The sequence below is a fragment of the Solea senegalensis genome, linkage group LG3 (assembly GCF_019176455.1).
Source record: "Solea senegalensis isolate Sse05_10M linkage group LG3, IFAPA_SoseM_1, whole genome shotgun sequence".
Lineage (NCBI taxonomy): Eukaryota > Metazoa > Chordata > Actinopteri > Pleuronectiformes > Soleidae > Solea > Solea senegalensis.
This window is the reverse complement of record NC_058023.1, coordinates 27,296,008-27,368,096: the sequence shown is the minus strand read 5'-3', so window position 1 is coordinate 27,368,096 and position 72,089 is coordinate 27,296,008. Positions and strand designations below refer to the sequence as shown.

Here is a 72,089-nt window from a genome sequence, read left to right as displayed (position 1 = left end):
GCTGTGAACAAAAGGCGGCTGGATGGAGGATTTGGAAGGAAGTCTTGACTCGGGATCGTCATAAATCACTGGCCTTGCTGCCGGATTCTGACAAGCCCGTATAGCTTTATCTGCAGCTGTTCACTCTTACACCTGCCTGCTTCTTTTCTGGGGTTTATGCATATCCAGTGGATATTCCATCTCCTCTCAACTCTCCTACCTCTTCCTCTCTCCATCACTTCACTCCTCTTTACTCCTTTCCCACCTCTCCTGTTGTCTTTACGTTCTCTATGTGTGTGTAACCATTCTTCTATCATCTCCTGCCCTTATCCTACCTCCCTCTGATTCCCTTCTAGCAGGCTTGGTCTTCCGAAGGCCTGACCAAGCCCAGAACCTCCCTAACACCCTCTTTTTCCTCCACTGTAGGCTTAATTGATTCTGTTGGGGCAAAAAAATGGAAAAGACATATACCTTATCACTTATTTACGCTGCCCTTTGATATGTATGATATTTAAGAAGGGTTAATATGTATAGGGTTAATTCTTAGGGGGGTGAGCGGCGTGAAATTTTCATGAAGCACTGACCAATAAAATGAGATCAAATCAAAGTTGGGAGTTTGGGAGGAGGCGTCTCTGCGGAGCGTTCCTGTGTGTTCACTTATCAAAAACCAAATCAAAGAATGAAATCAACTTTTGAAGGGAATTTATTTTTTGCCATAAAACCTCAAATAAACTTTCCACGTCCACCTGGGAGCAATATTTTTTTATATATATATATATATGAAAGAGAATAAAAAGTTAAGCGGATGGGAATGATGATAAGATTTAAAGTCGTGGCAATTCTAAAGCCAAAAATGGCCATAGGTTTACATATATACATGTGCCATTTACCTTCTGGCGCATGTGAAGGTACTATATGTGTGCAGACGCCCACGCGCACATATGTATGGTCCGTGGGTCCTGACAGAAGGAGAGGAGACCACGCTCAGAGGCTGGTGCGTGGAGGCTTGTGGGGCTGCGGTCCCAGCATATTCATAAATCAGGCCTTTCAGGGAGCTGTCAGAGGCTCCATAATGAGGGTCATTACTCAGGCAGGGTGTCAAAGCTACTATCACAGGAACCCGTCCCTGGAAATCACACTCACTCTGCTCCTTGTTAAATAAACAGTGCAGTATACAAAATGGCAAACAAGCTGAGGGTCAATCTGATGCAGTGCGGGGCCAGGCAGGCCTCCAGAGTAATTTACCCTCGGGGAATACCTCTCGGCTGGGGAGATGGATTAGAGAAGGCCCTCGAAAAAGATTAATGGAAATAAAACCCCAAAAAAAGGAACGGAGGAAAGGAAGAAGGGCAGAAATAAAGGAGGCATGGCGAGGTGAGGAATGTGAAGACAACGATGCACTGACAAAGATGGCTAAAAGTGCTAAGAGGAAATTCTTTTGACACCATCAGGAAAACAGAAGATCCCACTGCAGATCCCTGGCTTTCTGTTACACTAAGCAGACTGTAAGTCAACCGTAAACCAAAATCCAATATTGCCAAAGCCTGTTTGTGCTTACACAAGGAAGTGGCACCCATCGTTGGGTCTGAGCTCATCCCGGCTGGATGTAATGGCCTAGTAATAACAGAGTGTGAATCTCTGTTATCAAATATTCATCCTTTTATTGCCTTGCTAATATCTAACACGCGGCTTTATTAATTTGGGGTGGTGGAGGTGGCGTGGCTCGTGGGTAATGGCAGATCGGAGGGTGCAGATAAAGGCGACAGACATCGGGACTGTCTCCATCGTGAGAAAGTGGAAGACAACTGCTTCTGTGTCTTTTAAATATTCACATTTTGCTTCTTGTGTCACGTTGGCACGTACTTTTATACACGCGGGTGGCCATTATGCAGTAATTTTAGTCATGTCAAAACACACTCATCTCAAAACACCAGTAAAAGAGCAATGAGCAGCTAATATTTATATCTTTAATCTTGGTCGCAATATACTGTACCATATCTCTTCTGTGTTAGAGGGCACGCCCTATACACTGATCAGTATGCTGTGCGAAACCCAAGTGTGCATTATTTGAACCCGGTTTCATCTAAAATAACCATTTAGACTTAAAAAACTCCTTTAATCTCTTTCAATAAAGCTGATGTAAATGATCAATGACGCTTAATATTCCGGTCACTTCCTTGTTTTGTGCAAACCGTCGCATGGGGGTCTGTTCAAGGACAAACTATTAAATACTTCCTACAGTAGCGAGGATGTGCCCTCTCCCTCTGTTCTCCCCGCTAACCAAACAGCTCGAAGTAAGTGCTGCTGCTTTTCTTTTTCTTTTTTTTCTTTTTTTTAAACCATCCACTGATTTTCAGCTCACCTACCTGAAGGCAAAAAGATTAATCTTTTACATCTGTGAGTTTTAGACAGGCACTCATGCTGTGCCAGACACTGCTAGAGCAGCCAGCCCTTACGCAATGCCAATTAATGATTTTGTCATTTCAGTGACGGTGGGGGGGGTGGCGCGGGGGTTTGCTGCTGTGAGTTTGTCAGTACTTTTAAGGCACAACTGCCATTGTAATTTGCGGCCATCTGTTTCCACGCTGGAGTTAAGAGGCAAAAAAAAAGGAGACAAGGGAGGAAAGTGGAACTGAGAGGAAGACAGTGGCCGTGTGATGATGCGTTTGTGCGACTACCTAGCGTAGAGTGCTCACTGTCTGCCATGTCTTGGGGACATGGAGTGAACATATGTTGTCTTGGAGCCCCGGGGCTGACATTGAAGATGAGGAAAGACGCTACTTCAAGGCAAGCGTTTTCCCTGAAGTGTGGCTGCCACAGCCTTGTGCGGCTCCGAGTATTGACACGTCTCCTGTGGACAACCAAACATTGAGATTTGCGCACAAAATGTAAAGGGGCCGACTGACACAGTGCTCGCTCGCTACCACCTGCGATTCCCCCAGACTGTATGAGAAGCGGGACAAATGCCTGACTAAAACTGGATCATTTCATCAGATTAGCCTGGAGGAGATGCATAATCACACATGTTATTCTACACTCACCTGCGGCTGTGCTTGTAGCTGTAACTGTACTCAGCTGAGCTGAACCCATGAGGCCAGAAAATCCTACAGACTATATGTTTCAGTGCAAATAGCATGCTACAGTTACTTTTGCTTGGCGCTAATTAACGCTGTGCAGGAACCCTTCATTTCTCCTTTTAAACTGCACAGATTCTCCACGCATTCATAGTAAATACTCTCCTTAATGACTTTATACTGGGAATATATCTGCTCGCCACATGGCTCATTATGTTCAATAAAAAAATGTGGTATCCATGTTTTATATACTACGCTCTAAGTACATTATGCGTCACACGTTGATGGAGCTAATCAAACACTTGACATTATGTCATAACAGCAGAATTAGTGCGTCGTTACGTGTTGTAGTGATTAAGCCTGAAAAATACATAACAATTTCACATAAGCTTCCAACATAGCCTAATGGAATGTGCTGCTAAACGCAGTCGAGAAGTTCGGCGCTGACTTGTAAAAAGGCACCGGCGAGACGTGTTTAAAGGAGCGGCGTTAAGTTTCTTTCTAATGCATATTGTATTCCTCGGCGAGTTGGACATAAAACACTCAAAATGTAGGGCCCCGCACCTTGATGGCTGCCTGAGAGCGACACGATAATTGACCCAGCTTAATATCGCTGAGGTGTTTGTGTGAGAGCGGTGCGAGGGCCTTCATTAGGGCCTCGCAAGCAGAGGGCCTAAGTGGCTTGCTCCCTTCTCCCTCTCAGCTGCGTTCAGGCCTATGATGAATGGCTGTAAAGATGGACTGCTGCCGAGGGAGAGCGCCTGACGGGCCCAAGCAAGGCCTTGGATGATGAATAATGACTCCGTAGCCGTTTCCCCACAGGAAGCCCTCAGACCCCGTTCGGCTCCTCCACAAAGTAAATCTGGTTGACAAGTTCCCGTTAACCAGGGACCGAACCCTATCACTGCTAGGTGTGGCTGGGGATTACTCTTAGATGGTGCGAGACATCACCTACTTGAGACAGGATTCATCTTCTCATCAAAGCTGCCGCAGTGTGTGAACAGGGCACTATCGCTTTGCCACCTGAAGCAAGAAGAACATTAAGAAAGTCCTTTCTTCCTGAAAGGGGAAGAACTCTGAGCAAACTATGAGAACCTCTGAAAAGGCAGCAAAAAAAAAAAAGAGAATGAAAGCAGAGGAAGACAAAGACAGAAGACAGAAAGGAGAAGAAGAAAAAAAATATATCAGAGAACGTTTGCAAATTAACTTTGACTGCTCAACAAGGAGCGCATGTTGACAGGGGAGAAAGATGATCTGATTTACTTACACAGGCAAAGGATATAAAGAGAGCAAGCGGAGAGGCACGCGAGACTAAACAAATTCAATCATCTCCTCCTTTTCAATAGGAAAATCTTTGCCTTTTCTCCCCAAAAAGGCCCCCTCGGCTTAAATCAATTGCAAACAAACCTGATTCTGCGATGAGACACGCGGGGAATAAACAGTAGCTTTCAATTTAATTCAGCCCCCGCGCCCTGGGAGCAGAAAACTTTCATCCATCACTTTCATGTGCCGCGCAAGGCAGTCGTAACTCGGAGCGTGCGTGCGCGCGCGGTGGAATCGGTGACAGCCGGTAACAGTAAATATGTCCCAACAAGTAGCTCCGCTGACACAGTCGCTGTGTGTTTACAGCAGCACTTGACAGAGAGCAACACACATCATGATCGAGTCGGATAAGCGTGTTTGTCAACGCGCAGCACAGCGGTGCCTTGTAGGCAGGGGAAGATTTGCATCGAGCGCCTTTAAAAGACATGAGCGCTAAAGGACGCGTTACAGTACAGACATTTACAGACAGTGATTGTTTTTAAGGTGGAATTAAAGTCAGTCTTTGGTGGCACAAACTTGATAAGGGAAAACTTTGTCTGTTCATTTCATTTTTCGACAAATTCTGCCCCCGAGATAGAAGAAAGAAAGGTTAAATGCATGTGTGTAATCAAGCATGGTCAGCCTGAAATAGCAGAAAGAATTAAAACACTCTTCAACACTTGATGTTCTGCCGTGCAAAATCCAAACAGCGGCCTCCGTAAAGCAAGAACCTTGCCTTAAAAATGAAAGTCTGATTCTGAGGCTAAGAAAACCAAAAGATATTTATCTTACACCTTACAACTCGGAGCATTTCTGCTGCTTTTTTTCCATGACTATGTTAAAACGTACAGTATATACAGAGGCAATACGAATGTGCAATAAAGTAAACCTGAGCAAAAAGTACTCAAGATGTTTAAAATCGGATTGAATTTGTGAAATTTGGAAACGCGTCACAGTTCAAAGTTCACTTGGCTCGTTTTTATGAACAAAAAGAAAAAAAAACAGTCTAATTTGTGACTTCTGCACAATTATTGCTACTTTATATCACTACTAAAAATCCGATATCATAACTTTGACTCAACAATACGTAAAAAGTATTATAGGAGTTGTGTATTATTCCCACGGCAATTTACCATGGGTGCACCTGCTGTGTGAGCACTAAGGGTTAAAGCAAAAATACTTCAATTTCTACCAATAAAGCTACGTAAATGTTACACACTGGGCCTTAAAGGGAGAGCGATGCACATATTAGGTGTGGCTGACCTTCTGCTAACTTGCATTATAATTTCTTGCTGGTTTTGAATTGGGTTTTCTTATTTATGCAACGGAGCCAAGAAGTTTTTGATTCTCTCCCGCTCTCTACTCTCTCTCTCTCTCTCTTCAGCCGTGCCGTTTCGTGGACAGAGCCTCAAACTATTTCTTGAAGACTCCTGAGCTGAAGCAGCAGCTCTGCAGCCTCCCTTTCCCCGAGTCCTGTCTCCATGCATTGTGTCTGAATGAGTAGGTGGTCTGTGCAGTACCTGTGTCTGCCTAGCTGAGAGCTGGGGCATTAATCTGCCCTGACTGATGATGAGCATTAGCATACAGCACATTGCTGGAGAAACGGGTGTGTAAGTGGTGCCGTGTGTGAAAGTGAAAGAGTGTGTGCTTAAGTGAGCCGCCTGGTGTTAGAGCGTGTGCACCTAAGAGCACGCGCGTGAGCGTTTGTCTGTGTGTGTGAGTCTCTCTCTTCCCTCCCCCCCCCATGACTCACTCAGACCACTTCCCCTTCACTTCCTGTCATTAAGACACATTCAGCCTTCTCTTCCTTCCTTCAAAAATATTCTCAGCAGTTTTTTGTCAATCCAGTAATAATTCAATTTAGCAGGACTGGCCGGGATAGGACTGCCATTAGTTTGGAGGAGGTGATTTAAGATTGATGACTTGTGTCCCCTGGGAGTCGATTCCCGTCTTTTTTTATTTTGGAGGGGGGGGCGGGGGCATCGGTGGCCAGGGCTGTTCGGTTGCACCGGGCGTAGGAGTCGTCGAGCGAATTAAGGTTCTGAATTGATTTCCTCCAAATTTGAGCTGACTAATGTGACAAGTGGCAGCTGTGAGCGCCTCACCGCTGCGGCCTCGGCTGTCTCCTCCGGGCTCCTCATTGTGACATGGTGCCGATGCAGCCAACGCAGGGAAAGAGCTGCACTGCTGTTCATGCTCACAGGTGCACACACACGCGCACGCGCACACACACACACACACACACACACACAGACAATCACTCAGACACACGCGCTGGAAAAAGGTTCACGTGGCCACATTTCAGGATGCAGACAGACAAAGTCATGCAGGGCGGTGCAAAATACACACAGCGCACACTTGCACACACACACACCCAGGAACACACACCCCTGTGACACACTGTTGTGCGGAGCTGCTCACCCATCACACTCAAGTCAGTGACACAAATTACAGCCGAGGACTGGATGAGGGGAAGCGTTGCTTGGCCATGACACAGACACACACACACACACACACAGATGCACCCACACAGCTGTAGAGTAGGCATGCACACACACACACACACACACACACACACATGCAACTACAGTGCTGACAAGGAACAGGTCAACATGATGACACCGGTGAATAATTCAAGAGAAAACAGAGTGAAAGAGGGAGCGTAGTGAACAGAAAGAACTGAGAGAAATGGTTGATATATGCAATAAATAAAAAAAAAAGAGTGGCGAAAAGGCATCACTTTGAATGCATACTGTACATACTGTTCTCCTTTATAAATCATACACCTTGTCACAGGCCTGTATGCCTGCATCATGAGCATGTTTTATTCAGGGCTTGCTACAGAAGCTAAAGACCATTTTATATATAATAGCATTTAAGTTGTTGGGGTTTTTTTTTGTTGTTTTTTATGGAGACAATCCCTCGTACGACGAATGTACAAGAAGAAATTCACCGACCGCAGGCTGCATTTCCTTCCACTGCAGCAAACTAACAGGCACCTGGTGTATTTGTTTTTAACAACACGTAATCACGTGACTAAAAAAATCACCACGGGTCTGTGTCAGTCCCTGTGACAGGTTAGTGGCGGCTTAGAGGGACGCCAGGCAAATAGAGTCCTTTTCTCCAAGAAATCAAATTTAGAAAAAAAGAAGAAAAAAAAAAAGAAAAAAAGTGCAGCCCTTGACAAGTCAATGTTGGAATTGGTTTCACGCATGAATGCAGCCTTTAAGACAAAAGCACCTCAGGAGATAATTACAGTGTCAAGCATACCCTGTCAAGTGCCTGACGATTGCCCAATATTTAGCTTTAATTAAATCAAAGCAGAAATGTAATTTCTCCCGAGTGAACTATACACAAAGTGGATTTCCAGAAACACACAACATGGCTGACTAATACGTTTTCTTTGTCACGTTGCTTCTTGCTTGTTATAACCCCAACACACACACACACACACACACACACACACACAGCCTCCGTGTCCTGGAGGCAAACTAACTCACTGTGCATCCTCCCAGGAAAAGAAAAATAGGAGTGCAGCGACACACTCGCAGCATCCTCGCCCAGTGTGTTTACATGTGTGCTGCAAATTAGCCGTAAACAATTGTGTTCCAAAGGGGAACGGTGTCAAACGGTACAGTCAGTAAATAACATGCCTTTATTTCAAAGTCTTAAAAGCTCATAACACCTGCTTTAACATGTCTGACTTTGAATCCAGCACAATGCACCTGCATGCTGAGTCAGGAACAATTACCCCTTCATAGCTGCAAAACTTTATCGAAACTAACTAATATATGAAGTTTTTTGTCTTTCCATCCGTCGACATTTGAATGCGCGGTGTTAAACTTGAGCCATCTATGGAGAACGGAGTCTTTAGTGGACTTTTACCACAGCGGTTGAGCCTTTTACGACATGTCAGCCTTGCTGTTAGTCACCTACGTTTCCCCGTACGTCTTAAAACACAGCAGAAGTGCATAAAGAGGGCTAAAACACCACATGCTGAAATGAAGAAAGAAGTCGAGACTGTATTAAGTACAGATTTGATTTAAGTCTTCATTTTTGTTACGCAAGCACGCAGCTTAGAGATTGAGATTTTTTCTTTTTATTAATGTGGAAGTGTACGTTTGACGTTTGATCTGCTGTAGAGAGAATGGCAAAAGGTCAACACCAAATTAATATGGGGCATTAATATTCCTAATGCAAACTCAAAGCGCTCAGTGTCAAAGTTTTGACCGAGCTCTTGTGAAAGTTTAATAAGACTTCTCTGTGTGTGATCTGCGCTCAGCGGCACCTCGCAAAGTTCACTGCACGCACACGGACACACACGCATGCACGCGGTGAAAGCGTAAAACATGCTGTATACGTGAAAATTACACATGTCTTTGAAGCTACTGATCAGCAAAGAGTGCAGTGGTACAGGGGCTGTGGGGTCTAATTGATTGTAAAACAGATTTACAAAAGAAGAAGGAAAAAAAGTGCTCGACGTGCAAAAAAGACTGCGGTCGGGTGGCGCGCGTGCTAACGGATGTAATTACTGTTATGATGTGAGAGAGGATTTGACTCCACAGATTCCTTTAAACTGTCGAACAACTGTGTGTAAACACTGCACGGCACTGCTGCTGGAAATACCAAAAGAGAATCAAATAGAGAAGAAGCGCCGCCGCACGTCTCTGAGGCTACGTGTGGCACACGACAGATGTACAGCAGATTAAAAGGAGGAGGAGCTATAATCACGTAGTCAATGAATCCACTGTGTGTCATAATCAGAATCACAATACTTTTATTATCCCGGAGGAAATTGTTTCATTACAGTGGCAATAATTCTGTGCCACTGTACTTTCCTATTTTTACACGTTTGTATGCATTTATTACTAATATTTTATTTCTATTTCTGAGGCTTTCTTGTACACGTTAACCAATCTTTAACCTATGTTTTATTTAATTGCTTATTTCGTTACTACTTTGAAATTCTCACTTTGCTGCTCACCTTTTTGCTGCTAAATGCATGACTTTCCCTGGTGTGGGATCAAGAAAGTCAAACATAATCTAATCTATATTTTTTTAAAAGGTGTTTTGACAAAAACAGACTTTGCTCGGGGCTAAAAGGGGGAAAAAAGAAATAGAAAAAAAAAAGCATCTCCAAATGATGTGTTCATTTGTGCTCAACTCACAGAGGACACTTTGAGTATTCCCATCTGTTGATGCTCTACCTGGGGTTATTTATGTGGGTCCACGTTTAGGAATGCACAATTGCACGTGTGCCTAATTAATCAAGCCGACAATTAGTTATTGTTTAAATTCACAGCTGAGTGCAATTAGCACGTGGCGGTCTGCATATGCCAGTGACAGCGTAGATTAGGCAGAGGGGTAGGCTCTTCTGTTTTTTCTTTTTTTTTCATCCACGGCCACTTGTGGTGAACTCGTCTTAATGATCCTCTAAATGTGGATGGAAAAACAGTCCATTTGTCTTATTTAATTCAGCGATAAACCACAACATTCCTTTTCCTTGGCGCGAAGAACCGTGATGTCAAATATTAACGGGAGGCCACAGATCTAAAAACCTGCAAGATCACTTCAAACTTTGGTTCCACGTGTAATGTGACACTCTCTCTCTCTCTGACTTTCATGATATTCAAATTAAACATCCCATTATTTTCTCCTCACCAAGAGGTGTCTACCATCATCCAGTGACTGGACACCTCATTTGTCAGGCTTCAAGATGAGAGAGAGACAAAAAGTAAAGCCGCAAAAGTAAGAAAGAGCTAAGAAGCGGGGCCTCACACCCTGATCAGGGTTGGCTGGACTCTGGACTCTTATTTTTTTTTTTTTCACCATTGCAGTTGCCCAGGTGACGCTTCACAGACCACACTGACCTTTCACAATTTCCAACCGTCAATCTAAATGGAAGCCCCTTATCTCATCTTCTCTCCCTCCCCCCCCTGCTCACACCCCCTTCTTTGTAGATGTGCACATCTTTTTATTCTAAATCCAGTCATTATTGTTCCTCTCCACTGACCAGCAGGAAAAGCCCTGCCGAAGTTGGAGAGTTAATTGAGCATGTCTCTCCCACTGCTGGATCTGAGGGCGAAAAGCAGCTGGCTCCACTGTCTGGCTGCTTGGCTTACTGGCTAGCCTCTTTCTGCTCGATGTATTTGCCTAGATTGCCAATGCAAGGCCTGGCTGAGGATGTCTTGTCTACTGGACTTCACTTGAGCATTCATGTCTTGGCAGCGGCAACATCCGCTCATTACGGAGAGAGAAGTGTCAGAACGGGAGAAACCAGACGACTAAGGCTCTAATGTAATCTGGACATAGAACTTTTTCCTCCTTAATGATATGATAGCCCGACTTTATTTTAACGGGTGCCCTGTCAGGCCGAACTGCTTGAAGTTGGAGGTCCGCGGCGCTCCCCGCATTGCAGGACGGAGAAAGCAGAACTGCTTTACTGAGCAACAACTGAACTGAAATTCACACAACCAAAGCGCAGGCCATCTCAGAAGAACGAGCACAATGTTACCTAGGCAACAATTAAACACAGACGGCACAGACTGATATATCTCTGAAAGATTTAAAGTCTAATCGGAAATGTTTCTCACTCCTTGGGGGAACTAAAGGTGAAGTCAGTTATCTGCCATTATTTGGTTTAAAACATTCCCAGCAGTATCCAACATCTCTACCTATTTGATTCACTTTGAGCATGTCTCTCTCCTGGATGCATTCATCCTCCCTAAACTCCTGAGTTGGAGTGGTTCGCCTCAGGCAGAGGAAGCAATAATGTGAACCCTGGAGAGCTATTCAGAGTGAAGAGGAGAGTGGAGAGGAGCCTCCTCCACGGTTCTCCTCCAGCGGGCCGTTTGGGAGGCTAAACGGCGCCGATATCCCTTATTAAACCATCTGGCTGATGCTAATTAGATTATCAGAGATAAAGAGAAAGAGTTTTCTTTGTACATTTTAATGAGATAATGTGTCAGGCAATTGCGAGGAGAAGCGTTATTTTCTGAGTGCAAAGACTTTTCAGGTGAAGAATGAACAGGAATGAACAGATGCAGGGGGATGATTAATCGCGCTTATCTGGAAGAATCTTGCCTACATGAGGGAAAAAGATTAAGAGACTAAAAGTCTTGGTCTTTTAGTTGCTTCCTTACTACATGAAAGTTATAAAAAAAAAACGTCTACCCGCGGACTTCAAGGAAAACCAGACAATTTGAAAATGCATTGTTCAAACTGCAGTGTGTAACTTTTAAACATGAACAACAGTCGGACAGTTCACACAGAGCTGATTTAGCCCATCGCTCTGTGTTTTGACGTATAGCCGCGTTGAATCTCATTTCCGTGCCATTTTTTTGTCAAGACAGAAGGAGGCAAAAGCAACATTGCGCTAGTAGAGCGAGACAGCTGTAAACAGCTATAATAGACAACACAGAGAAGAGCCGGTGAAAAGTGTCTGAAGTTCAATTCTACGGCTCAGAGAACCCACTCGTCCAGGTGCTGATAGTATTGCTTGACGGATGTAAGATACAGCATCATTACATCGTCTTCTGTTCATATTTCCCATGCAGTTCTTGGCTACATTGGACCATGATGCTTGTAGCCATCCAGGCACATAGAGGCAGATAGATTTCCAGACTAAAGATAGTCCTGGAAGCTCTTGCCCCTAATGAGAGTGAGGAGGGGGACTATTGATTGGGCTTGTCACCAGAGAAGAACATAAAAGTACACATTCGATAAGGGACTTCATATCCCGTTCAGCTAGTGTAAAGGTTAAGTGCTGGAGAATATTGCTAAGATCAATAATTGTCTGCAACTTCACGTATGGTCCGCCGTCACTGCCTACTCCTGCTGCCGCTTAGCCTTAACAACACTAACTGAAGTCACATAAATGCCACAGGAGGCTTATGGGACTCTGTAGCTTCGATATGACAGACCTGGTTCAAACAAACACAAATTCTACTTCCTGTGGTGCCTTTATATGGCCGCCACTCGGAGGAACTGGACTGAGCGTGGATGCAAGCCGTTAAACGCACTGTAACAGTACAAAGCGGAGCCTATAAAGATTTAATACCCTATGTACACAACTGCTGCATATTCATCCACTTACAATAAATAACCGACTCAATTTCCCTGTGGTAATGAAAAGAGAGAGTCTGCTTAAGCAAGACAAATGAAGGGTTTGCAGCGCTGAGTAACAACATTAGCTGGCTAATTAAACAACAATGGAGGATGCCGCTGACTCTTGCCGTAATTATGCAATACGGTTTAATGAAAAAGGTTAAGTGTGCTGAAGGAATGGAAGCGTGATGTCTCCCCCCCGCGCTGGCTGAGGATGCCCCACCCCGCAACAAACACTGTCCCTGTTTGTCTTCAAGGAAAAGTCATCTCTATTTCGGCAACTGTATTGTCTCTTCCTAATGGCGACGCTATACGCTTTACACATGAATGCAGGGTGAAATGGAGAGAGCGGTGGTATTGTGTGGCTCATAATATTGCCCACATGACCGCACTGTTGACAGAGACACAGCTCACAGTCAGAGTGTAAGAGAGATGATATACTGTTTAAAAAAAGAAAAGGTCTTCCAGTTGCTGAAGCGTCAAGACTTGCAATTTGACCAGAAGTTCCTTTAGCTTTATTTATTTTTTCTATCTATTTACCGCTAAATGGGAACATATATTACAAAACTGATATCCTGAAACTAGCAATTGTGAATATTAAAGCTTAGCTTTGTATTACTAGAACATGGGGGAGTATTTTTGAAAAATTGTGCTTCCCAACCTCAGTAACTAAAACAAAACTACAGTCTATTAGCCATCTCAACCTACCGCGCAGATAACAGTGTCCAACACTGTTATTTAATACGATTTCAAATGTCATTTTCAAGTAGATTGGATTTGACTTTGTAGTGCGAGGCTGTGAAGAAGGGCAGAGTGGGGTCTTGCTGAGGCGTCTCCTGCTTCCTCTCAAAATGCAATTAACTGGGCTTCCCTGCTGTGAGGTGTTCATGGCTATTCCACGTGGACCCATTTTTATACAGACACTTAAATATTCTATTAATTGATAATGTAAATACCCGTTAGGTTTTAACGGGATCTCTGTTGCGGAGATCCTGGCAGATGATTTGTGCATGTGGTGGTTTATAAGTTAAGGCAGAGAAAACACTTAAGCCTCCTAAAACAACACCTGCTTTGCTCCTCTCTCCTGAACCTCGTGCCCCCCTAGAAATGTGGGAGTTAAAACAATTTTGAACCCTACGACGGGCTGTTTTCTACATCGCGGGCCATGTGCCCATTAGACATGCTTGTGAACGTGTTTTCATTGGGGGGAGAGGTTGCACTTTCAACTGTTAGGGTTGTGCGCTCACCATGAACCCTTTTCCCAATAAAAAACAAAAAAAAACCTGTGAATGAAAGCCAGGTGGGTGCAGGGGAAAAAGGAGAGAGTGGGGCAATTATGGAGAGAGATGTAGAGAGGTCAATTTCAGTCACACAGGGTGGGCGAAGTCATCCGCAGGCTTACGTCGCATCTATCATTCTGTACTCCTTCTATTTTAATGCGACGACAAAATCTGTTCTACCAAACGCTCCGAGAGAGTGACGACTTCAAAACGGTGCGTAAACATTTGAGAAATGAAGACATCATCTGCAACAACAAGCCAGGGCCCACGCATTGTCATATACTGAAGGAAAAACGACAACACAGTGAACAACACAGGTGCTTTGGTTCCGTGTGTCAGATAAAGTAAGCTTCTGTAGTGTTGCCGCCGCTTCAAAAGAGCTCACTAAACACCGCCAGTGTGTTGCAGAGGCGGCGTGTTATTTATTCACAACAACTCCTGCTGAGGTCTATTTGGAAAAACAACTGTAATGATCAATAATACAGCTCTTTGACTGTACATGCTGTATCAATGTTAATTATTCACTAAACAAAGTGGCATAAAAGTCCCATTACTCTTGCTCTTCAACCAAACAAGACATTGCACAAGTCCAGTCTTAGGAGTTATGTTCAATTGGTGTAGAGTTTAAAAAATGCATGATACAAAATATTTATCGTCGGAATTTCAAAAGGCACGGCATGCAAATCTCCGATGATGAGCTCTAAATGGACGGCGTCTGTTCAAAAATGTATGCATCGCACAAAGCCTCCTCCCGGCATGCAGTTTGAGAGGCTTTTTTCATGAATTTGTTATGAAATGTTGGTTGACAAATACAAAAACATGAATACTGAAAGCATTTTACTTTATGAGTTGACACATTTAATATGCTGACTAAAAGCCCACAAGTTCTACACGGCGGAGTGTGTGGGGTGCATGTGTTTATGTCTTAGCCACTTAAAATCCATTCTATAGAGAGAGAGAAGCTCACTTAGCAAACATTCTTGTACCTCAAGGCTTCATAAACACCCCGGCAAGCGTTACACAGACACGATATTGCCGTGCATATTGCACAGCTTCAAAACACGCACTCATTGCATTCATCAGAGCCCGCACGTCTTATTAGAACGGAAGTGCATTAAGGTTTCATACAGACGCCCGAGAAGCCTAAACACAACTGCATGTACACAGCAGCGACGCGCGCACGCACACAGTCAAAGATTACCATTTAAATGCTTTAATAGAATCACACACACTTGATTCTTGAACCCGAATAACAAAGCCGCGAGACAGATGTTGGAAAAAATGCACATTGATAAGCAAATGTGCAACGCTATTCTTTTGTGTTTTTTAGGAAGAATGAACCGCAGTGCACGCAGCAGTTTGACTATTTGACAGAAAAACACAGAACAAAAGACGCTAACAGATACAGTGAGCCGCAGATGACATTTCATAAAAAAAAAAAAAAAAATATTGTACATATAAAACAGAATTTTTTTCTGATAGAGCACATCAACTGTAATTTATAATTCTCACTCCCCCTCATTCTTTTGTGGGTAACACACCTCACTGCAGGGAATACCACTTCTAACTTTTGACTCGTTTAATATTCAGTGTTTGACAAAAAAAAAAGGAAAAAAAAAAAAAACACCACTGAACTGAGAAAGAAAATGGGGTGGATTGTCAGAGAAGAAAACGATAAATAGCACTACAACTAGTGTGACTGAACCTTGTTGTGTGAAGATCAGAGTCCCAAAATCGCACCTGACAATTCAAACATCGAAAGTAATACACACACGCACACGCGCGCACACACACATACTTTATGTCTCCCCTGTCTCGCTCTCCAGGGGTGTTGCTTTATTAATGAGTTCGACACATAAAAAGCATCCGGAGGACGGGAAGTGTCACTCATCAAAAAAGGCTGTTTTTGAACAGTCTTGGCGCATGTTAAAGAATTATTCCGTTTCATAACAACAAGAGACAATCAGTGATTGCCAGGGTTTTTTCAGATGACCGGACCGTGAAGCCTTACTCTCAGACACGGCATGAATATTGTATGTAAAGCGTGCAAAGTTGAACTGCCTAGTGGGAGAGAGAGAGAGAGAGGGAGAGAGAGGGAGGACTGAAGGCTGTAGACATTTGGTGCTGTTCATTATGACTGTTTGCAATGGGAGAGAGTGTGTGTGGTTTTTGTCAGTGTGTGTGTGTTTGTCTATGTGTGTGTGGGGGAAAAGGACAACACGAGAGTGTGATTAATTTCATTGATTAAATGCAATGTTTTGGGTAAATACAGATATGGGTGAGCCACAAATGAATTGAGCAGATCAATGGCATTGATTCCGTGCAAATAAACTTTCAGTCCGGCTCAATAAGAGCTGCTTTCTCAAGACTAACCTGTCAAGGCCAGTAATAACAAACCACAATATGACAGGTGTGCGGAAAAGCAGCCTCTACACACAATCGACAGCGCAAAAAGTCGACCTGCAATCATTTGGCTCTTCAACTACCTAAAAATATACACACAGACGCCGCACAATCCTGCAGTGTCCACAGCCGGCACGCTGCATATACATGCAGTACACACACACACACACACACACACGGGCAACATGGAGACACCACAGTACTAATGCCAGACAATGACACACACTCAAGTGTGCGCTCACAAACACACACACAGAGCTCTACTGCCGTGTGATCTCGCCTGTGCCTTCCTGGACTAGAACAAATAATGGGGGGAAGTCGACTGTGGGATTTTGAAGCCTTTCCCTGTCAGTGACAGTGTCAGCCCTGCATCGCTGTCTACCAAACACACACCTTTGCTCTCTCCCCCCCCCCTCCCCCCTTACTAAAACAGCATAGGGAACAAGGCCTTTGAATAATAAATACTCCAAAGTTTCTACACAGCACCGGCCAGAGATGCCCATCCAGCAAACAATGTTGATGTGTAGAGGAGGAGAGCCATGGAAGGACCCTGGATGAATACAAGATACCTGTTCAGACACAACACAGGACTTGAACAGGGGCTTCCAGGAAGTGAGTCGGGTCTGCAGAGCAAGAGAGCTAGTGGCGAGAAACTTCAAAATCTCTGTATACACACACAGTCACACACTCACACACACAGACACAGACAACTGACAGTCCAACAGAAGGTGGTACAACTGCAACATAAGCAAAAAAAAAAGTTGAGGATAGTTCTTTTTTTTTTTTTTGCTAAATTGGAAGAGGAAGTGGAGGTAGGGAATAATCCACATAAAAGAAACAAGGCAGAAAGTGACCAATCCTCCTCATTTAAAGGGTGCTACAGAGCACGTTATTAACCACCCCATACTTCCAAAGTTAGACTAAGATTTTAAGAAGGTATATTGAGACAAAAAAAAATCTGGTCATTTTGAAGATCGAAACATCTGTATGTATGGAAAGCTCATCAGCTGACAGACAACTTGACAATAACGTCCTTTTTGGTATATGAAGGCGACTGTAGTCAGAAATGGGAAACAGGACAGAACTTTTAACGGATGACTTGCAAACTTGCAAGTCATCAGGGATGATAATGAAGTGGCCGTCCATGTTCAAGCCCAGTATTTCACTCTCACATAGAGGTGTAACATGGCTGAATGAGGTTTGGCTGATGAACGGGGGGCCATTGTTGTAGTTGATTTGTCCATCGCCGGCCGATATTTAATCCTCCGGTTCAGCAACGGGACTAGAACATGACAGAAAATCATTAGCCACAGTGGGCCGTTAACTGTCACATGAGTGATTGAATAGGCAGTGAGCCATGGAGTTTTGTATGGCAGTTAAACGTCTGCCCTTAAGACTTGTGGTGTCGGTCCATTGAGGTCAATGATGAGGCAGAATTGGCAGACAGCCACTCCCACTCCCTGTGGAATGGGGGATCATTGACGTCTCACCGCCATAGTTTTATTTTGAAAACTATGAGCCCCCTGCTTGCAGTTTTCAAAATAAAACATTGCACTTTGACACACAATTGCAAATAGCAAAGGCTACAGTAGATTCAGTCCATTTTTGATAATTCTACTGTATGTGCTATGCAACATTCAGTAGACACATGTTAAAATAAAATGAGTACGGTATCTCATATGGTAATACTTCTTTTAAAGCCAAATAATGAACTGAACCTTGACTTAAAAAATGATGTGTGTATTTTACCCAAATATTTCAGCCGTCTGATCCACGACAATTAAAATATTCAACTTTTTACTTCACTACAAGTACAAATCAACTTGAGTTACACATTTCTTTACTAGTTCAGGTTAAAAAGCACAAAATCCTGACGATCAACTAATAAATCATGATGTATTTTCACAGGTTAAAGTGGTTGCAATTGTGCAATGTGATCAATCTGGGTAAAATATCCAGCCGAGATTCTTCTGACAGATATGTGATTTTTTTTTTTTTTTTTGGAAAGCTTCAGTTAAATATTAAACTTGTGGTTTTTCGAGATTCAAGATTCCTTTATTGTTGCTGTACGCAAGCATCGTACAGCGAAACTGTTTCAGCAGACGAGTATCCATACATTCTTGCGTACATTCACTCAGGCATTCATTCAACAGCATAAAAATAGTAGAATATAAAAATATAGGTGGACATAAAATACCTTGTAAAGGAAAAGTACTACTAAGAGTAGAGATATGTTGCACAGATTGGGGGCGTGAAAATGAATATGGGGCAATATCAAAAGACACACTCAATACATTAACTACTACATTCTAATGCAAGATATTTATTCTACTTAACTTTTCAATTTGTGTAGAACGGTGAAAAAATAGTGACTAAATTGCAATGATTTCAAACTGTGGTCTTGCTTTGAAAACGATAAGCTGTTCAATCCTAGCGCACATAAATGACTTATAAAACAATTAAGATCTAAAAATAAGAAGGGATGCAATGGGTGAACAACCTGGATGCTCGCACTGGACCTTCACGCCGAGGCTCTGACTGCAGGCGTGCACAACATTTTTTTGACAATAACAAGTCCGAGTTGGCAGGGCTATCGTCTCAGTGGACGGTCTAAAAATACCACATCATGAAATAATTTTCATCAAACATCCAGCCTCCTGCCATACGCGTTCACTCCACCCTCCATTCCTCTGAGCCATAACATCCAGACCTTGCTTAGCTGCTCTGTGTAACCCAAACATCCAGTGTGCTTGGCTGCATTATCCACCCAGGGCCGAATCTCCATACCCGCGTCCCCCGTGGCTTCTGTCTGCATCTTAAAGAAATGACGAGGCCCTGGTTCACACATAACCTCGACTTGACGTGTGTGTACATGGACAGTGGGGGGGGGCGGCGGTCTCTCTCTGGGGTAACACAGTCCAGTTTAAGAAGACAGACCAAAGATGTCATCAACGTAAGATAATTCTGCCAGTCCTCTCCACCGCTACATGTTCATTAATGTCATTGCTGTTAAATGTTTCTCTCCATTTCCTCTTTCTTTCTTTTTTTCATTAAAGCCGTACATGAAAGAGAGGGGAGGAAGAGAGAAAAAAAAAAGAGTCAGGAAATTGTCAAATTATAAATTAAGCTGCTGCTTCAATTATTTGCTTGGTTTGATAATAACATGTGGTTAATTTTTGAACGAGGTTAATTACAAGAGGGTTAATGATATTCTAATAAAAACCGAGAACTCATCACATTTTCCTGCCTGAATTACACCGACATATACCAACCAAATATTTTCCGCAATTAATTCATAATTGTTAATAAATATCTTACAATCCAGGGTGCAGGGCGGGCCGAGGCCGTGTTTCGGAATGACATATCTGAGCGGATTTCTCGACACATTCTAGTAACAATAATTGCGATAACAGACATCTCACTTGAGGAAATCTGACTCTTGCTGTCTTTGGTAGGTGGCCAATTTATTTCATGAAGTGGGGCAGATCTTGTGCTTGCTGAACATGGTGCTATTGAGTCTGCGAGGGAGGGAGACAAAGAGAGAGAGAGAGAGAGAGGGTGAGAGAGGGACAAACAGGGGGCAGGTAGGTGTGATCGCTCATTCACACTGGAGCTGTTTGACGTTGAGCCCTACGGGGCATGATTACTAGGCCCTGGGTGATCCTTCAGCTCTCCACCGGACACTTGCTGCCTGTCGCCATCCCTCTCTCTCTCTCTTTTTTTTTTTACAGCCCCAACCCATTTCATTCCTCCTTCCTCATCCATCACTTTATATCTTATTTTTCTAACTCCATCTACCTGTCTCGCAAAGAGTGTTTAATTTACTTCCCGTAAACCTGCGTGTGTCGCGATAGCGCATTTCTACCAGTCTGATAAATAAAGGTGTCCGTCTTTTACTGCACCCAGGACACTTCACACTGAATGCCTCTTCATCCACTATTTATCAGACGTGCGTTTACTGTGTATGTTATTCCCCCCGTGGCACAGTTCGACAAGGATACAAATTTCACTACCATCTCGTGAAATTTGGATTTCTTCTTTTCAGAATTGAGCTGTAAACAGTGTACTTACAAAAAGCCAGCTCCCCAGTGTAATAACAAATGAGTTGGCAGATCAGAATTGTCCCATCAGTTCTATAAATCGAAAATATGACGCGGCTTTCAACCTTTTAAGGTGATCCTAATTTACTTTTCCTGAGTGACACTTTGATGGGAAGTTTCTTCTCGCTCTCTTTCAGCCAACTATTATCACTTTTATTATCTGTCACGAGGAATTGATCACCGGGAAAGCTTCACTGCAGCAGGCGCAGTCTAAATAAAAGTTATTAATGCACGGCGGACCAGTAAAAATATTACCACATCGCCAAAGCGCCACTAATTGTCAACTCTGAATAATATGGCGTGACCTACTTGGTCAAAACAAAAACAAAACAGAGAAGCTAAAATGGAAGCTTCTTATATTAAAGTGTTTGAGGTAGGGTGAGTTGGGGTCAATTTTTACCATATTTTCAAAATTGGCATTGGCCTATTATGATGTAATAATTGGCCAAGTATTACTTAGTTGTGTAAGTTGACATACAGTACATGCAGAACATGTTCTCCGTAAAAGTTAAATGCTGATCAGTCGCAGTTTTTGTTGAAGTTAAGTTGTCTGATTATCTGTTTTGTGTATTCGGTTCATACATCATTTTATTTAGAGCGTAGAAGCGCAGTGCAGTGCCAGCACACAATCAGATTAGTAGTGGAAAGCAATTTGGAGTCTCACATTATTATTTAAGTTTCAGCCAAAACATCTTACATCAGCTATCAGCACTGATTTCTCAGTTCACACATAGATTAGCACTGATTTCTAAAAACCTATATCGGCATTGGCCATTGAAAACCTAACATATGGGTCGAACTATAGTTACAAAACGGTAAATAAGAAGTTAAAAGTAAGTCATTTTCAACTTGATGATTTCCAAAAACAGTTAAGAGTCCTGGCGTAGTGATCAGAAGGAGGTAACTGGAGCCTTGGTGAGAAAAAAGTTGAGATGGAGCGAGCGAGAGAGAGCGCTGATAAAATGGAATGAATTTAAGCTCATAGTCTAAGAGTTTAATCTCCTCTTGCTAGAAGGACACAAGGGACTTGTGGTGACTTTTTTAGGGGGCGAAAATATTACCATGATGTGCAAGCAGTATCCTTTCATGCTCTATCCAACAGAGTTCATATAGACATGCTTGACTTAAAACCACCTTGTTAACAAAAAAGAGAGTGAACCAAAAAAAAAAAATTGCACTCTGTAAAAATCCTGACACTTCTGCAGCGTGCGTACTTGAATTTTTCAAACACTTGTCTTTTCTTTACCATAATAGATGTCAGTTTTCTCTGATGTAGCTCAAGTAGGGGGAGCAGCACGCAGGGTCTCACTCTTTCTGCATTTGAAGCTATCACTCAATAGCGAAATCTGTGTTGTTAGACATCAAACGGGGACATTCGCAGCATCACCTGCAGAGCGCTCCAAAGGGATGAGGTAAAATATCTTCAAATCACTTGTCCAAGACATTTCCCCCTATTAAGGCTGCCTCCACACAGGCTTTAAGGCGGAGACAGGCCCTTTAGATAAGCTAACCAAACGGAGTGTTACAGCTGGGAGATCAGACACACACTCTGTGTTCTATTACAGGACTCCCTTGCAATGGCATGCCATTAAAATAAGGCTCAACCTTTAGCAGTGTTAAATGAGTACAATTTCCATTTAAAAGCAAAACAACAAAAGTCAAAAAATTAAATAACCCATTCATAATGAGTGTTGGGCAAAGGTAGAAGGTCATTTGTATACCTGAATTTGAATATTTCTTAATAAATGGTTTAAAATGAGTTGTTTTTGCTTGTAAATGGATTATAATCCAGTCCCGGCTTAAGTGGGAGTTCATTTTGGGTCAAACTTCCAACTGCAGTTTGAGCCAAATGTGGAAATGATTCAAATTTCCACTGGACCTGTTTGTGCATCTGTGCCTTTCATATTTGTGTCGGTGTGTATGACTCTGATAGTGAATATGTGGTAGCAGGACTACAATGCTAGGTGTGTTTTGGTGTGTGTGTCTGTGTGTGTGCGTGTGTGCGTGTGTGTGTTGTAATCTCAGCAGCAGATCATGTTTTCTCGGCTTCAGATGAGGCAAAGCAGCTTTGGCAGCGGGCCGTTTCATCTCAGGCACTGGGGCCCAAAACAAAGAGAAAATGATTGATTGGATGATGAATTATTTAGAGGTGGAGGGCTGAGGATAGAACCAGCCATGCTGGAGAGTGAGTGGGAGAGAGGGATAGGGATAGGGAGAGAGAGAGAGGGGTTCAGCCTCCCTTTATCGCTCCGTCTTCCTGCAGAAGATGGGAATCCGAGTAAAAAACTTTCCCCTAATTGTACTAATGCGTGTCACTGCAAATTTGCTAATATAAAATATTGATGTGGACACAATGACAGCAGTCGCACAGTGCACCATGCTGATTGGAAAGGAGAGATGTTTGCTCGGGGATCTATAGGACGTTTGAACCTACATGTAACACTACACAGAAGACGGGGGCGAGCCTCAGCTCATCCTTGCACCGCTGTATCTGTATCACACCATATTCAAAGAGATAACACACCCCTTGAATGTTTACCTGTAGATAAGATAGTATGATCTGAATGACAGCATGAAAACAATGCACTGTCTAAAATGTCAGTGACAGAGCTGTGAGAGGGAAGGCAGCTGCAGACCACTGTGTGATGCCCAGTTAGACCACAGGGGGCACTGATGTGATATGTGAGAAAGAGACAGACAAGAGGGGAGACAGAGAGAGACAGCGAGAGAGAGAGAGAGAGAGCGTCAGAGACAGGAGGGAAAGTAAGTGGGGGGGGGGAGAGGGAGAGAGACAGAGGAGGAGAAATGCAATGAGGCAAGGCTACAGGGATGAACGCAAAAGCGTCTCTCTTTCTCTCTCTCTCTCCCTCCATTTTTTCAATATCCCCTCCTCATGAAATTTCATTTGGATTGTAAATGTTCAGTAATTTACCATCATAAATGTGTAATGGGCCCCTGAATCCAATGACATTGTGCTGGCTAATCAACTCATTTGAAAATGAATATAGATCTATTAAAGGAAACTCAGCATTTCCCCTTTGTTAAGACTGGCATGCTGTCAAACATGGGGACGCTTCCTCAAAAGGGCTTTTTTTCCTCTTCTTTTTTTTTTAACAGGGATCCTCTTCGTGGAAAAAGAAAAGAAAAAAGATCTACTCATCAGATGTTTTGATCTAAAACAGAAAAGATTCATGAGATTAATTGCCCGCGCTAAATTCTGATTTGCTTTGTCAATACAAATCTGACACTGAATCAACTGAAGAGAAAAAGTGGCTAATTTAAAAACCTCGTTCAAAAAAAAAAAAAATCAAAGTGGTGACAGGGAGTTAATCACACTTCATTTTCAGTTGGGAAAATATGGCAAAAAAAAAAAAAAGAAAGTAATTCTTGAATTTAAACCACTTCTTGGTCCCTGCGCAGAAAAGCCAAAGAATTCTCCAGAAAACACAATAACACACATACACTGGGATTACTGCCTCTTATCTATGAGAGACAGTGCCTGAGGCGCTACCTACAAACACTTAATCAAAAAACCAAGTTTAACTCATGGAAGCCAGTGACTCTTAGAAATAGAGAGCGACGGAGAGAGGGGGCGGAATGCAAATTGCCAATGTTGTGACTCAAAGTGTGTGCGTGAGTGTGTCGAAATACCTGTGGCTCTCAAAGTGAGTGTTGGGGGGAAACTAAATAAGTTACACTGGCAGTCAATAAAATAACCAGAGTTTTGCATGATGGGTTCCGAGTATGAATGAACTTTTCGCACAGACATACAGACACGTGCCAAATCACAATGGGCTGTTTAAACCTTTTAATTGACTTCACTGTCATCCTGAAAGAGACCATCTCTTCCTTTTAGACCTTGTATTTATATGCTCCCGTTATTGCCAATAGATTGATCATCCTATAACAGGGGTCTCAAGCGCAGCCCGGGGGCCACATCCGGCCCCAGGTCATTTTGATTTTGAGGCCCCCGTCCTATAATGATATACCCAGTCACCTGAAGAAGAGTTGCTCCTGTGTGCCCCCGCCCCCTTCTTTAAATATCACAATAAAACATGAACAGCAAATGTGCACTGTCAATCACAGTGACCAACACAACCCATAGATCTAAATGCAAATCTATGAACTTAAACAGCAGCCAGAACCTCTCATATTACGTGGCCCTACAGTCGCTCTGATCTTTTATTGGGGGATAAAAAGCAACTGGATTAACTGGACCTGCTCAGCAATTACACACATGCCACAGAGCATGACTGGCTTTTAATTGCTTAATTACAGCTGTGCTATTAGTGAAAGCATCTGTATTTGTCGTGTTTTTCTATTCTTTTTTTTTATTTAGAATTTACCTGATTACCTGTCACCAGCCTCTAACAGCCATACAATCATATATTGTTCAGGTTGCAGCATGCAAATGTAGCTGAGGACATCCGTCATCATTTAATCAGGCCTGTATGGAAAAAGTACATAAAACTAATCTATATCTGAAGTGAGAGTTTCATCTCGCCTTTATACTTATTTATATTGAGTTATAACTCAAACGGCAAAAATATCGCTCTGCAATAGGGATGCATATCTTTCCATCTATGTCAAGTGTATTTTCTAGGATTTCCACCATTTTTTAAAACCAATACCTTGGACAATTAAGCAATTGGTATATTTATAATTAAAAACATATTTAACATGATCATGTGGTGTCTTGAACAATCTGACCTTGGAAAAACACAGACTGACTATTCACAGAACAGCTGAAAAACAAAACCACCAATCACAACATCACAACAACTTGTGTTGAGAGTGCAATTACACCTAAAGCTGCTGAACTCACTGCACCAACATCAATCACTCCTTCGGACTGGCACTGTTCTGCATTCCTTCTTATCCTCAGCTATCCCTACTTCTTATGCTACTTTCCTCTCTCCCTTTCTTTTTCTCTTGCCCATTTTTAATGCCCATTCCCCGCTCTTGGCCCTGATGCAGCAATCAAGGAAAAGCACTCATTTATCAGGTCTGATGGTGGCAGGGGGTCTATTGTGCACGGGTGGGTGTCCATGGTTAGCCGGAATGCGAGGCTTTAGGCTACTGCCCTCTTGTAAGGTCATTGTAATTAAGTCTTGGCTCACAGTCGTAGACTCTGCCTTTGAGGTTCAAATGTCTTTCCCCTCCATCCTCAAAAGTCCTTTTCGCCATCATTTGCTTCTGAGCTCATACATAAAAAGGCTTATCCCACACCAAATATTAGGCTCCATCTGTGAATATTGATTTATCGGTGGCCTCAGATAGGCTGGAATGAGTTAGATACCCCAACTTCCTCTGTGATTACTTTGTGGAAATAGAATATTAGAGTTTCAGTGATTGCAGCAGATGGAAAGTGCAGGACATGACCGAACACTTAAGATTGCTAATCTAAGATCCTAAATTTGCTCCAACTTCAATTACAGGTATCTAAAGTGAGCAGGGGGAGAATGGAGATCATAAATCCACAGTGTATCTGTGCCATCTCTCTCGTGCTCTGCATCCCTGTCTTGGCTGCCACCCTGTTTTAAACTTGTGCTTTATAAAAGTAGCATGCAGTGTACAGCCTCGTCCACTCCGGATCCAGCTTGTCTCAAAAGTCATGCACCACATCAGGTCAAGTGTGGTTTGAGCAGTCAGCCAGGTCAGCCTCCTCCCTGAAGGGAAACTGGCCCAGATGTGGCTACTGTCTGCCAGCTGAGACTGCCAGTGTCATTTTTTCACTGCACTGTTCAACAATTTTAAATCTAGAAAAAACTGTGATCCCTTTTACACCATCTCTGCTTTTTTTGTTCTTTCCACTCTTTACTCTTACTCATACTCTTTTCACCAGTCAATAAAAAAGGGTATGAAATTATCAACCAAATTATCCATAGGGCTGTTACTGAAATTTTGAAATTTGACAGTATATTGTGTTTGAGATGTTAAGACCTGTTTAAAAGTCTCACAGACCATGGAGTCTAGAAGTAGTACCCCTTAGGATCCAGAAGAGGGCGCTTGTAAGGTTTCCTACCATATCATATGACAGTGACTGAGCTCAAGAGGGGCCTGTGTGATACAAGTGATTTTGGCAAAGACAGATGCAGCAGCGACAGCACCTTGGGGATGCAAGCCAGCCTATGTGTGGGAGACTCCACTCTCTCTGAAACTGTCAAACCTGGCTTATAAATATCTGTGCGCCAGGGAAATCTGATCACTTCAAGCACCTTCTCATCCGTGGGTAATATTGTAAATAAAAAGAGAGCCGCTCTCAATCCCAAATCAGGTTGACAGACTTTTCTGTGTTTCTGTCAAATAATATTAGAAATCAAGAATGGCCATTTGCCTTGACTTTATCACACTGTAGTTGAAAGCTGTCAGAGCTTCCTCCTGTTGTCAGTGTCAGAGTGTTATTAATAGTCTAATGCACATGTGCCAGACTCAAGGCCACATCCAGCCTGCAAAACAAAAGCCACATTAAGGCATGTCGTCCAATTGTGCCATTTACACAGTGTACCTGTACATGCTGCATTGCTATTTAAATGCCGAAATGCAGCTGCCGATGAATATTGGTGTTTATGTGTTCAAACTTGATTTTTTTTTTCTTTTTTGTGACAGCCCTAATTAATAGACTTAAGTACTTGGAAAAGGTTCTGCTAGACAACAACAAGATATGATCAACTGCCCTCAGCGGTTTAAGAAAAATATATGGTGACCAGAGTGGAACGTTGACACTCTATATATAAAATTCTAGATGTGAAGCAGTGTGAGAAAAGTATATATAAAAGTAAACATCACACCAGAGAAGCCACATAGCTTTTCCAAGGGAGAAAAAAAAAATCTAATTTGAAAAATAAACACATTATATTGTACAAGAGGCCATGTCAGGGTAAGGATTAGAAGCTCCACTATAGATTTTCCTAAGGACTGATGCCTCGGGACTGTCACACACTGGCAATACAGTCTATAGTGTGTCTTTCCATGACCACAGTCAAGAAACTGTTCTCACAGTGAGGACAAAGACGGCCAGATGATGCAGATGCCTGGTTTTTGATTTTTTTTTTTCCAGCCAAACACTAGGATCCTACTGGGAATTGAAACTAAACTTCAACATCATCTCTCATATCGTCTATGTTCACAAAAACAATTTGTATTTGATGCCTTTAAAGGAAATAGCGGATTTTAATCCATAGACACTACTTTGTCTCATGTACACACACACAGTCAATTACAAGCCTCATTTGTGTGAAAGCAAATTAAAAAAAATACAGTTTCAATATGTGAACATCAACAAAAACATGCCAAATTTGAATTTAAATGACATACTCCAGTCAGACTATAACTGTATTTCTCTTTGAAATCATTCTACTGGCAAACAACAACAGGAAATGTTTAATTTCTCACATTTCACAGAGACATATTACACGTGTTTGTGCAACGTTTGATCTTCATGGCACGATGAACACAGGCATCCAACAATATATGAGGTTTTTATTCCACTTACATAACATAGTGGGATTATAACTTCTTTCCCCATGCCTTTAAAATGCGCCTCACACGTCTGACAGTGGGCTGAGCTGCATTTCAACTAGCTGTGTACTGTGGCGTATCTTTGAACAACCAAACAACTAAAGTGAAGTGCCTGCAGTCCTTTAAACACTTTATCCTCAGAGCTTCATTGGGCAACAGACAAGCAAAAGAGGGGAAAGAAAAAAGAAAAAAAACAAGACAAAAAATGCAAATGAACTCCACACACATGCCATTCAAAAGCACCACAAAAAAAGGCAGAAATGTTTTGGAATGCCAGACTCATAACTGCACTTTACAACAATGTGGGGGGGCGATGGGGACGTGATTGAGAAAGGGAGCGTAATGTTCTTTTCTGAGGCTTCTTTGCATCGCGTTGGGGATTCCATGCGTCTCATCGGCTTGTTTAGAGTGCATTAGCAGCCAATGACACAGCCTCTCTCCCTCCTCATCACTCAGTTTTCTTGTTGTCGGGGAAAGTGTCCTGAGGCAATAACAGCAACCATCCTCCTCCTCCTCCTCCTCCTCCTCCTACACCTCCTCTTCAGGCAGTGATACGCAAGGGCCTAATTTTCCATCAGCAAAGCATGAAATCAAGAGCGAAATGCCACACAACAAGCACTCTTATGAGAGGACACTTCCAGCTCACCCACCCACATGAGCGAGCACATGCAGGCACGCAAACACGGACGCACATTCAGAGGCGCATCCAAACTTCTGAATTAATTATGAAATCAAGTCGACGCTAAGCAAAACTGACAATCAGATGCCGACTTTGGGAGATGGTTTTACAAATTTCATGAAATTAGTCGCCGCAAGATGCAAAAGCTTGCAAGATGTTATTTTCATAACGGATAAATCAATCAAACATGTTCTCGATGGGAGATCTGACAGTTTTACCATCACTAACATGTGCCGTCACAGGTCTTATTGTATCCACTAACCAAATATATTAAGTTCAATGTCATAGAAGAGCAAAAAAGACCAGATGACAATCATATTTAAGAAGCTGAAGTCTGATAACTTCATAAAAAAAATCACTCAAACTAATGAACAAAATAGTCAAAATACTAATAAGTTAACTGATTCATTGTTGCAGTGCTGTAAAATAATACAATGCCTGTTTGTGACAAAGTATAATAAAACAAATGTACTATAGTTTGATACACATGATGCCAGTATGCTACAATGGGTTGTATATAAGGGTAGAAGAGATAAAAGTTCCGCCAAATGGATGTTTTGGGGTCGCAGTCGTAACCACGGCCAGACAGACTCATTATCTGTCTGACAAGAGAATGAACAAGATAAAATAAGACGATGACAGAGGAGCGGGAAAAATAAGCTCCTCTGAGAAGGTTCTCGAGACTCAAGAGGGCCAACATCGTGTTTTTCAGAGCTCACGCAGCCAAGCAGAGACACTGAGCAGACGTTATCAGAGACCAACTGCTAGGCTAAAGTGAGCGGTACTTGTGTCTCGCTTTTCCATCGACTGAAAAATAAGGCGGTTCGTTATTAGGACAGTAGCGCTGGCAAACACTACAGAGAGGAGAAAACTCTCAGCTACACACACACACAAACAGGGAGAAGAAAAAGATCTCGCAGCGCTGACTGATGCCCTGCAATATAGATGACGAGAACAAAGCTCCCCATAACAAACTCCACTCATATTGAGACGATTTCCTTTTCAATAATGAATCGCCACCAGCATCAGGCGTCAATACTACGTCTCTGTGTTGTGTGTGCCTGTGTGTGTGTGTGTGTGGAGGAGAGAGGAGGAAAAAAACATCTATTCTCAATGAGAACAAAACTTCTATATTTAATCTGTGCTGAGAACAAGCAAGCATGCAAAGTCAAAAACAAAACGAGGATGCAAGCTGGGGCTTTCTGTGGCATGCAAATCACACCCGGACCAACCAGCTGCTGTGAGCTTATCCCCTGCATCTTTGTGATTGACAGGATTTTTAAAATGTGTAGATTATAAATATTTATAATTGACTTAATATTGACTATATTCTCTCTGTTTGGGTGAACTTGAATGGGTAAAGGCAAAAAATAAGGGCAAGAAAAAAGCTTTAATTTTTACAGAAAAGCACAATAGCACAACCCAGTTCATTTGCAGCTCCATCTTCACATAAATAACCCCCCGTGCAGTGTGTGTGTGTGTGTGTGTGTGTGTGTGAGAGAGAGACAGTGTTCAGAAGTCTGTTTTCCTCACTGCAGATAATGAGCATTACTTTCTATTGTATCTAGTCCTGGTCTAGAGAGTTTTGACTGTTCCCAGTTCTCAGACTGTTCTCAGTTCAACACGATGACTGAAAAGTCATCTCCCAAAAATAAAAAGGAAGAAGAAAAAACTAAAATGTTGGAAAACATGGCCCGGATCGCCCAAAAATTACACCATTTAAATAAAAGGACCATGAACCAGACCAATCACGGCTGGGACAGAAACCCGGGCTGGAGAAAGGTCACGTTTTTATAGCGGCGTAACAAGGGCAGCTGCCTGATGTGTCATCTAATGGTGAAGCCGGACCATTAAACTCTTAAACCCCCCCCCCAAAATACAGGACATTACGGAAGGCCTTCACATACCAGAGAGGATGTCTTTCTTCGTCATGTGCGCAGTAAGCCTTTATACACTTACAGCCTTCTCATATGTACACATAGTGTCAATGCTCCATGGTGGAGCTTTGAACTTTTTTTAAGAAGCAAATCAAATAACAATTCAATCATTTGTATAAGAAAGAACAAATCAGGGAGCGCAAAAAAGTGTCAAAATATTGACACAAAATCTAATTCCATAGATGACTGGTGCTAGAGGTGGCTATTGGAGGTTAGCATAGCAGAATCTAACATGGCTGACTATGTATGAAGTCAATAATGGGGAGAACAACCTTCTCCGAGAGTTCCGTTTGGGTTGTGTAGTGTTGAGGCGAAACACATTAACCTAATTTGATCACAATTGAACTTGTTGGTATGTTTGAATAATGCGATTTTTAAAGTTGAACACGACAGACTCACAATGAAGTTTGGCATAGCTCCACACCGCTCCATTCAACGTATGTACGTACGTACTTGTCCGGCCGATACGCCGTCTTAATCGTCGCACACGGGACCTTTAATTTATAAACTTAATGTCAAGTCCATCTGAAAATCAGTAAGGAGCAACTTCACATCAAATATGGCAAGATGTCTTCACAGACCAGGTCCAGAGGAAAAACCTGAGTGGGTGGAGTACGAGTGGACGAAACACTGCAACTGTAGAACTTGGATGTGCTCAACCTCTAAGAAATTGAAATAGCTTTTGGCCTTTGATTGAATTACACTATGTGAACTCACGATACTATATAAGCCCTCTGTGTGCTTCTGTCTGTCCAACTCTTTCAGGTCCACATCAAAAAGGCCATCTGCAGTAAAAAACGGCCAACACACCATGTACTCCCATCTCATCCACAAGTTTCCTTTGCCCAGCATCCAGACACAGCACTGCCCATCGTCTCATCAATTTTCCCCTTTGATTCCGTCACCGAGGTTAACTTTAGTGGCGTTGCAAAGTTTTATTTTCAACAGAGCGAGTTTTTCACAACTCAAACAAAAACTCCCAGAGTTCCGATCAAATAAAACTTTCTTATTTAATAGAAATGCCGTGCCAAACAAATACATAAGGATTTATTTCACAAATGGCAACTGCTTTCAATCCCACAGAGCGATGGGATTTAAAGTGAGCATGAAACACAAACCCTTCAAGCAGATTAAATTTCAAATCAAGCAGGCCATGTAAATGATGTGGTGACAGGGGGCCCAGTGCAATTAGCATGCCAGGCTAGTGTTAAAGCAATTAGGCAAAACAGACGGCTAGAGCACCAGGGCTAAGCACGGGAAGAGAGGAAGGATGAATATTTCCATATTGCTCTTCGGGCAATGACTACACGTGTGTGTAAATATATATATGTGTCATATGTACATGTACAGTTTGAATTCGCTCAACACACAACTTGTTTGTGAAAATCCTCAGAGGGGATCAGAGGTTAATGTGGGCTACGCCGTTCACCGACGGTGCCAATTTGGAGAAGCAAGCTGGAGAAAAAACAAAACGCTGTGTTCTTTGTCACAAAAAAGGAAACAAAACAGCGACTCTCATGTTGCTTCGGGAAATCACAAAAACATTTACTGGTAAACAAGCCCAGAGCGGAATCTCCGCAAATCACTGAAGGGGGGAAAAAAAAATAAAGCAGACACATTTGGGCAATTCTCTCAGGTGGAGCCATCAAAAACAGTGTCGGCTCATACGCAGAGATGTGACAGAAAGGACCACCTGGAGACAAGACGCGACATTCGTTTGAGCGTAAATTACTTAAACAAGCATGCCGGGGAATGACATTATTTACTTGATGTTTCCCAGTGGGAATGGTGGTGGATGCCTCTAATTCTAACAAGGAGTTGTGATGCACACACAGAGCAACCACGACTAAAAAAAAAAACCAAAACAAACATACAGTACACTGGGCTGGAAGTTGTGTACAATGAGATGCAGGCCTTTTGGGATGCAAAGTAGGCCAGCCAGTGACTCATCTCTGTCTCAGTCTGCAACATGGTGGGGAAATGTCATAATAATGAGGAGGAGGGAATAAAATTAGGATTTTGTAGAAGGAGTTTTGCTCCTGAACAGATATTTTAGCAGAATAATGCTATGTGCAAAGCAAAATATGACCAGATACATGTATCTTTAAATCTCATACCTGCAGCTACCTCATTAAAAAGAGGGTCGTTTTCCAATAATCCTGTAAAAAAATCTACAATTTACTGATCAATGTTGACCTCTTAATATTAAGCAATAAAGCACACAGGAAATAAAAGAAAAATGGTTGACAAACCTTTAGAAAACACAAAATAATCAAACCTATTCAAATTTAAGTACATAAGTTGCCTTATAACATAACTAGCCAACTATAATTTGCTTAATTAATTCAATTGGGTGTGACCAATTTATCAAACCATTTTCTTTTATCAGTATATCACACGGCAAAGGCAATGCAGTGACATAATACTATTCATTTTCACAATCATTTGTTATCTGCATCGTCAAACTGACTGAAAAAGGTATCGGTGTTTTGATTACTTGTGGTATCAAAAGAAAATAGCAACACATATCCATAAACAACTGCAGCAAGATCAAACAAATAATTAATATCCGGCTCTTTGCTATCACCTACTTCCACACTGCGACTGATGATTAATGTGCTCCGAGGAAAACCCAGCGACAAAGACATTTACTTTAAGTAAGTCCTAACGTACATAAGTCAATTAACTGAAACTCAGATTAAATGAAAAATTCGAGAGACTGCACTAATTAGTTCCCGCTCAAGTCATTGTCTTGAATTTATGCTACACAATGTAGTACAACCTATTAGACTGTGTAGTGCCATATGGTCCTCGTGGCCTATGGGCTTTTAGAGAATTACTGCAGTGAGAGAGTTCAAGCCAAGCAGGTGAGGCAGTGTTATTGGCTGAAGTGTAGCTTTATATAGAAGGAGCAGAAAAAATGGGTCAAAAAATGTCTTTCATGAAAAGACGGCGAGAGACAACATGAGAAAGTGATCAGAAAATAAGGTTTCGACCTAAATGGATAGAGAGGAGGAGGAGAAGACACAAAACACGCGCCCAAAAACTGAGTAACACAATTTAGTCTGGCCTGCAGCCAAGTGAAACAAGTGACATGATGTAGCCGACTGCTGTAGCAAAAACAAAAAGGCAAAAGAAAATAAATACAATGGATGGGTACACATTATTCCCACACTGAGTAATATTTTCCTCCAGGACGGGAAGGATAACAACAGTGACGCTTGTTTCCGAGGTTTTCTTAACATCTTAACTAACCCATTACTAACCAATAAAGGGGGTTACCTATCAAACTGGAACTCTTTAGAAAAGCACACAGCGACACACTGATTCTGGTAACGCAGCACACGTGTAAACAAAAGCACTTAAAAGGACTTACTTTTCCGGAACGTGTCTCCGCCTCCTGCGGGCCGCTGCTGAGCCATGTTTTTTCCACCAAGAAGGTATCGGCAAAAAAAAACACCCATGTCCACGAAAATGGCTGACGATCAGGTCCTGGAGACGTCACAACAAAGCAACAAGAAGGAGCCAAGGTAAGAGTGGACATTCATCCCAGCGTTCACATGAACTGAAGCCCTAATTAGCGTGATTAATCACACCTGTGTTGTGACAACATGTGACTTCACTCTGTCTGCGGCAACAAAATAACATAGCGTAGCGTCAAATAGTGACACTCTTTGTACTGTGTGCTCTGGTGTAAAACATGTTTAAATCCCACTCCAGCTCTCTATTAATACCTTACCTAATTACACATAAACACACACGTGCCGTGATTGCATGTTAAAATTGATGTCTATGTACACACGTCGCTCTCAGTGTCCAAAACTATGAAATCATTATTGCTGTGGATAATATTGTGCAATTTGACAGGATGACTGACGTTATTTGTGAGGAATAATACCGTGTTGGGAGGAACACTGAATGCCTCTACTGGGACACTGAGTTGGGTACATAAATATTATACAGCGGGGATGGAAAAGTGCACAGTTGAGTGTAAACCAATGATCGGCTAAAACCTTGGCGGGATTGCGCTGTGGCTTTCGTGACTGTTTTATGACACAAGCTGCTTCTTTTTTTCTTTTTTTTCTTTCTTATTTTACAGAGACGTTTTTGTGTCGCTCGCGGTGCCATGGTGGAAGCGGGAGCGGGTGGACTTTGCCTGATTTCATTTAACGTCTTCAAAGCGCATTTTGACGACACAAATTTAACAGGAAAAGTTTAATGTTACACGCCACAAACAAGCAGAAGAAAAAAAAAACAAAACAAAAAAACATGGGAGTATGTGTATACAACCCGGAGAGATTGGCGCGATCTGTGGAACAAAGTTTGGTGAAATTATACAAGAGTCAATCCTGCTTCAGGTTCAGTGAGAGAGGAGGAGAGGGGGGGAGAGAGGGGACGCTTGTTTTTGCCTATCACGTGCATCCATTTCCTGATTTCCTGACTATCATGAACAAGGCTCGGGCTTAGAAACAAAGGGCCTGCTAACAAAGCTTCCCATGGAGAATTGACGGCAGCCTTGGCTGCTATTTACATACAGATGCACTGTCAGAAATTAGCATAATGTTTTCTTTTTTCTTTTTTGTTACTGGGTGCTCAGGGGAGCGGCATTGTAACATATTGGTGCCTAATGAACTCTGAAAAAAAATTGATTTTCCACAGAGTAAATTAAGAAATGCATTATAGCTGTTAAAGCAATCTTGTGGGAAATCGGAGCCTTCCTCCGCTAAACTACGTTTGATGAGTGATAAATTACACGTTACACTTATTTGCTTTAATTCATGCTAATTTTGACCAATTAATGTACCACTGTAGTTCTGAGGGCAGCCACTGGAGATTTAATTATTTATGGGATGTGCGTGTGTGTTTGTGATTTATTGTTGGCATATGATGTGTGTGTGTGTGTAAAATGCTGTAAAGGATTTGTTTGTAGATGTCGCGATTGCATTTGTTATCTGTACAATAACCGCACATATCTGACTGAGCGAGTGTGTGTCACGTTAAATCCCGTTTGTGCCAGGACTTCCAGACACAGGCCTGATTGTCTGTGGCTGTGAACTCTCGAGGCTCGAGCGTCTCCTTCTGCCATTCACACATGCAAGTGTACACACACTCGGACTGCTTTTGGCTGCCTTCGTTCCCCTTCCTCTCCCCCTCCCTTCCCCTCTTTTGCCAGCCAGCAGCCAGCAGTGAGTCATTGTTTACAGGCCTTTCACTCTGTTGTCCTATCGCCCTGCTCTGACTCCACTTTTCCATTTCTACAGCCCGTGCATGTGGGACATGTCGCCGGGCATGAACTGGCATTTCCTTTTAGAACTGTCCCATGGCCGACAGGTTCTGCTCGCATGATGGTATGAGTGATAATGGCTGCAGCTTTCCGTGACTTACTTCTGTAGTTTATGTTCTCTCCCGGTGACGTTTGAATATTTTTTACTCGTCTTTTGCCAGTGATTAAACCCCTGAACTGCCACTAAAGGGATATAATCTGTCAAATGGATGGATCATAAAGAAAACTGACTTATAGAAAGAGAAAATGAGTAAAATAAATGCATATATAAAACCATATAACTTTTAAAAATAAACAAAAAAGCAACTCCCTCTGTGTTTCTCCAAAGGTGTCTCAAAAAGAGGTAATATTGATAACAGAAAGAAGTGCTCCCTCAGTCTGGGTCACGATGAGGGACACGGCAAAGAAATAAAGTTTTCAAACAAGTTTTGTTTGACCAAACAAGACCAGGCAGATTAATTAAACAACAAAAATCACATAAAGTTACAAAATACAGGGAGTTTGAGGGAGTGAAAGAGGAGATAGTGACACTTATTGGATATCAACTCTACGTATATACAGTGCACATGCACATTATTGGAAAAAGTGGATGGAATTTCAAGCTGCTGCTGCTGCTGCTGCGAGTGTTTGGAAAATGTGCTGGAAAAAACTTGCTGTTGAATTTGCCTTTTGTCTGAGGGGAGTGTTGCAGAGAATAGCCCTCCGCTTCACTCCTCATTACCCGCCACTGAAGACACTTTTCCCATAATGGTAATGCATGGAACTGTTAACATATTGCAGAGTATGTTCACCAGAAATAAAAACTAAATAAGACTATGTGCAATTACATACTATATGCAAATCCCGAGTTTTTTTACTGAGGAGATTGGCAAGCACACCTGTGTGAGAAAAAAAAAAAACCACACACACACAAAAAAACAAACTGCTTAAGGAAGGATGACATGTTGGCCTAGTTAGCTATCAGCCTCCTGTCAAAACTAATAGGAATTAGGGGGAGTTAACACTACTTTGTTTCTCTCCTCATCAAGTGCTCCCTCTACCCCTGCACTCAATACTGAGGCATCCACTAAGTATCCACACTCATCATGCCAATATTAAAAAGCTTAGCCGGTGATGGTTTTTCAAGTAAATTAGAGAAAACAAAATCTCTCAGATTAGTCAATTAAGTGGCACATTAGCCCAAGACTTAATTAAAAGATAGCAGGGCATACAGTCTTTAAGGATATAGAGAGGCAAGGCGAGTGTTTAAACAGCAGATTGAACAAATGGCACTTATTAAAAACTTCAGTGTGAATCACTTGACACCTCACATATCCCCTGCACCATGAGCTACATAAACAGAATGTCAGCTCCCTGGGTTCCTGCTATGCAAATCTCAGGGATGAGGGAGCGTACTCGTCATACAACATCCCCGCCGCCTGGAACGTCAAGATGCCCTCATATGATCAGCAGCTTAGCAACCGGAGCAGGAAACATCAGGTTTCCATTTTACTCTTACTTCTCTCAACCCAGGCTAAAGTAGTTCTAAATATTTTTGAATGACGGGACAAGGTGGAGTATAATCTTGGCCGTGAAAAGTGCATCTGAACGAAAACCGTGTCTCACGAACACAAAGCTCTTCTGCGTTCGTGTGTATGCTTTGTGTCAACCTCTCTTTAAAAAGGCATCCTTAATTAAACCTTTTGTTCTTTCCAAATGGCAGGGGAGGAGGGGGGCCAGGCGAGCAAAAGGCAGTTATTGTGTCAGAGTGCCGAGACTGAAGAGCAAGGTACACTAAAACATCACAGTTCACTGCTCGTGTTGCCATCTCAGCGTCACTTTCTATCCGGAACAATGCGACAGCTGACAGCTTGCACCCAAGAATTATCACGCTAAAGTGAATTATTTCTGCCACGTGTTAATTTATTAACAACCTGTGCATGCTCTAATGTAGCCTGAATTTGCATATACATTTTTAACCTGCGAGCTCAATCGTCTTGAATATTCTTTCGGCTGAGAACGTTTCAAGCTTGCCTTGTGTTGCGCTGCGTTTGAATTTTTGAAGAATGAAGAAAAAAAAAGACACATAAATCTCACACATGTCCACAGGGTGCATATTCTTTAAGGGCAGAAATCTGCACTTCATCACCTTGCAACATACGAGATGTGGCATCTCCCATCTGAAGCCTCCTGCTCCTACTTGTTTCCCGTGCCACGCTTGCTCGCTCTCTAGCTTCGCACTCCACCTATGACTTATCGCTTTCAGAGGGGTTCTGAATACGGGGAGCGCCGGCTTGTTTAGGCGGCTCCTGAGGACGCTTCTGTTAAAAGAAGAGCAAACATACAGTATTAATAAGCGCCAATGAACTATTCATATGTGGCTTCAATGCACCACGAGGAAAACATTCATGTATGCCTTATGAACCGTTCACATATTTGTGTTTTTAAAGTTCTAATAATTTAAAGGGGGCCACGTGTGAGACGTGCGACTCAAGTTTAAAACGGGGGAATGCAACCCAAAGTTCAAAAATATTGGAGAGCATTGTCCCCGGGTAGTTCCATACGCACCGAAAGACAGATCGACAAGGAGCAGAAGTTTTTACCCCTTTTTCCGCAATATAAACTAGTGTCTGATTTTGAATAAATAACTGATTGCGATTATTTTGACAGGAATTGGCATTGTCATTCAAAAAACATAATATAAAATGATTACTGCGTGATATTTGTGCAGATCTGCGAGAAACAAAGATTCAGTCCGTAGAATAAGACGCATGCAGACGAAGACAATGATTAAAAGCTATGATTGTATTTGAACACACGCTTTGTCTTTAACAAATATTCGAGAAAATCTCGATTCACTGCTCGGCCCGAGTATAAATAACCATTTGTAGGCTGCAAGTTATTTATTTCAAACATAAAGAAGAACAAAATGTTCAACTCGCTGAAAAGCAGTGAAAAGAAGTTTAATCACACCCTGAATTAATTCATCATGTACTTTTATATTGTGTATATATATACATATATGTACATATACATACAAAATTAAATTAAATTATAAACTGCGGCTGTATAATTGTCAGTAAAGCAAGTTTAGAATTGAACACGTTTCTTTTTCTGATGATTTATAACGGTCATTTTATGATGAATCAATCAAATACAAAGTGCTTTTCACAATACAGTCACAGACCGAGGCGTACACACACCCACAGGCAGACACAGCAAAACAGCAACACAATATGCACACGCACACTGCTAACGGAGCCATCAAAGAGACTTAATGCGATACCGTTCTTACGTACAGCTCCTTTAAGTGACAAAACAAAGAGCTAAATAGGGAAGATGTTCAATTCCTTATCGCAACATGTCAATTCATACTTGGCAGGACGAGGGGGATTAAGAAAACAGTGTGGGGGGGTGAAAAAGAAAATAGAATTCACACTTTCGCCACAAAAAGTCCCACCTGGCTCAACCCACTCCCACTCGACCACGCAATGGAACCGAACCACAATTAGGAATTTCCATGGAAAAACAGTTTATGAGGCAGCAGTGCCGCACTGTAGTTACCCCTGACAATGAACGAACACATGTTAATTAAACTTTATAAAGCGCTCCCTCTGCATGAAGATGCGAGCAGGTGTTGCCGTCAATTTCCCACCTGCAAACTTCCCCGCCGGCCCCACGTATCCAATTCCCCGCGGCGTGTGTGTACAAAACAAGCCCGAGTTTCTCCGAATGTGCACTGCACACTTACAACATCATCACAAACAAACTGTCGCCATGGCAGCTTGTGTTGCGGATTGGTGTGCAAACAAAGATGCAGCGGGAGACGTGTTTATTTGTGGGAGATGACACAATTAGGGGCTGACAGACAAATAAACACCATGAGGCAAAGCATCTGGTAAGCATGGAAGCGGGCGGGGGAGTTAACGCTGCTGCTGTTTGTGGTGGAGCCTGTGAAACGGCACTAACAAGTCACTGTTTACAGCTGCGCAGTAAAGTAGGAAAACAATTTAACACATCTGCCAAACAATTACTTGCTTGTTTGTTTTTTTATGAAAGGGAAATTAAGAGCTCCGAGCGCTTACAAGATGGAAAAGAAACAGTGACGTGAACATGTTTGTTTGAGCTCGTGTTTTTGCCAGTTGATAGCTAGCATCTTCTGGCATAAACACGGGCCTCGTCAGAGCAAGTATACTGTAGTTCTCGTGGAAGACTTAAATCTGGTTCCAATGAGGCAGAACTGGTTGAGATCAGGGCTTGTGGTTATAGGTTAAAGCTGAGGGTTAGTCATTAACTGGTTATGGTTGAGGTTATGGACAACGCTTGTTTAACTGGAACTTCTGTGTGGACCAACTGTCAAGCAAACCTTTCTTTGTGAGGACATTCTGGCTGGTCCACACAACTTTAACAGGATTTTTTGAGGATTAAGACCTGGTTTTAGGGTTAGGCTTAGAATAAGGTTTTGGATAGGGCAGGGGTCTGCAACATTTATGACGAAAAGAGCCATTTATGTCCCCTCTACACCCACCTAAAATGAATCTGGAGCCACAAAATACAAAATAATGATGGTTTGTTGCATTAAGAAATACAAAAGGCACACTGTTGAAAATGTAAAGGCAACCTTTCATAAAGCGGAGAAAAAATAAATCACATAATTACTATTGTTTGCGCATATTAATGAAATTAATGAAATTAAAAGAAACCCACTTTGAAATAAAGAAATATTTGGATTTCATGGGTCTGTTTTCAATATCAGACTTGACATAGACATTAGACGTGATGCACAAAATATTTAAACACTTGTCACCTTGATCTCTAAATAAGGTGTTCACTTTGAAACTAAAATAATAATAAAAAAATATGTTTTATTAAAAGCTACAAGGAGCCATCGCAGAGAAGGGCTGAAGAGCCACATGTGGCTCTCGAGCCATGGCTTGCAGACCCTTGGGTTAGGGTAAGAGTTTGGGGGCTAGGGGAATGCATTCTGTCTTTGAGTGTGCACAAAAAGAATGCACAACCAGCTTGTGTGTGCGAGTGTAGCGCTGCCTGTCATTCACGTTAACTCAATGTGAAGAGGCTGCTCCAAGCAGGAAGGTTGCCACTCCGGCTGGTGTTATTAAAACCTTGATCCATGTTTTCTTTCTGCATGGAGGGAGGAAAGCAACTGGAGGCTCTTTCGTTCTCTCTTTGCTCCGTGGCCGGGCGGTGTGGCTTTAATTTCAGCCACGTAAAGGGGGAAAACACCTACATATAACCTTGTATCTCGGCTCTGGGAAGATCCCTTATTCAAACCGGTGTCAAGGAACCTCGGGATTTGTGCTCATTTTTTTTGCGTGAGAATATCACAGTCGATCTCAAAGTGAGAGTATTCCATCTACTTTATCCTCCATATGAGGGTCCAATCTCAGCTGACACAGCGATAGGCGGGGTCACACCCTGGACAGGTCACCGGTCCATCACAGGGCACAAGGCAAGAGTACTACCCACTACAAAAGGGAGCGTTTTGTGTAATGAAAGAATGAATCAGCTTTTTCCATTTCTGAAGTGGAAAAAAAAGCTATTCTAAAAAAAACAATAGACTTTAGTTTCGAAAGAAAACACTTCACTGTGTTCTAAATCTACAATAGAGTCACAGTTGTTTTATCGCTAAAAACTTGAGCAGAATACACAATCGCCCTCAAAAACCCTGTGTGACGTTAACAAACAGTCAAAAAGTGCCGTTCGGGGAAAAATGCAACACATCCACATCAGCAAATGACATGTAACGATGGTGACATCCAATTTATAGCTCAAGGAGCGTGAACAAGCAAATAAACAGGCACCGCGAGTCGGGCCCCGTCCTTCTCAATTTGCCTCTCGCACAGTCCGCTGCTCTCCAGACAGGCGGTATAGGAAAATAGAAATGCTGAGTTGTGTTCAACTTTAAGCAGATATTTGACATGATTTACAGGTCCAGACCATGCGTGTGCACGAGCAGGAGCGTGCAACAGAAAAAGTTTGAGACGCAGCGATGTTGAGAGGAGGAGGGGGACTGCAAAGTCGACGAGGAAAAGATGCGATTCAAAAACACCTCCGCGTGTCTTCTCCCCCGTCACTCATCTCCGATTCTGTTCCTCCTCTCAGGCAGCCGTTGTCGACTGCATCTCGGGCGGGGGCACAAACTTTGAACCTCGGGGTGCCCGATTGGAGGGGGTTTCGAGCTCTGTTCTCATGTTTTCTTTGCGCCGCCGTCGTCGTCGCCGCGCGCCTCCAGGTAACAAGGAGATTAGAAGCAGCGAGAGGCCCCCGTGTAAGACAGCAAAAGCTTTAGCAAAAGGGGGTCTTTAAATATTAAAGGTATGAGTACGATCACACGTTGTCACAAAAAGAGAGGGGGGAACAAAGGATACAAATCATTCACTTGGAAATCATTTACATTTCATTGCCGAGACTCCCGCTCTTGAGATTGATGTCGTTTCCGTGTCGGGTTAGCACCTTGACTTGGAATAAACAAAAAAAGATCACATCTTATCAGAAAGCTGTCACCACTGATGCAATATTTAATGCAGATCTATTCATTATTTGTGCGAGAGAAATAACAAACAAATAACGCGCGAGGTAGGGAGGCGAGTTTCCTCGGCCTCTTGTCAAAATCAATTAATGTCCTCGGGTAAAAGAGGCTGTTTGCATTGTAAACCAGGTCCTTGTGTGTGAGAGAGGGCTAATGGGGCCCCTACCTGAGGACATTCATTTAAAGTGGCATTACTTTAACTGTGCTGTGTGTGTGTTCCCCACTGTTAAGATTGTCTTATCTTATTTTGATGTGGCGCCACAAGTCTAAACAGTGAGGTCAAGTCCTTTTCAAAGTTTGACACTTTGGAAAGGAGTGGGTGGGTGTTTCAGTTTTAGTTAGTTTGAAAAAAAATAAACTTCCATTTTGGCACATTATACAATAGGGCACGTCATTTTCTCGTGAGCTACAGCGCAATTAGTTTTATTGACTGAACATAATATCTTAAATACACTCAAATGAATCGCCTCAGTGCTGCACTACAGCCACTTAATGACGGCCATTACGGATCTTATGGATCAACAAAAAGGACTGGTGAGTGGGAGTGCCATTTTTACAAGTTTTGATGTTCCATCTGGAAAAGGAAAAAAACCAGATGGCGTATAAAGATAAGTGTCGCACATTACTGTCACCTTATCTTGTCCCATCTAATTAGACTTATTATATGCAATTATAACACGGATGTAATCTTATGTGTATACAACTCTGAGGTCCAGCCGTGATAAGAAAGTGAAGGAAATCAAAACATCATTATTGTGCCCATCTGCTTCCCCATATAAAAGCAATGGAAAAAGCAGTAATATGTTCTTGACTTTCATTTTCTGAGTGAAAGAGTTGTACGCCGAGCAATTGAGCAGCAAGAGTTGGATGGATGGATGAATACGCGGCCAGTCGGAGGGGGAGGAGGCGGCGGCGGCGACCACCGCCGCGCTCTAATTTATTTAATATTCTAAAAGTAGTGACCTTGAGATCAAAGAGGTGCCAAATTTATCCCTAGATGGGAAACAGAAACAATAGAGCCGTCCTAATTGTGATATTACAATCCAGCACACAGTGAACGATCAGAGGGGGATTGATTAGAGGAGTGGAAAGGTGGGCGACTTTGTGAAAAGGTCAATGCACACTCTACCTGGAGTTTTTAATATTTTCCGCCTCCTTGGTGAATGTGGAATAAAAGTGAAAGAAAGAAAAAAAAATGAAAAGTGCAACTTCTGCGTGATTACAGACGTTCTTGAAAGTGATATCCCCCCCCACCCCCCCCAACGCATTAGTGAAATAAGACTGTAATTTCCTGGGGCCAGGGTGTATCCAGGCAGAAAATGATAAAAAGGAAATAAAGACAGTATAAAAGGAGGGGGGGGTCTCTTTCGCTCTCTCTCTGCTTTTCCAGCAGGGGGGCCGACGTGGAGGTTAATTGAGGGGTTAACAGGAGGTGGTGTCAGCTGAAGGTCAGACTACTGTTCCAGCCAGCAGGAGGTCCCTGCTCCATGATGACCTTACTGAGTGTTACCGGCCATGTTTCCATGTTAGCGCTAATGCCGCACTCCAAGCACCTGCTCTAATAGAGAGAGAGAGAGAGGGGAGGAGACCAGAGGAGAGGGACAGTGAAACACAAGAGCTTTGGAAAACTTGCACTTTCTGCTGCATTTGTTGCACCACTCACAACAGGGGTAAAAAAAAACAAACAAGAAAATGACAACCTGACGTCGACAGAAATGAGGCAATTTGGAGATGTAACTCCAGAATGCCGTGTCTGCCACCAGCGACTGAAAAGATGACGATAATAATACTGCATACTTACAAGGATGGGACAACAGGACTATAACTAAACGTGAGACACAAAGAGGAAGAAGCATTGTTTTCATTTAAAATGGAAAGTAGGAAGTAGTTTAAGGAGCGAGAACTTTGCAAAGGGCCCGTTGACACCACTAATCGTGGTCATACGATTCTCCAAAACCGTGGAGAACTGCTCACAACATTAATTTATAGTTCTGGAAATGGTCAAACATGGAGGGAGAGGTTGAAGCAAAAATGGACTGAGGGTTTCACTTCCAACAAGAAGATTATCATTAAAAATGATTCACACACAATTTGGAAAGGAGTTCAAAACCAGGTACATTTGTTTTAACAATATTGTTTTATTTAAAAAAAAAAAAACTGTTCTCTTTGAGATTGTAGATAATGTACAAAAGTAATAAAATGAGTCGGGAATGTCAAGTTTAGAAATTACTCAAAAAGAATGGTAAAGAATCAAGTCAAAGACATTGAGTAAAAAAATAACTATGTATTGGAGGACGACTACTGCAGCTACATGTTAAGATGTTTTCTGTTCAGATAAATTCTTCACATTATATATATATATATATATATATATATATATATATATATATATATATATATATATATACACACACATGTATGCTGTTTTCTTGACATGTGCAGCTTAAGATAATCATAAACATAGAAATTAAGTTTACTTTCTACACATTCTCCACTGCAACTTCCTTCTGCACGATAACCATTAAGTCGGGGATTCATATGACAGCACATTATCTGTGTTGGCATTATGAAGGGACGCTGTTTTTTTTGTTATCAAGCAGCACTAATGAGGACCAGCATTAAAGTATCATCACTGAGACAAACATCAAAGCACATCTCAGAGACAAGAAAATTACTTCACTGGTGATTCACCACGACCTCATCTCGAGATATACAGAATTAAGGAAGAGAGGAGAGGGGGGGGGCGGGGCGGGGGGAGAAAACAGCGTTTACCCTGCATTAGTTTACCATTTCAACGTGACAGTTCATTATTCCATTTTTGTATTGTGATGTCACTGGGCTTGATACCCGAAAGGCGCTTATGTGTGTAACCAGGGTCACTGTTTTGCTGTTTTTTTTTTAAACTTCTTATCACACCGCTCATGCAGCATGTATGTCAGCTGGCAACGCCGGATCGTCGATTTCTTACGGTAGAGGAGGGCTTTGAAAGCAATAAAAGACATAAGCAATCTATTTTAACTGTACATTAAACTGGTGAGAATGTTTTGTGTTGAAAATATGAGGACCCAAAACTTCCAGTCAAACCAAGATTCAGATTCAGAGTCAACCAAATCACAATGGCGTTATTAAGATGAGACGCTCCAAGTATACACTATACTATTTTGTGCAGTTCATATCCGTGACAATATTGTCATCATTTTTGCCTTTACTTGTAGTGTAGGAATGTACCAAATGATAGAATTGATCATTTTTCCACCAGTTTTGATTTGTTTTACAGTGCTACAGTCGATGGTGTGTGAATGAAAGCCTACTGCAAAAATACAGCATGCATCACTTCGGCATTTTTACAGTGTTGTAGTGAGAGTACTAAGACTGCAAAGTATTGGAGATTATTAAACACTATTCCTGATAACAAAAATAATAATAATAAAACCTGTGATACTACTTTTTGTTCCAGAGAGTACATAACATAAACTTATTATCAACTAAAGATTTATTAATTAATGTTCATATATCTGGAGTTACTTCTCATCATCCCTGCTGAGCTGGTTGTTACGGAGAAGCCCAGTGTCGATACATCTTTACTCGCCAATACCAGTCATTAGAATTCACATAAATCCATCTCACACACACACACACACACACACACAAGCAGACACACACTTCTTCGTGTTTAATGCTGAATTTAAAGTGACAGCCGCTCTATACGTTCTCCTTCATCCCGGGGTCCAGTTATCCCATGCAGAGACACGGAGGTGCCCCCTATGTGGGGAAGCAGATGCCGCAGCACTCCATACAGATTTCCAGGCAGTCCGAGGACTCGCAGCAGGCATCCATGATGCCACAGTCCATGTCACAGGGGCAGTTGCAGTCGTCGCCCAGGTCGTCGCCGCAGCAGCAGCAGCAGCACGCCTCGGACGTGCACGCGCCACACGAGGCCTGCGCCACCACCATGTTGCAGAGTGTCAGGAACTCGCAGAAGAGGCAGGCCAGGATGCAGTGGACGCAGCAGTCTGGGCCGCCGTCAAATCAGCCGGGGTGACAAATTGTACAGTTAAATAAATACGAGAAAAATTACAAATAAAAGACATTTTTACGATTCATTTCCATATAAAAAGTTGTTGTTAAAAGCCGTGCGGAGTGAGTAAGCAGGGAAGGGCATGCTTTGGCGAAAAGGGCGACGGCTAACTTGGCGGGGGGGACGGGTGACGAAGGTAAGAAAAATACTAAGAAATAAATTCCTCTTCTGCAGTTTTGATTAACGGACTGTTAAATAATGCTGGCATTATCATGCAAACGGTGAGGTTGATCACACAAGGATGATGATTAGCGAAGTCCAAGAGTCCCTCGGCGGCAAATAGTTGGATTAATGCGGGCAACGCTCACACCTCTGATTAACATTTAACCTCTTCACTCTGTGTGGTTGCTGCCAAAGGGTTTCGGGGTTGTTGTTTCACAGCAACAGCTTCCCTTTAAATTACCAATGTGCCCATTAACTATGGCGAGTCTGTTTCTGAATGGCTTCATTAAAAACGCTGCTGGGCTGGTTTGAAGAGGTAACGGAATACAAGAAAAACAAGTTATACTCGGACTTGCATGAACACGGTCAATTCTTTGTTTTTCCCTTCAACATATTTCCTTATCAACGTGTTTTTCAGTAAAAGTAGTCACAACATTCTATCATGTCCAGACTTGACATGATTTAGTCAGTGAGCCGGGTTGTGTTAGTGTGTCATCTTTGCAAGGCTTTTCAAGGCTTTTCTGTCACTGTTAATGAAATCTCCCAGGAAAACGAAGGCTCGATTTGTAGCACAAAAGGAAAAGTGTGTCCACCATGGCACAACCAAAACAGGAGGAAGAGGACAGTGTTTTTTTTTTGTTCTCCCCAGCAGCTATTGCAGTTTTCCCCAGGTGGTGGAAAACAGTAGACAGTGGAACAACTGGAGTAACTGTGGAAACTCTGCCCGGCAAAAAGAAAACGGGCCCCACTGTCAAGAGGAGGCAAAGCAGATGTGGAGGTACAGTGATAAAAAAGTAAAAAGAAAAAAACCTCACACAATGTGGAGAGGATTCAAAGCTGCCGACATTACTTCAACTAGATCAGACAAAAGCAGTCGTCTCACTAATACAACTGGGTGTTTTTTTCTCAGCCTTTATCACAGCACTGTAAATAGAAAGTGATCTGGTCACTTAGTAATGCTTTGGGGTTGAAATAAAGCAGAGGGAAAGCAGTGGGCGCCAGGGTGGGATTTAATACAGAACAATAACTATCTATTTAAATAAGAGATCATATTCGTTGTCATAACTCAAGGTGCTCCACACTTCAACTTGTGTAGCTGCATCCAAGTCACTAAATCATCCAAATATCTTTCCCGGCATAATCTCATTGCATTGCTGTGTCCTTTCTGAACCCGAGGCCAGTGGAGCACTGCTGCTTTGGAGTGTTAAAAAGACATGATGTGGTATGGATGCAGAAAAATAGCATTACAAACAGGGGCGGCATTAGCATAACTTTCATCAGGCCATCTCGAGCTGTCAGAAGAGCTGTTACTGATTGGGTTAGAGGGAAAGCGAAAGGGAGAAGAGCGCGGTGGACGGCATGGGAAGGCAAGCTCAGGACTGCTGGATGCTCATGTTTGATTAATCAAAGAAGAAGAGGAATCCTTTTTTTTTTCCAATTTTTGTGGTGCTCAGGGGTGCAGAGCTGACCAGAAGCACAGGCCGACTGCGATACAAACAAGATAGAGAAGGGAACATGAAAGGAGCAAGGGTGTGGATGTATCTGAGCGTCTGTGAGGGTGCCTGAAGTTTGAATGCATCTTATTATCCTTATCTGAGGCCATGAAACTGGCACTGATGGGAGATGCATGAGAATAATATCTGCACTTTGAAACATCTGACGGTGGACGTGCAGGGCTCTCGGGCGGATTTTGGACTTGTTTCAAGCTAGCGCAAACAACGCTGTGTACGTTTACGGGACGTCAAAAAGATAAAAGACAAAATTGTGCTGCGGCTGACAAAAGACGGACTTTTAAAAGACGTGTTTGTGCTCAGTTGAATCTTTGACCCAGAAATATTAGTAAAAAGAATGAAATATTTTGTAAAGAAGATTAAGCAATGTTTAATTCACTTCTGATTCACCGTGAGTCCTGTGTATCGCAGCAATGGACGCAAAGGTAAAATGGCAATACTGTTAAGGCAAAAAAAAATAAGATTGCAAAAATATAATAAAATTATAATGTGTATATAAATAAATATAACTCATATTTGGTCGATAGCAAGTTACATACATAGAAATACTATTGTAAAAGAGCAAAAACTGCATATTTTACTGAAAATGTTACTTATTTTCTCATCAGGAAATTCCACCCCTACTTGGAATGACAACTGAGCACCAGCTAAAGTTGTTTGTCTGTGAGAGGACAACAAGCTGCTTGTATACTGTGTCAAGGACAGGAGCTCAATTGCTGAGCTACAACCATAGCTCTACGTACTGTAGCTGTGAATGGAAACGTTCACAACATTTAGTCGGACCAAATTCTGCTCTGGCAATCTACTCGGGTCATTGCTACAAAATGCCAACAAGAACAATAAACACTGCGCAGCCACAACAGCACACACAAAACCTCAAAGTTCAGCCTAACAAACTTTGAAGGACCCAGAGGGTATAGCCACGCCAGTGATCAGAATGAAACTGTGGACTGAATATGATATAAACACAGTACACAGGCATTAAGCAGCGGCCAGCCATCTCAGCTATTCACTTGGATGTATAATTCAACACCAACGATTAATCTGGATCTTAGAGAAGCCAGCAAGACGGACGGAGCGAGGGGGTCGTACGGCGTACACAAGAGAGCCCGGACTCAAGGTACATCATCAACATGAAAACATGAGATAGACAGACAGAGACACATGAGTGAAGCCAACCAGCAGACAGACAGAAAGAACAGCACACACTGACACTGCTCCTGTTTAATGTCAGCAAGTGGCGATGAAGCCCAGGGTTTGCTGGGCCAAAAAAGCAACGTCCTGTGCCTCTAAGGAAATAGTCTGAGGCATCTGGAAAGCTAAAAAAAAAAAGAAAAGGAGCAGCGTCATGACAGAAAACAAGCTGGATGGGCCTCGGAGCAGCAAGCTGTGCAAAACATTCAAACTCAGAGAGAGAGAGAGCCTGACAGACAAAAATAAAGAGAGCGAGATTGATCAGACAAAGCCTTGGTGGCCAAAAGGAAGGCCCAGGAGGCACACGTGGGTGAAAAGAACAGAGGATGAGGGGCTGGACAGCAGAGATTCAGTGTGTTTATAATGTACGACTAAGTTAAAAACCTACAAGGACGAGCACTTCAACAACACAGACAAACACACAGAGGTTTGGAACCGGGCCCAGGCGACCGACACCCTGCCAAACAAAAGCGGCGGCGGTAAATGACTCCTCAGACATCGCAGTGTTATCGCAGAATGGCTCGGCTGCCAACAGCATGTGCCAAGAAAACAGAAGGAGCGGCACAATCCCCAGAGCTAGTTCATGCTAGCTTACGCCTTTTATTTCCTGTGTTCAGGGGGCTGTTTAGGAGGCTAATTTCACAAGCAAACAGATTATGTTAATCCGTGTAAACATTCAAACACAACAGCTTGGCTGTTTTCCTGGGGGAAATAAATAGTTAAGAGTGAACATATTGATTCTAAGAGCTCTCATGTCTGCAAATAAGCAACACAAAAACCCCCTTAATGAGACAGACTTGTTGAGCTTCTGGTTTTTTTTTTTCGCCCCCTTTTCTTCTGTTCTTTACTAATTGAGATGTTTAAAACATGACGCGTCTGAAAAACATCTGGCGGACGATATTTCAAGTGTAAAGTACAATCAAAGATTTGACGGTCTTCAGCTATATTCTGCCAGACCCATGAAAATCCTTTCAAAACATAGAAAGTCCTTCATAAATAAACCCATTCTTTCATATATGAAATAAATAAAGGCGTTCAAAACCACAAGTCTGTCAAATTTCATGCCATGTATTTGTATTTCTCAGTGTGGCAGGGTTTAGATCTCATGTTGCCTGGCGATATTCTCAAGCTGTGTACAGGAAGTGAGTTGATTTAGGTCAGCATACATACAGCAGCATAGCACACGCCTCCATTAGGGTGAGGGTCTGATAGTATTGCTTGACAGAGCCAAATGTTCCAAATGAACACAGCATACAAATAAAACCGTATCGTTTCTGTAAATAAAGACTAAACCAACCAAGTTTCTCACTGCATCTTCAGTATTATACGGGCTGTGGAACACATGCATGTCCGCAAACACATGCACAGTGGGGCGACGGGGTCCCGTTAATGAAAACCAGGGCGGTGCTGACGGGTTGGAAGGGAGAGCCAGAAAGGGTCCAGAGAGGTGTGAGGGGGCTTGAGGAGCCTGAAGAAAGCTGGTCACGACTTTTAATAGGCACCCCGTGCTCTCCGGCCTCGTTAGACGGTCACACCTATCTCCCCAATGGAAAAAGACCAGCAGACCGCCTTCATTATTGGACTCACCTCGGCCTTGCACCTGACAAAGTGATGGCTTCCCTGCACGGCAAAAGGACTCTCTGACTTGTGGTTTAAGCAAATAAAAACCACAGGAGCGGGATAAAATGTCATTTGCTTGACGGGAGTGATAAATATGGGAGGTCATGCACTCCCATCATTAAAAGGTGAGAGGAGCTAAGAATTTATTATCAATATCGTAGAGAAGGTATTATTTCAGGGGTTTGCCTGCCAAGACATTTGAGAATGGTCTCATTTAACTGTGATTTTTGCCCATCATGCCGCACAAGATATTTATACATTTCTACAAAAGTACAGAATTGTTTCCATTTTACGAACAAAACTAACTTATGGTGCAATAAAAATTGGTTGTTGCATTTCTCTTTTTCATTTTTGATTAACTACACAAACCCTTGAAGTATTTTTTCAGCACAGTTGTTGTGTTGTTATTATCTTGCCTCTAACCCTACTTATCCATCACAGTGATGCCTCCGTCTGTTTGTCTGTTCACTGTAGGAACACAGATGTAACTGACGCACTGAACACACATCAACATTACCCAACTGGCGTCAAAGAAGATTAAATTGATTAATAACCAACAGAATCTGAGATGCAGACGGAGAAGCATGCCACATGACAAGTGTTAGAAAAGTTAGTACAGGTGTCAGTGTGTGTATGTGTGTGTGTACTTTACTAGCTGTCATTATTACCTGGTGTGTGAATACTCACCCTCTGGTAAAGGTGCTTTCTGTGACCCAGTGGAGCTGCCTTTGCTGCGTCTGCTGCTGTCACTGTTGACTGACAAGCTGGACCTCAATTTCCTCTGCATCCTCTGAGACACGGGCGTGGATGGCTGCTTCCTGGGCTGCTCTGTAGTCGGCGCGGACGGCGCTGCCTTCGTGTTCGCGTCTGATCCCCTCGCGGCGCCCGTGCTGATATTGGCACCGCAGGAGCACATGCGTGTGGCCCCGGCGCCGCCTATGCCAGGGTGGATTCCGCTGCCATTACTCAGTGCTGGCACGCCAGTGCTGTTCTGGCGAAAGCCGTTTTGGTCCTTGGCAGAGTCTCCCTCGGCGAGCTCCGAGGGTATCCGTTGAGACTCGGAGTGAGGTTGAGCTGCAGAGAAACATGAATAAGAAAACCATTTATTTTTTTTACTACTGTTTAGTAAAACGTTGCACGTGTGGATTGAGTTCTACTGAAATATTGTTTATATGATGAACTTCCCTGAAGTATTTCATCCTTCTCAGGGTTTGAAATAAAAAGGAATAGACCTCATAATAAAAGAGCACCAAAAGCTGTTCAGTTAAATAACTTACTGAGCAGTGTCTATTTTTTACGGAAGACAAAGAGTTGGATTTCTTTCACTGTTATGAGGCTAAACACTCAAACTTTACTTTAACTGAGAAAGAACTTTATCCGCACTCTCTGCACCTTACACTTCATATCTTTTATTCACATATAAAGTCACTGTTGCTTGTGATGTTCAATTCCTTCCGACCGAACACCAGTGGAGACACCATTCTCAGCAAAATCATTTTCAGCAAACCTTGCCACCCCTTCCTAACATCATAATATCGATCATATGGCAAACATTTCAACCCGGAATGACAGAGAGAAGCGGGAACCTTATATGTGACAGGTTCACAAAAGCCACTGCTGGAGGCAGACAGACATTTGCGGGAGCAGAACCCAGGTGAGTTCAAACGAGAGAAAGAGAGATTAACACGGTAGAAAGAGAAAGAGCGCCTGTGATGCTGTGCATATACAAAATAGCTGCTGTCTGCAACAGTAATGATCTCCTTCCCTCTGAAAGCTCAGAGATGGCCTCAACCCGTCTCTGCGAGTGTATGTGTGACAGCCACACAAAGTCAGGAGACAGCGACCTGTCTGATAAAAAAGAGGCAAAGGATGTTAGTGAGCAAAGGAGGTGGCATTTTACTGAGAGGAACACCTGCACATTCAGCTCTACTGGGAGTTACTCCTTCCCTTCACATCAGAGCCACGGTGCATGTGCACACGCCGCCAGTGCATGGTTAACTTGAGATTTTGTGAATTATTCATCTCCTTTTAAGTTTGTCTGTGTAAGCTATAGTTATTCACCATTCAATACATACTTTATATACATTGGATATATGAAAACGTCACTGCCAAACTACGGATTCCTCCAGTTTTCAGATACTGTATATAGCTGGTTTTAGACGGGAGGCTAGCGTAGCGTTTCACAGCCGTCAACAAATTTTACAAAGTGAACACAAACCCTAAAACTGTAGGGTGTAACTTTTACGTAATGCCATCTTCAATTCAAACCATCGTCCAATTCGCGTTCACAAAATGCCAATTAAGCCCATCAGCTCTCAGTGTAAATCAGGATAGCTGTGTCTCCTTGGAGACAGGAAGTGAGTTGTTGTCAAGATAGATGGCGTCAACAGCAACAATGACTGAAAACACAAAGAATCTCCCCTGAAAAGTTTGAGAAGTTAATTCTAATGCTCCAAAAACATGTTCAGTAGTTTGAAAACTTGACCCAGTCCCTATATGATTAGATTTTAAGAAGCAAAAATCGATTAAATCATTGAAAAATATTGTATTTTATTGTTTGAAATTACATCCGACAAAATAATTGTAAATATCTAACGTTTATTATCTGACAAATGTTAGATATTTACAATTTTTTTGTCGGATGTCAGCAGGCAGCTTCCTAAGGCCCGCCCACAAACAAAAAAACACGGCGCAAAGAACAAATCAACGAGCGCAAAGAACAAGTGTATTTTCAAACAATAAAATACAATATTTTTGAACGATTAAACAGATTTTTTGCTTCTTAAAAAGTGTGGTTTGATTCGTGAAAAGTACAAATCTAATTCCCTACGTCCACCCCTGCATTGCCAGTGTACGCAAACAGATATGCTCTCCGAGTCAGGTCTGATAGTATTGTTTTACGTAGCCCGTTTTCAAATGAAAAGACACAGCACACACATGAAATTACATTGTTTCTGTTCACAAACCAAACAAAGGCAAAATAGTAACATCAAATATACACGCACACCTTTTATGCAGTAAAGCTTTAATATGATACTGGTCATTTTTTTCCATCTCTATTTTCTGACTGTCAGCTCACCAACAAGTGCAATTACAGTTAACAAGAGGGGGAGCGAGTGTGGGAAATCGGGCCTTGTGCTTTTTAACAACACCTCACTCTGGGAGAGGCTGGACGTGCATGTGGATGTAAAACAAAGCAATTAAATACACACTCTGGGTTTTCCCTTCTCCTCATTCCAGGTTTGGCATGCTGCTCTGATAAACAAATATAGACTTAAGGGATCAGGATTTCATGCAATTTGAATTAGACAACTGGGTAGCACGCGATAGAATTCATTATGCAGTGATTTAAGACCAGGTTGATGGATTTCCTTCTCTACGAGACAAAAGCCTTTCACTCTGCCTATGACAATGTGTGGAGACTACAGCCTTCTAACAAGGAGACTCTACATCTGTTGTTGTTATTCAGGTTCACCCCTGACAGTTGCGACTGTTTTTCTCTTCTTTGCTTTTCTTTTTGTTGGGTTAACCAATATCATAAAGAAAACTAAAGGTGCATTCGAAAAATGTCTATGTATCAATACTGGGGTGGTTAAGAATGCTGTTTGTAAGATGGAGGATGTTGTAAAAGGATTACTTTCAAAATAAATAATATTTTTTTTAATTGTGTCTCATTGCACCAGTCGCCAGTCAGATGAGTCACTCACCGAGCAGCTGAAGGTTGTAATCATCCGGAAAAAACACGACATGAAGATGAATCATCACTTGTCTGTGATGTACAGTGAACAAACCACGCAGCAGGTCAGACTTATTTTCATACTTAACTCCCATTTTCCTCTTACTGAAGGTGTATGAATTGCTCTTGGCACCCTTGTTTTTATACCGCCAGATTTACAACAGAAAATTACCATAATTCGATTCTCAGATGTAGCCTTGTGCTTTAATGTGCAAACAAAAACAGCACGAGCTGACATTTATTTGGCTGAACGTGGGAATTCCCTCTCTACAATCTAATGATTAACTTGTCCGAACTCATTTGCAAAGACCAGACGGGCACAAACAGCACAACGCGCAGTAAAAAAAAAATAATAATAATCCACCTGCTCAATACAACGCAGCAGTAGCTCCTTAACAAATCAATCACCCATAGTATCTGACGTAATGACACACTCGTTGTGCCCATTTAGGTTTAAGCAAACTAACCGCATGGACTCACACACGGACACACGTTCATGCACAAAAAGGCCAACGTAGACTTGGAGGCATAATTACCTTTCCCTTTGAGGAAGTCAAGCCTTCAATTTAGCAAAGTACAAACAGTTATTAAGAAACCGCCACGTAAAAACCCAGAGTGCACAGGCAGCGACTCAGGTTTCTGACACAACTGCAAAACCCCTAAAAAGTGCTTCAAGTCTGCAGAGTGGTGCACATCAGTGGCAGGTTCTTGGATAGTCTCGACACAGTCGCAGACTTTTATTTTTATCCCGACGGAGATGAATGGACACGGAGGAATAATATTCATAATCATTGATCATGATAATGATGATTCTGTCAAAGATGGCAATGACAGACTTATGGAGTCACCGTGAGACAAATGAAGATATAATGAAGGGAAAAAAAGCAGAAATGCAGCAAAGTTCTACTGGAATCATCCTATGGTTGGTGAGTTGTAGAAGTAGAAATATAGATTAAAAAGGGCAGCATTAAAATAATGTATTGACAAACAGCCATTGTACATTTTTGCACCATATAAAGGCACACTAAATGATCACATTATTTTAATTAGCACATAGACATAGAATTTTGATAAAACTTCTTTAAGTTTCTAGCACACAAGCTTGGACATTATTACACTAATTAGGTTTTTGTATTGTTCCATTCCACATCCGAGGATATAATATTTTCAATAAATTGCTGCACCGCTGCTACATCCTGTAACAGGAAGAAATACATCCTGCTTCAAAATTTGATATGGGGAACTTCCAGTGAGTTTAAAAATATACATATACATATATATATATAAGCAAGTTGTGCCGTTACAACAAACTCGTCTTTGAGAGGGGAAGGTGTCCTGAGATAAACGAGTCTACAATGGCTGACAGGTCGCATTAAAACATAAAATGTTGTTTTGAAGGAACAATTGGATGAACACACACATAGACACACTCGCGTGCCCAGAGACACAAATGCACACTTCAAATTGGACTCATAACCGCCCTATTTCTAGCACATCAACAACTGTTGAGGGTGTACATTTGTAGTTGAATAAAACATGGTATTCCCCTACACACGCTGTCACACACATCACAGAGGAAACTAGGGGGTGAGTAGTTCTTGACTGTCTAAGCAGCATCCCAATTTGGTCCCAGCTACTAGTAGCTGACAGCCTCAAATATCTGGGGAGCATTTTAAAAGGCCAGTGTTTGATGGATTCATGAAGAACACACAAATATAATTGCCATTTGTCACCGAGTCTTCAGTGTCTGCGCCACACAGGGACCAAGCACCGGAGTACCTGGAGAGCGCTGGAGCTGTGCCAGAGCTGTGCGGGGGGATCGCTCTGTATGTAAAACGGAGTATATAAACACCTCCGTTTTTTTGTCACAGAAAATAGGTCCTACAGGGGGGAGCTGGAAATTGCACCCAAAAGACAGAGGAGGAAACATGCGCACACATACATGCAGTGTACATACATATGTGTCAGCCTACTGGATCTCTCCTCCTCTCTCACTCTCTCTCACACACACACACACACAGGGAGGCAGACCTACCAGGAAGGAATATGCATGCGTGCATGTCAGTTGAAACAGAGCTGTATAAACAAGAATTTTAAAATAGTCAAGAACATGAAAATATAACACAGAGGTCAAACAGGGCAGTATGAAGATTCTCATTTGCACACCGCTTCGCTGAGAGTTGCAGGTAAAGCAGGAGGGCGCGCACTGAACAACCACACAAGCTCTGTGTTTCTAAAGCCCGGTCCTTTTAATATTAATGCCCCAGAGACGGAGGGAAATAGGAAGACAGAGACAAAAAGGTGTTTGCCGAGGCTTATTAGAATGCCCATCATAAAGAGCATACAGTTATTCAAATGTCATATCACGTCAGCCAAATAAACACCGCAATCCAGATCTTGCCGTTATCTCTCCTAATAGTCGTGATTACACAATGCGAAGAGTTTGCGAGTTAACACTGAATTCAATATGAGCACAGATGTGACGCTTTTTATTTTTAGTTTGAAGGCCCAAAGAGAGGCGCACAGAATACATAGCGGCGGTTAGCTCTGAAATGCTAATTCCTCTAACTCCACCAGTGTTTTGTTTATCTTTTTTGTGCATTGTATTAGAAAAACATGTATATTTTCTGCTCGGCTGGCCATGTTACCTGCATGATTGAAATGCTAATTTGTAAATGTGCAATGACCTAGCCAGACTTCCCCGTTACCACCGCCTCCACCCCCTCCTCTCTCTGCCAAAACAGCCCGAGGTATCATCTCTCCTCCTAACAAACAGCAGCACGTGGGGCAGCTCCTGCCTTTCAATCCAAAGGGATATATTTTCTCATTAGAAATTATACATCTTCCCTGCCCATATTTATAGACGCAAAACCAGGGGAATTATACTGCAGAGCGAGTAAGAGGGACACACAGAGATAGGAAAATAGTACAATGAATGTTATTACAAAGGGCTCTGATTGAAAATTTCCTTGGGCATATCAAAGCCTCGTTTACCGTTTGACCTTCCAAACTCTGGGACAAGGACTTCCTTTATTGTCTGTAAGGACACGTTGGAAGAGACATACAAGCAAATCGAGGATCATCTTCACAACAACAACAACATAAACCTGACTTGCACTGTACATAATGCAACGATCGGCAGTGTGATGATGCAACGAGAGCAAACCGGCGACGTCATCAACTGTCAACCAAGAAGCCTACAAGACCTAGAATTTGATTTTAAAAATGACTTTTTAGTTGCAATTCTATAGTGAAGTGATGTGGGTGTCTGGCCAATCTCGTGGTATTGTCTTGAGCGTTTGCACAGGGTGGACAGTGACCTGACAGGCAAACAAAAATGTCTCTTGTTCTAACATATATGGGGGGGGGAGAGAAGAGACGCTGGGCATCAGACAGCAATCCTGGCCGTGTCAGTTACTACACACCAGTAATGTTTTGCAATTATCCAAGATACAATAAGGATGATGGCTTCTTACATGACGGTGATGACTGCTGAGGATAGCTAAATTACTCGCTCTGATATTGGATCTTCATCAGCAGAAGTGACAAGGCCTATATGTGTGTGTGGGTGTGTGCTATGGAAGCCTCCAACAGAACTATATTAGCTGTCTTCACCTGCCACTGCTCATCATATTGTGTAGCATCTCAGCTAAGCAGGAAACATCACATTTTTTTTTTGTCTATGTTTCTATCCGATCCCATAACAGTCATTCATATTTGGCTGCTTCAAACGTGTGAAGGGGGAAGTGACACTTGAAGACAGCAGTTATTATTATTATTTCCACCACCATCACCATCACCACTGCCGCGTCTACAAACTCCATCTGGCAAAAGGGAGAAGTGGAGTGTCAGGGGTTTCCTAATTTAAATTTTTTTTTTTGCTGCTGATTGAGAAGGAAAGAAATAATCCCCCTCGGACCTTGTCCTGTTTAATTACATTTTACAGAAGCAAAGGCAACTTGAAAGACAAGAGCTTGATTTGACGACGGGAACCTCTCTGTGTGCTCAGTGCAGGAGGTGTGTTTGTGTGTGTGTGTGTGTGTGGGAGAGAGAGAAAGGGATAGAAAGGGGATGACAGGAGGTGGAGAAAGAAGGGAGGGGGGGGTTCATCAATTATCCTTTGATTTAAAAATGGAACATTTTCTCAGATTAATATGTCTGACTGCTATCTAAATCACTGAAAGTCCCAATGAGGTGCCATTTTCTCTTACATGAATCATGTTGAGGGGAAGTCATTCACACTCGGCCCACCTCCTCACAGACCAGCCCCGGCCACAGAGGTCTCTGCTCTCCCCACTGTTGTGTGGAATTTGGCATGGTACTAATTTCAGTGCTGCTAATGTAGCAGAGCGCAAGACATCAAGGAGCGATCAACGCCTGCAACCTGGCAGCTGTGAGAGTCTCTAAATGGCGCCTTATTCTCTTCCTTTCCACATTTCTGAGATGAATTTGCACAAGCCTGATTCTGCACGAAGCTTTGTCAAACGCCTTTCATTCTCCCTCATCTGTTTCTTAACTTCCAAGAAAGAAGTGGAGTACAAAGACAGACGAATGTGTGCGACTGCAATATCTTAAAAAAGCTGCAAATCTTGCACAGATTTAAGCGTTACAGGGATAGCTGCCACAATTTCTATAAAGATCAATTATGACGTGACTCAGAGCAGGCCTGAGGGAACTGCCAGGCTCCATACTCCACCCTCTCCTCGCCGATGACTCAAAAACACAAACTGAGCGACAGAGCGGGAGCGAACAGGAGAGGAAGGGGAAGAGAAGAGGAGGGAAGTGGGGGTATTTTCAGTTTCAGTTACATCGATGACTCAAATATTCCAACGGCTTCAAAAAAAATCTCTTCACTGAAGTTGAAGTTCCACGGGAAAGTCACTTGTTCATTCAACAGCAGGCGCGCAGGCTTGCACATGCGCACATTCGAAAAGGCATACACGTGCAAAAGTAGCAGACGCAGGGAAAACCACACACACACACACACCAAATAAATGCAGTGTGCACACACAGTAACTACTGGAGGCAGAGAGGAGGATCTGGCACAAGTGCCACCACTCCTTAAAAGCCAGAATACAGCTGAGGTCTAACTCTGGGTCAGAAAGGGGATAGACGGTCTATCAAAATATCCACATGCTTAGTTCCTTTATTTGCTCAGCATCAATCTCAACATTAACCCCCTACTAATGGGACAGCTGTGGGTCAGCGCCTCACCTCTTCAGGATGCCAATCAAGGCCTTAAGCTGAGAGATCAGCCTTTGAGGCAGAGTTGCTCGTATGCCTCTGAGTGGCTTTTTAAACACGGAGACGCCTGTATCGATTTTAGCTCTAGCCTGAAAGAGAGAGGGGGGGGGGTGTAACACACTCTTCAGGGCAATGTGTCTGCTGTGGCTGTCTGTGCGTCTGGACAGGAGCCATTCCCTGGTCCCTGGTCACCCTCCACTGATCAGGGGGTCTGACAGAATGACCTAGCAGAGAGGCAGTGAACCTGCAAACATGAAGAGGCCAAGGAGCTGGAAGCTCGAGGGGGTCGGGGGCTGGTGGGGGCAACATCAGCAGAGATCTCAGTAATAGAAAAGGGTTTTAACCTTAATGTTGAAGCCAAAACCCTGTTAGAGGCCACGTAATCCCCCCTGCGCTGCTCTCATTTGAACTAGCTGATTTTTTTTTTTCCCCCCCTCTCTCACTGTGAGTCACTTGTGAAAGGCAATGAAACTACGGTGGGTATGAGCATGAGAGTGTGCTCAGCCCAGCCCATCAAAACTTAGTTTAATGGAAAGTAGCACAGAAAACAACAATACACATTCTAATTTCTAAATTGGATTCAGTCTCCTGCTTCCCTCTTGTTCCATTCAGTCACAAGCACACAGAGCTTGGAAAATGGAACAGGGACATACACCTGTTTTAAATGGTGTATGGAGTTATTTAAACACAGTCTTCTAAATTATTAGAAGTGCAATTTCTAGAAGTTTCCCTGCTCCAACGCAGGTGATTCAAATAAATGGGTCGTTATCAAGGCTTCTGCAGTGGCTGCTGATGAGCTGACCATTTGAATCAGGTGTGTTGGAGCAGGGAAACATCTAAAACATGGAGGGCAGTGGGTCGCCAGGACCAGGATTCAGAAACCCTGCCATAGTGGCTGTATGTGTGAACAGCAGACACTCAAAGACATCAGTAAATATTTTCCCTAATGGTCTCGATTGTTCATTTTGTGTGTTTTACAATGGCACATAATGTTAATTTTTTAATGATGTTCCCATTAACAGGAAAAAAAAGACAATTGGGTATGGCCCACATGAGTGGACAATGGTGTGACTGACAGCTGGTATCATCCAATAGCAGCCTGGTTGCAAGTGAGGTCTTTGAAATTCCAACTGGAAAAACTTCATCATAGTGCCAGCCAAAATCATGTCAGTGACATTACTAATACCTAGTGCATTTAACTGAAAATGTATCAGCAGTTCAGAACTTCACCACAGCTTCAGTTTTAAATGGAAGACGTTTTGTTTTGGTGGCTTTTCACACAGTACACATGGTTTTCTCCCATCGTCATCATCACCTGCCCATACATCTATAAGACCGAGGGTCAACTGGTGTTGGCATGATTTCGCCAAACATCCACATCCTCACCGTTCCTCCACACTCGCCATCCATAAATGTTGCCGCCTATCAAACATAATCACCTAAAAGACTTCAGTACATGAATTGAGGTATGCATATCTAATCATTTGGCTCAAGTATTTTGAATATCTTCAAAAAAAATTAACTGTGAATAGGCTCGGGCACTTTGGGTAAAATATGCTAATTAACACACTTGAAATTTCCCATATGAAATCTATCTGCACCAAGACAATGAGAAAATAATTACAACAGAGGTAGAATTACAATGGCCATTTTAATCAACCCCTACACTAGCATTTCACCCTATTTATACAGTTTTTGATTCCATGACCCACTGGTAAGTAATCACTTGAAAATTATGGTTGCGTTTATAATAGGTCTCAGCTTTAGACACATTATTTCCATAGAGACAGGGCTCTGAGGATTATAATTAAGATATGAATCTTGCATAACAACAATCACCACACAGTTTCTGAAGCTAACAAAAAAAACATCCCGGGTTAAAAATGTCGTCTTAAAGTGCCGAAGTAACTTGAAGCAGAGTGTGACAGTCCACCAGTGTTTATTCAACAGCTGATGATGGAAATGATGAAGAGGCACTTGCCCTTTGTTTTATCTCCAGTCCAACTCTGCAAATTGTCGACTATCATAACACGTTATAGTTTTGTGTGTGAATCTTAATTGTTGCGCTGTCAAGGAGTCTGTCCTTGCAAGACAGGTGTAAGTATAAGACACTCGCCCATTAAACAATCCCTTTTACTGCATTTATTAGGGGTCACAAATTCTCTTCTGAAAGGTCAGCTCTGCGCACAGGTAATAACCTTGAAGGTGTGCCACTAAAGAGCCCAATCAGGGATTCACACAAAGGTCAGACTAATGTCTTTCTCTCAAAAAAAAAAGAGAGTCATGTTATTTGACCTTCCTTTTTCACCACAGAATTTCCCTCAGATAAAAAACAGACCTGTACTCTGGAAGCTAGTAAGGTCATCTTTATCAACCACAGAACCATTAAAAAAAAAAAAAAAGTATTTGACAATCCAGTGAATAATGTGACGATTAAATTCCTAAAACCGGTCCTGGGTGGTGGCAATTTATTTCAAGTCAGGGACTGGAAAGCTCAGGTCCTGTTTGCAGGAGATATCAGCTGTTTGAAAACCAAGAACGGTCTCTTGAGGAATGTCTGTCTCCCCCACACGATTCTCCCTCCTCCCCCAGGATGGTGGAACCACAGAAGAACTGTTCATTGACAAAGGCCTTACAGGAAGGGCAGAATTGTACTTTTTTTTTCCAGTAACAAGCAGCAGTGTCTGACAATCCCATGAGCAACAACACCAGCTTTTTCTTTCGCCAACTACACAGAAAAACAATGTCAGGCATTTCAGCTTTTTAGGTCACATATCTAATGACTTTTTTTTTTTGCAAATGCACGGCAAAATGAAGTTACCCTTTGAGCCGTGTTTGCTCCGCGCTCATGTTGTGCGCAACAAAGACATGTTAAATGTGTTCTAAATTACAGTGAAACCACTGCCATGTTTACTTTCCGGTTTTAAATGGGACAGCTTGTCAAAACATGATTTTCATGAAACGTAACTGGATATGTGCTGTTATTGCAACTTTACAATAGGCTTCCACTTGTTCGGAAAAGTCACCGTGCACGTGGTGTACACACGCTTTGAATCAGAGTGAGCCGAGGGGAAAAACTCTGACGATCGGGATGTAGACAAGCGCACGATTCTGTATTGAATTCCTCTTTCTCTGCTTAAGAGGCTTCTTAATTTCTTCACTTCACCTGAGAAGAAGGAGAGTTGCCAGTTGTTGGTCTGTGGTGTTTTTCTCACACTTGTGTCACGCGTGCGTGAAACGTGGCATCACAACCATGCAAGAAACAAAACGAGGTTGGGAGTAGGAATAAAACAAGAACAGCAACAACACAACAGAAATTGGTGGCAATGTTTGTCATTACTATTTTGTATCATTTACTTTGGTCCCTTGTCCAAGTAAAGGCACAATAAATAATATCTGGCACCGTCCCAAGTAGAAGAAAGTACGTTTTATGAAAATCATTCATGGGTAATGAGTAATGAATGCACCTCTTAGCATTGCGTTCCCACTAATGCTGTTAGTAAATGCCATCTCAACACATTCTTACAGGTTTTTTGACCACTGAGAAACACATGTGTTAATCTGAGCTGTGAATGTAAAAAAAAGAAAAAAAAAGCCAACTGATTTAACCACACCAAGACAGAGATAGACAATCTTTTAACAGATATTATCACAGCACAAACATGAAGTGTTGTAGTGATGTCTTTACTTGACACGATGTACTTTCAACTCCCTTCAAAAGGCAAGTAGCATATCCTCTTTTTAAAGATTCCCTAACCAGACCATCTGTGTGCATGCATAGGTGCAAGAGAGTCTGTGCATGTGTGCTTTTGGGGGTGAGGGGGTGCCTTCAATTACAACGCAAAACTGTTGTCACGGGGGCTTACTGTATCTGCCGAGATGAAAGAAAGGATGCCTCTCGCCCGAAGTGCATTACACCACACACCTGCCAAGCTAGAAAGACCTCTTGACAGAAAATCTTTTTTTTTTTTCTTTTTCTTCTTCCTTTTGCAACCAAACCCCTTTCCCTCACTGCTTTAGTAAACACCCCACTGGCAAGTCATTAAGCCTAATACCAAAAAGGCAAGAAAAGGCACCCTGGAAATGTTGACAGCATAGAAACAAAAGCACTGTTGTGTCTAACGCAAACATAATCTGTTTTATAGCTGGGCACTTACATGGATGGAAGCAATCAGCTGCTATTAGCCTTTGCTGACACATCTCACTCTGCATAGGAACAATAAAAAGCGCACACGCAAACCTGATTTCCTTTTGTGACCTGCAATTCATAGCTCGGTATCACGTCATTAAACAGAACAAGAGTGCATCGAGACTTAATTACACCTGCTAAAAACTCTGCAGTTCAATAGCAAATGATTGTTTGTAAGACCTCATTGCAGCGGAGAACGTTCACAAAGAGCACTGTGATTATTCCTGATACAACATGTGCTTAAAAGTTACCTAGAAAGGAAAAAGAAAACAAAAAGTCAGCTTTGACGGTAAGCTCTAAAACAAATGTTACTGCTATGGTAGCTCAGTGACAGGAAGAATGTACACCTGATGTTGATTAAAAGGTGAAAGAGAGTACAGACAAAAAAAAAAATGCCCCAAACAGCTGATGCAGTTTCCTTTTCCAGAAAGGTAAATGTTTGGAAAAAAACACCGTGTCTCAGATGCAATCAGTGCATCGAGATGGCGAACGCCAAAACCACAAACAGGATTTCCCCAACTCCACAGCTCAAGTTTGAGGGTTTGGAAGGAGAAGCAACACAAGGAGAAACAAGCCATGTTTTGGTCAATAAGGCAGAATGAGAGCACACGCATATTATTACTCACTTGTAAAAGCTTGACGTTATTTCTATTGGAAACAATGAAGCTAATATTTTCATTGGCTAACTGACCCTGCTTTGTTCATGTACACTGTGCGTCTGTCAAAGCAACAACTATTCCTGACAGCCGGAGCACGGAGTCCAATTTGGACGCATTTGGAATTACGAACCATTTAAAATGTTAAATAAAACATCACTAAACATCCACTGCAGTTAAATTCAATCACCTCAGCGTGCAAGCAGAATATGCTAATCAGTTCGACTGTCTCTAATTAAAACAGCTCGTTGCTGTTTATCACTAAAAATAACACAAAGATATCCCGCTGTCCGCCCACAGCTTTCCCAGGTTGTTGTAACTTACTTCTTACGGGCTCGGAATAATTAGGCCTCTCGCCTGTCACGTGACTTGGTCCTTCAGTGGCTGGTTTCCTGGGAGATGGCCTTCTTCCTGACGATTCACTGTCGCGGTCATCTAGGATCACACAGGTATTGCGTATTAAACATGGGGGGGTTGATTTCACGTCGTCTGGCTACGTTTCTTTCGTTTCACGTGAACATAGTAGTTATATACACACACAAGCGCTCCTTCAGTCAGGTCTGATAGAGTATAATATACAAAACATGTTACATTGTTTCTGTTCACAAAGACCAAGGAGAACAACAACAAAAAACACTGAACAAGCCCCTCATAAATCACTGAATCCGTCGGAACAAGACCTAGATTTCATGAGGATGTTTCACTTCTTATCCAAGAGGCTTCTTCAGTTCTGAACTTCCTGAGTTGCTGCTGACTTAAAGACCTTTCGAGAACCATGCGCTGGGAGAATTAGAACCTACACAGACATTAAAAAGGTTACACAATGCAGCAACAACACAAGGGTCAGCCACAGTGGACAAAATATCAGGGACACTTGGATGAGTCAAAGGATGCGGCAGCCACTGAGAGTGTTTGCCAGAAAAAACACAGGGCACTGGCAAATGGCAAATGCACAACACGATGGGGCGGTTCAGGTGAAGGCCGTGCCAGAGCTCTGGATCTCATTTTCTCTCCCTCTGCTCCCGGGTGTGCTCTACCTGCCAAGTTGCTGCTTTTTACTGCCATAAAGGCTGCATTCATCTAAATTGGAAAAAGTATGTGGGCAGGAACTCCAGGCCTGATAGCTGCGCATAAACACGAGAGACAGTTTCACTCATCTCTCTAAGCCATTCCTTCGGTCTCCTCGACTTTGACGCTTTGCTCATGGCACACTGCTGCTTTGTTCAGTAAATAAATAAACCTTCCACATGGACTTTATTCACTGGTTTGGTGCCTGCTGCCTGTTACTATGCCATCTTTTTCCTCAAAGCCTTGAAGTTTGCAGTAACATACTTCATCTTGAGCCACTTTCTCTTAGTGAAGAATGCCCTGGTGAAACCTAACAGTCATGTTTACCAGAGCCTGATGTGTTTGTCTCACAGCTACAACACTCTCTGTTTGTAAGCAGCGATAGAAGGAGGAGCGGAACGTGCGGCCGCGGGCCAATATCTCGAGATAGATATGGCACATACCTCAGCTTGGAGCTGATGTATGACAACAGCAGTTGCGATAGCAGCAGTACTGTGTGATGCATTGCAGTATTTAGTGATCACAGTTAGAAATAAATTGGCCTATTCTCTGTACATCCACAGTCCCCAGAGAGGGGAATTTCAGTCTTTCCTGCAACCGCCTTTGAAGGTCCAGCAAAAATCCATTCGCAATCCAGCAGCCTCAGTGATTGCTTACTTTGTCCTACTTTGCTATTTTTTGACAGTGCCATAATGATGCTTGGTATAAATAGGATGGTTAACGGTTCATTGCTTGTTTGAAGAAAAATGAAAAGGGGGTGTGGGGGTAAGCTTATTTTACATGTGATAATCTTAGGGGCAACTATAAAGTTAATTAAAAACTATAATTGGCTGTGGTTGCTGTTAATAGTCACTAGGGCGTTTCCGCAGCCTTTATTGAGGGGGAAAAAAGCAAAAACATGATTACCACTTAACACTGGAGCACAGATACTGATGTATCCTGCAAGTCACAAAAACATAATTTTAGAAGACAAGGCCGATATTGTCCCAAGACGTTTGATAAGTTCTGATATGCACCAGTGACCCATTATTGAAATCATTGTCTCACTTTCTGTAATTGCCTTTTTCTACCAATTCTCCCACGTTTGATCGTACGGGAAACACGACGTCTTGACAGACAGGACGTGCCGCTGATATATATAATCACAGTTTCACAATTTCACGTGTTGTGCAAAAGCAAAATGGAAGAACAAAAAAAAACCTTCACAAACACCCACAAGAGACAACGTGGTGTGCATATGAGCAATGCATTATACTAAAACAGAACAGCCTGCAATGGAGCCGTTTTTGGTTCAGTGTCAAATAACTTGCTTTTCTATACAACTTATCATGACATGCACAGATGGAAAATCGCAAAAGTTGTTGATCTTGTTTTCCATAGCTCAAAATGATCTTCTCAAATGTCCACAAACCAAAGATGCTCAGTTGACCATAGCGGAGTAAACAAACCACGGCTTTGGTCTTCATCCACTATTTTTACCATATTGCCTTCAATTGTAATTTCTTGTTGTCTAGTTGCATGTATGATACTGCTTACTGATCCTATCTTAACTAGGTCTTTATATACCTTTTCCAATCATGCACTTCTTAATCAAAAGTCGTTCTTACATATCATTTTTAATCTGTTATTTATTGTGCTTTTCTCATACCTCTATGTCCTACTTAAATGACTAAAGTTACGATCCATCAGAGCTGCATCATATGGTGAGGAAAAAAAAATCATATTGCACTTACTTTTGACAGATATTGCGATTGTGTTGTGATTTATAATTAGACATCGCGCCATGTGTGAAACCTAACAGTCGTATTTCATTACAAAACATATATTAGAATCATGAAGATGTGAGACCTTAGGGAGTCTGTCAAGCTAAACACATTCACTCATCTGTGAGGCAAATGTTGGGGGTGAAGAATTCCATCAGAATGCTGGTTTGATGCCACATTTCATGTATCTGTCTGTCTGTCTGTCTGTCTGTCTGTGGGTGTCAAACCAAGCAGGACTCATGTAGTTAAATGTGAACAAAGGCAAATGTGGACATATTTACACATAGGAAGTTGTCCCAGCTCACTGTCCTACCACTCCATTTACATATTTGTAAATGACTTCATGTTTTTCATGCCCGTTTGTGGCCTGTCCTAGTCCTTACCGTGTGAGGCAGGTAGCAGTGGACTTGTCTCTTGCTTAGGGCCCTTCTCTGGCCCTGCTGGCCCATCCGGAGGAAGGACGGTCTCCTTGGACATGAGACAGTCGTCTTTTCGGGGACACACAGAGACGAAGACGTTCCTCCCTTTTCACCCTTCAGCCGTCGGCGCTGTGAAAAGCAGCATCGTCATCGTCAGGTCAGGCGCGAGGACACTGTGCGGCTCATTATTCAAACTCAAAACACAAGAGAAAGAGCGAGTGACGTCGGAGACTCCGTGGAAATTTCCCTCCTCTATCTCTCTTTACATAAACTTGTCGAGGAGCTCCATGTGCAGTCCATTTCTTCACACACTCCCCCTTTTCCTTTCTTTTCCTTATCAAAAATAGCGACGGAACGCCTGTTAAGTGCTGTTTATAGCTGGCGCGGACACGTTGTTTATACAAAGCACAACTTACCTTTCAAACATGTCAACTCCCTCTGCTTCAAATCTGACTTATTCCCATCCTTCCTTCCTCCAACTATTTCCCCGCTGCGAAGAAAAAAACAAAAAGGGAAGAAAAACTGGGTGAAAGAGTAAGTCAGCGCCAAAAGAAAAAGAAAAAGAAAACTTCTCTTATGCTAACTTTCTTTGCTAGTTTTGGTGCAGTTTAAGAACCAGTCCAGCGTTTGTTGGTGTTGTGAAAAATGTCTACAACAATCCTGGCGACGCCTCGAATGTTCAGTGGCGGTAGTTTGCTGAGTTTGTTGCGTCTAAAACATTTTCATCATATCCGGATTCCAGCAGCAACAGCAGCCAGTGGAGCCACTCAGCTCCTCTCCCTGCTCAGCTCCAGCAAAGCCCTCCCTTAACATGTGTCCACACAAATACAAGGTGACCAAAACCAAAAATAAAGTCGTTTTTAAGAAGTTCAATGAAATAAAAATGAGAACATTTACATTAAAAAATGTGTTTGAATGAGTATGAATTATCCAAGTGCTACTTTGGGACTTTTTCCAAAGTTTTTAAATGTTTTTAAAGTCAAAGTTTCCTCAGTTGTCATGGCAATTATTGCAATCATAGAACTTGAACCATATGACCTGGGGGGCTGATCAGGAGGGGGCAGGTCAAGGAAGTGAAAAAAACAACAAAAAACTTTTCCATAGGGGTTAGAATTATAAAACAATATCCTAATTTAACGATATTGATGACGATAGTTCACAGAATGTCCACTTAAAAGTGTTTATTCTGGAATGTAACAGTATCTAGTTCATAAAAAGGATGCAACATGAATCTATAAATAACAAAAACAGACATACATAACTCACATTAAAGTTAAACAGTTAAACAAGTTAGGGATAAACATTGAAATGTATAGGCTATATAGTGGGGGGGGGAAATATGTGCATTTGCTGCCTAAAATTATTAATTTAACGATCCAGTGTGTAACATTTATACTAGCGATAATTATATATTATATAATTTCCATAAAATTAGCATTAATATGTACTTGCCTCACAGATGCGGCCATCTTGTGTCATCATGTTTTTTTATCAGCAGACCAAATGGGCAAACCAGACGTCAGAGTGTGCGTTTTGCAATGTTAAGTGGAAGCAAACAAATAAGATTGACGTCCTTTTGACAAATCTGTCAATGTTGATGTAGTATAAGTGTTATCCCAAAAAACAGGAAAGTAAGTCGTACAATGTCAGGCCCCGTTTTCACTTGACCTCATGACAAACACGAATAAATCTGCTGCAAGAAGTCAACTGAAAAGTGAAAAGTACACACAACAGAACTATCCTCTCAACTGCCTCCTTGGTGCCGCCATCCTTTTACTTTTTCTCCATTTCAATTCAGATATAATTCACTTTAAATAAATGGCAGCGAGGCCTCATGCCGAGTCGCCTGTGTAGTCAGTGGGGTATTGTTAGTGGACTGTCTTGCTGATTGCCATCATAGGCATTGAACTCTATTGGTAACAGTATAAGTGAGATTTAAGCCTGGGTAACATGAGAGTGTGGCGGTGATTGATGTGAAATATGCCCTCCCTCATTGACTGGCTGAACTCTATTTTCTGCTCCTAATGCAGAAATCACTCCGGGTCCCCGGCATAATGATTTACGATGAATCTGTGTCAATGTTGAACTCGGCAAACCCCACGTAATCCATCTTGCAGATATACCTACCCACCCCGCCCCACCTTGCCTGCTCCCACCCGCCAGTCCCCTGCTTTTGCAACGGGAGGGTAAGGAACGCAGTTCTCTCGCTCCGTCTATAAGTGTTGAATCCATTACAGGGCTGATGTGTAATCACAGAGGACCTCTGAGCCCCCTCAGACTGTAATTACTTGAATACAGATTCTCCCTCACTCCATTCCCTACAGCTGCTCAAAGCCAAGAACTCCGTTAACCAGCATGCAGTGCTTTCACTTTGCCTATCTGGGTGGCAACGTGGAGATATATTTGAGGGATGGGGGGCCTGTAAAAAAGAAAAAAAAAAAAAATCACGGATGAAATTGCATTTAAGTAATGGGATTTTGACCTTGCGGTGTGTAATGGCCACAGTTCACCTCGGAGATTGAATCATGCAGAGACCAAATCAAAGTCTCACTTTGAAAAGTGACTGCGACGTCCTCCCCACATATGGAAATCATCCGAGGACTGCACACGCAACATGACTGCGCCGTGAAATCAACCCCCGGTTGTCTGTCTTTGTCTCTCTTACACGGTGACAGCGCTGTTGCTGCTGACAAACATTATCTTGTGTGTGATCATGTGCATAGTGTCATTCCCCAACTCCCTCCCTCCTCCTCCAGGATAAGTCAAAGTGGAAGCCGGCGGTGTAGACACAGAGGGCTGTCACACTGTGTCAAGCGTCGGTGTCAGTGTTGCATCTGTTGCCGTCACATCTCAGAAGACACAAGGAAACATCTCTCTGTTGACTTCATCTGTTTGTTTGGCAGCCTGCCTGATTGCTGGAGTGTGTAGTGGCGAAGAGGAGTAGCGACACAGTCAGGGTTACACGCTGCCGACAAGACTAATCCTCCGTCGCGCACCCCAAACAAACACCCTTCTCCGCGCCTTGGCTTTCCCTGGTGCACAAATCTCAAAGACACTGAAAGCTCCCGTGTCACATCCTGTCTCCCATACTGCAGTAGGCCAGTAGACCCTGCAAGTCTCTCTTGTTTGTCTGTAATGCATATTGCAAGATAATTGTTTTTAAAGCAATAGTTTGACACTTTGGGGAGATTGATTTGTAGCTGTAGAGGGGGAAGACAACCAGGCCTGGCTTCAGCTGTATTAAAGCTGGTGTAGGCTAACATGTCTGGTTTTATTTAAGTATAATTACATAACAACCTTTCGGGATAGCTTAAATCGTGTGAGCTAAGAGACGACCAGACTTCTGCACCTTCTCTATGTTCTGTTTAAAGCCGTGGGAAAATCTGGTCAGAGGGAAAAAGCCTTTGACCAATTGCAGGACATTTTACTATCATGTACTATTATGCATACTTAAAGTGGGATGATCAGTCCTCCATCATCAGCTGCAAAGCAACCAAGAGTCTAAAAGAGGAATATCAATGTGTTTAATTGGCAAGTTTTTAAATCGGCCTCGGCAATGCAAATTCCGGGGTAATTTCAACACTGAATGGTTTAACCTTTTTTCTCCAACTTTTAATTCCATCTTAGTTTTATGAGCGCTTTTAAAATTGTTGACTTGCTATTGACTTTAAACACGGAAGTTTGGGTTCCCCCAAGTTCGAAAATCCTGGGTATACGTGCCAATTCTATTGTGATAAAGGCTATGGGCAGAGTTCTTAATAAAGTAAGTATTTTAGGGTCCTTTCATACCTTTATTTTGTTTCCGATTCAGGGAGTAATATGTTACAATTTTGTAATTGAACTTAGTTTGACTTAGTTTGGGCAGTAGCTTTTATTGCAATGCCTAAAAAAAATGATGATAAGACGACACATCAGGTTAAGCTGGTTATGTAGCTTGGTTTGTGGGTAAATTGTGAAATAGTTGAGACCACCCTCTCTCAGCCCGGTTGATTTGTGCTGGAACGGCGTGCGGACGCTGTGTTCACTGGAACCGATCTAGGGGGAAAACGCCTCAGGTTTCCGAACAACAAGCCAAGTATGAAAGCACCCTTAACGTCCCGGGGTTGTAACTCAACAATCAATAATGTTTCTTGTGATCCGACCTTATCTACACATGTCCTTTAATGGTACAGATGTGATAGCAGTATTCAGCTTCACATCGAACTGAGGAAGAAAGGGAATTTTATTATTCACAGTAATAATGCGTTCTTATCAT

General features: G+C 42.4%; 1 protein-coding gene across 1 annotated transcript; it reads right to left on the bottom strand.

Annotated features, from left to right (window-relative positions):
* Positions 1-45,082: 45,082 nt before the first annotated feature.
* On the bottom strand, positions 45,083-68,627 carry mdfic (MyoD family inhibitor domain containing). The gene is made up of 5 exons (XM_044021463.1): positions 68,251-68,627; positions 67,799-67,963; positions 64,909-65,019; positions 51,447-51,833; positions 45,083-46,207 (listed from the first exon to the last, which is right to left on the bottom strand). Exons 2-5 carry the CDS (start codon positions 67,890-67,892, stop codon positions 45,957-45,959), a joined length of 843 nt encoding a protein of 280 aa, XP_043877398.1. The 5' UTR covers positions 67,893-67,963; positions 68,251-68,627; the 3' UTR covers positions 45,083-45,956.
* Between the last annotated feature and the right edge of the window lie 3,462 nt (positions 68,628-72,089).

What these genes read in the sequence shown, in the direction of transcription:
- mdfic (XM_044021463.1), bottom strand. Translation starts at nt 67,892, where the DNA reads ATGTCCAAGGAGACCGTCCTTCCTCCGGATGGGCCAGCAGGGCCAGAG. An exon ending in ACTGCTACCTGCCTCACACG is followed by an intron (nt 65,020 to 67,798) that starts GTAAGGACTAGG and finishes GTGTGATCCTAG; the next exon opens with ATGACCGCGACAGTGAATCG. An exon ending in TTATTCCGAGCCCGTAAGAA is followed by an intron (nt 51,834 to 64,908) that starts GTAAGTTACAAC and finishes GTTTCTCTGCAG; the next exon opens with CTCAACCTCACTCCGAGTCT.